We start from the raw sequence: 72,089 nt of genomic DNA, 5'->3' as shown, positions 1-72,089 counted from the left end.
GCCTATTGAGGAACAAGTTCAAAAAGCAGTTGATTAAATTGGCACTAAATGGGCTATTCTTGTTGCCGGTTCAAATGGTTATGAAGATTATAGACATCAAGTCTATATTTAATATTCCACGTGTCTCTTTCTTTCTTCAATTTGTAAAAGCAGCCGATTTTAAACACATTCTAAAATAAATTGAGGTTGTGGGGAATTTAAACTTAGGACCTTTTAAAAAAAGACAAGTGTTTTCAACCATCTCATCTACCTTTAAACAATTAAATTTTACTACATAGAGTCTATATATACTAATATTAGGGGAGCTGAAACCAGTGGCGAATCTAGGATTTGAGAGAGCGGGGGGCAAAATTCTACGTAAAAAAATTTTAGATAAAAAATGTAAAATTGTTCAATTTTTTATGACAAAAAATGCAAAATTGTTCAATTTTTTGTGACGAAAAATGCAAAATCGTTCAATTGTCATGCATTATTTTCATGATTTTTTTTTATAAAAAACGTAAATTATAATGTTTCCGACTCGTAATCATCCATTTTCGGGATTCTCGGGTTGTTACGCATCAAATATCCCTAACGTTTTGGGTCGGTGCAATTTTACCTTTAACATCTAAAATGGTGCAATTTTACCCCTAATGTTTGTAGTCAAAAGCAATTTTATCCCTAACGTTGATAAATTGGATCAATTTCAGACACTATTATAAAATACAGTCATTTTTTTCTTTATTTTGCATCAATTGCATATCAATTTTGTAATTTTTCACCAATTTTACCTCTAAAATTGATAAATTGGATCAATTTCAAACTCTATTATTCATGACTGAGAAGACAGTTTGATGAATTATTTCTCAAATTGACCCAATTTATCAACGTTAGGGGTAAAATTGCTCTTGGCTTCCAACATTAGGTAAAAAATTGTACCATTTTAGACGTTAGGGATAAAATTGCTCCTGACCCAAAACATTATGGGTATTTTTGCACTTTAACCTTTATTTTTTGATTTAATTTTTTTTTTAGTGGGATGAAGGGGGGCAAATGCCCCCTTTGACCGCCCATATCCGCCCCTGGCTGAAACTACTTGTAATCATGGTGGTTCCGGCGCCCGGACTCCCTCGGCCCACCCCTATCTCTGCTCATGGTTGCTGGGAACGGGTCAAACATAAAGTAGTATACAACTTATATAACCCACTCACCTAGCACTTCTCCTCACTACACTTAGAATTATTTTTAATTTGACACTCTCTTTCCTCAATTGTAGCGAGTCATTATGGATATAATTAGCTCCCTTCAATCCAAATGTTCATATTTAACAAATAATATTTCTTTTTTTAATTTATGAATTATTATCATAAAAGTAATTGCTATATATTATTATTTATTTTATAAATTTTGATTTTAAATTTACTGACGGAAACTTCCGTCGAATAAGTATCCTGACGAAACGTCAGAATTTCTGGACGTGTGTTTATGTGACGGTTTTTTGTTCCGTCAGTTAATCAGTTTACTGACGGAATTTTGTTGTTTACTGACGGAAATTTCAATGCAAAAAATACCCCTATACCAACACTTTTGCAAATGCATTTTTAAAAAGTGTCACTATAAAAATTAATAATTATGGTGTATTAATGCATTTTTATAAGGCCCATCCTCCTACACTTCACTCATTTTGGTGCATTATCCTACTGAAACGGAAATAACACATGTTTAGATTCTCAAGCCCATCCACTATTAGATCACAAATCATAACTTAGGTCGTAATTGCAGTCATCTGGCCGAAGAAGATTTCTCTGTTAGGCGGCGTTTAGATCTAGATCGCAACTCGATCTCCTCTACCTTCTCCCTCATCACTTCTCTATTCTTCTCTTTTGGCTCTTCCCATTTTTCTCAGAACGATTCAAGAATCACAACGTGGAAGGTATGCAAATTCTAATCCTAAAACAACACACCATCTCAATAAATCAACCGATTTCCATTCTCGAAGAAATCGTCTGAAAATTCTGAAAGAAAATAGTTATTAGCTATTTTTGATACATACTGAGAGTAGAGTAGTTTGAAAGAAAAAAATAGTGTAAACACCTTAGAAAATCAACTTTTTCGCCTTCCATTTTCTGGCTTCCTTTGAAATGGAACTTCAAATTAGTGGGCTAGTTCTTAAGGTTGTTGGTTTATATGTATATACATGGAATATCCACTTTGAGTTATTTTAATTTTCTATGGAAACATCCTAGTTCATTAATACATTACCTTGTCATTTTCAATGCTCTATTATTGACAGATACATGTTTTCGCATATTTAGTTTGCTTGACATTTTGCATTTTCAATTTGGATGTATTTTTTGTTTGCTTGTCATTTTGCATCTTCAATTTGGATGTATTTTTTGTTTGCCTGTCATTTTGCATCTTCAATTTGGATTGATTTAATTTAAAATGCTGAGATTTTGATCTATTTTGTATTTTAAATTCCTGTATTACTGGTGCAGCTCCATGTTGTCAAACTGCCTAAGCCACTCATCTATTTGTTTAAGTTATCACATGCTTTCCACTACCTTCTATATTTTACATAGACATAAGACTTCAATAGCTAGGAGAAAGTTGAGTTCTAACTAGATCAGTTTGGTATCAGGCGTTTTTATGTAGTACGATAGTTGCTGTTTCCATTAGCCAACATTAATAACTATGAGTCCTATTAATAATTATTATCAAGTTTGGATGTAGTAAATGAGGCTCATCCGTCATTGGGCATCTAAATGAGCCAATCTGTCCTGGGTTTTCCAAATTACATGCTTTTATTTTATATTGGAATTTATTTCTTTCATAGCATTGTTTATAATATAATTGATCACTGCATTTTCTTGTTTTTGTTTGCAGGTTAATGGAAATCTTATAAAATAATCAAATTAAAGTACTTGATTTGCTTTGCTCATCAATTCTCATCTGTTGTTTTGCTCATCATCAGAGAGTCCATCAAGTATATCTGTTTTTCCTTTTCCATCAGATTAATAAGACAAAGTTGAAGCATGATGACATCAAGTTGTGAAACATGTTAAAGTTGCATCATATTAAATATGCTTAAGTTTAGGTACTATAGATATATTTTACCTTATCTTTTAATAATATGTCATATGAACTTTAGTATTAGGTTAGTTGATCATAAAAAGGATCTGCTATAATAAATTATGCAAGTGTTTACACTGTAAAGCTATCTTTCAACTTCCAACCTCTTATTTGCACGTTTTATTTATTCTTAAGATTAAATTGGGACATAAGCTATCAATCTCTCTTATATTATATATGATGCTCAATTGAGTTCAAAAGAAAAAAGAAAATTAAACTCATTATTTTACCTTATCTTTTCATAATGTCATATGAAATTATTTATATTTGTTACGTTATATATTTTCTATCTTTATCAGTATGTATCATAACTTCATTATTATTTTTTTGTAATTTAGGACTTCCTAAATTGACTCTTAGTCTAGAAGTTTTTATAAATGGATAGAAGATGGATGAGTCAACATAGATGTAGTTCTGAATATAGAGGTGGAGTTGAGAAATTTATCGAACTTGCATTGCATAATGCTTCTGAAGATGGGAAAATTATTTGTCCTTGTGTGAACTGTGACAATTGCTTCCTTCAAACATCAACTGTAGTTAGAGAACATTTAGTATGTGATGGTTTTCTCAAGGGATATACGAGGTGGGTACTTCATGGAGAAGAATTTAGTAGTTCAACCTCTTTTACCTTTTCAAACCGTATACTTCATTCTAATATTGAACCCGTCCAACCATGTGATAATCAGCAGAAGACTTCCCAACTTCCAAATAATATGGCTATATTGTTACGTGATGCTCTAGGTGTTGTAGATCAAGTGAATGATGATGGGTTATATATGGATGGTTTAAGCGATGAAGTAGAAAATGAACAAAGTGATGTAGCAATCGAGGAAAATGATGGAGAACATGTTGGAGGAACTTTAGAAATGGAGAAAAATGAATTTCAAACATTATTGGAAACTGTGTGTTAAATTGAATGAGGTAAAAAATATGCTTGAATCTTTTTAATTCTCATTGAAAAATAAAATATCTCTAACTATTACATTTATATCTTAATCTAGGTTTTTTCATCAAGCAAACTTAATGGGCAAGGAAAAGGATAAAACAAGTGTCCTATTCTGAACCCTTGATCATGGATGATTGTGATCAATGGCGAAGATGTGCTTGGGATATGATTGGGTGTGGCAAGGAACATTGTTGTTTGATGAAGCTATTCTAGAAGGTGCCAATAGACCAGAATTGACAGAAAAGCCCCTGACTAGGTCGAAAAGACGCATGTGCCCCTGGACTTGAAGCTTCCGTGTAAACAAGACTTTAAAGTCTTAATTGTTACCATTGTACTTTATTATGTGATCTTCATTCTTTCGAGAAAAGAAACCCAAAGGTCTCCCTTCCTCTCCTTCTCCATTTCGAACCCTTCCTTCTTCTCTCTAAGAAATCCTTCTGTAATTGTTCTTCTTGTAGCTGTATCTTCAATACTCCCCCTCAAACTAGACTTGATACTGGTTCTTCAAGCCTAGTTTGCTCAAGAGGAATCTTAGCTGCGGTGAGTGTTGCGCCTTGGTGAATAAATCGGCGAGTTGTAAGGCCGATGGAATTGGCATAAGACGGATAAGGCCGGCCTGGACTCTTTCACGGACGACATGACAGTCGATGTCTATATGCTTCATTCTCTCATGGAAAATGGGGTTCTGGGCGATATGCATTGCTGATATATTGTCGCAGAAGAGAAGGGAAGCGGTGGTCGGTGTTTCGTGAAGATCTCGGAGCAGATTTGTGAGCCAATGAAGCTCACAGGAAGTAGAAGCCATGGCGCGGTATTCTGCTTCCGATAAGGACCGTGAGACCGTATTTTGTTTCTTCGATCTCCACGAGATCAAGGCGGATCCGAGAAAAACTGCGTACCCAGTCACCGATCTTCGTGTTTCTGTGCAGTTTGCCCAGTCGGAGTCCGTAAAAGCCTGTAACTGTAGGTCGTTGATGGCGGGGAAGAACAACCCCAGCCCGACAGTGCCTTTAAGGTAACGTAACACCCTCTGAGCCCTACTTTGATCTTCTATGGTCGGTTGTACAAGATGCTGAGATAATTGATTTACAATGAAAGAAATGTCTGGTCTTGTGTGTGTAAGGTAGAGCAATTTTCCGATGAGTTGTTTATATGGTGTGTTGTCTGGTAAAAATGTTTCTTTTTGGCTAGGTTTATGGTTTGGTAGTGCTGGGGATGGGGCTGGTTTGCAGTCAATGAGTCCCATTTCTTGTAGCAGTTCTAATGTATACTTTCTTTGTGACATGTGGAGGCCGTGATTGGTGCGAGAGAACTCGAAACCAAGAAAATAATGGATGACCCCAAGGTCTTTGATGCTGAAAGTATCATTCAGGTGGTTTTTTACCATAGTGATGGCATACATGTCGCTTCCGACCAGTATAACATCATCTACATAGACCAAAATTGCAGTTGTGTGCTTTACCTCGGTCTTGGTAAATAGAGAGGGGTCTGATGTGGACTTGGCGAAACCCATATGTTTGATAGTTGTCGTAAGCTTGGCATTCCATTGTCGTTCGGCTTGCCTGAGCCCGTACAGGGCCTTGTTGAGCTTGCAAACTTGCTTGTAGTGTAGCGGTTCGATCCCCGGGGGCAGATTCATGTAGACATCCTCATTCAGATCCCAATGCATGTAAGCATTGTCTATGTCTAACTGGTGAATGTGCCAATTTCTTTTAATAGCTAGAGTTAAGAGTACTCTGATGGTTGTAAACTTTGCAACAGGAGCAAATGTCGTAGAGAAATCAACGCCTTCCTGCTGGGTATACCCCTTTGCCACAAGTTTGGCCTTGTACCTCGAGACGCTACCATCCGCCTTATGCTTGATCTTGTAGACCCATCTACATCCTATGGGTCTTTTCCCTTCAGGTAAATCGACCAGATGCCATGTTTGATTTGCCTCAAGGGCTATTAGTTCATTTTTCATAGTGTTCACCCAATTTTGATCTGACTGAGCTTCTTTGAATGTTGCAGGTTCTTTGTGGCAAGTGAGGTTAAGAGAAAAAACTCTCTTGGCCGAGGAAAGTTTCTCATATGAAAGGTGTTTTGAGAGAACATGTGGGGAATTTGTAAGGTAAGGCAATGATGTGCCTTGTATCAAGGCTAAATGATAATCCCTAAGATAAGTTGGCGCTCTTCTGGTTCTTTGTGGTCTTTCATTGACTGGTTGAATGACTATGTTCTGTGTTTCCATGGGTTCATGGTTGTCTGTCTATATTGCATCCACATGCTGTGTTATTTCTGGTATTCTTGCTTGAACGTCTGTGTCTGGGATATCTTCTTCATCATCAAGTATAGTTGCGATGTGTAATGAGTCTAACTCTTCTTCACTGCAAAATTTCTCTGTAACTTGATTGGTTTCTGAAAATGGGAAGTGTTGCTCAAAAAATTTGACATGCCTAAAAAAACGATGTTAGTGCTTAAATTGAGAAGTTTGTAGCCTTTCATGCCATGCCTGTATCCCATAAATGCACATCTGATAGCCCTCTCTGTGAATTTGCTCTTGTGTCTATCTAGTGATGATGCATATGTTAGGCACCCGAAAACCCTAAGATCCTCTGAGTCGCCTTTTTCTCCGTACATCCTCTGATAAGGGGTCTGTCCTTGGATAGGTGTCGAGGGTAACCTATTTATGAGATAGACCGCATGGCTGACCACCTCGGGCCAAAATTCTTTCGTTAAAGAACTTTGGAACATGAGTGCCCTTGTGGTATTCATAATGTCTAAATGCTTTCTCTCTACCCTGCCATTTTTTTGTGGTGTTTCTGGACATGATGTTTGATGTATGATTCCGTTCGTAGCATAAAAATCCTTCATGATGAACTCAGGGCCATTGTCCGTTCTAATCCTTTTTATGTCTTTGCTGAACTGTCTTTTGGCGTATGTGCAGAATTGTTGTAGTGTTGTGCTTGCTTCCCCCTTTGTTTGCATTAATGTTACCCATGTATACCTGCTATGATCGTCAAGTATGGTTAGGAAATAACGCTTGCTAGAGTATGATTCTATGGAAGGACCCCATATGTCCACATGTATCAAGTCAAAACACTCTTTTGCCATGTTTTGACTGTTCGAGAATGATGTCTTTTTTTGTTTAGCTTTTTGGCAAATGTCACATGGTATTTCTTTAGATGAATCAAAGTCATTACAAGGCAAGCCCAGGCCTTTCATCCTCTCGTAAGAGGGATGACCGAAACGCTGATGCCATACATTTGCTTTAATTGAAAAAACAGAATAACAACTACTAGGTAATGGGTATTCTAAGTAGTAAAGGCCTTCACGCTCCTTAGCCAAGCCAATCTTCTTCCAACTTGTTGTGTCCTGTATCACACACATGGACCCAGTTATCACAACACATAATTCACCGGTGTCTAGTAATTTACTAGTGGATATGAGATTGTAATCAAATGCGGGTATACATAGGACATTATGCAAAACGAGTCGTGGACTTAGGGCTACGGTACTAACATATTATGCCTTGACCTTTTCTCCATTAGGCAAGTTTACCCATTGTCAATTTTCGTGTATGAAGTGTATAATTTTGTATCACAAATGATGTGGTCCGTGGCTCCTGTGTCTATTATCCAGCATGATGAAACAGAGTTAAGGTTTAGGCTTTTACCAGAACTATCTCCCTTGACAAAAGTGTTGACACTGCTGCCTGAGGCTGGGGCCTTTCCTGAATGGCTCAGTGGCAATAAGGCAACCAGCGTCTGATACTGGTCCTTGGTTAGAGTAAACGGTTCTGCACTGGCCTGCCTATTATCTTCCTCACCAGAATCCCCGTGGTCTCTGCCCTGATTTACCGCTGAGTTGGCCTTGGGTTGATCAGTTCTGAAAGGATTCCCTCCTTTTCTTCTGTTTCCATAGTTCGGTGGATAGCCGTGTTTCTTGAAACATATGTCTTCAGTATGACCTGTATTCCCACAATAAGTGCATAGAGATGTATTTTGTTGTTGTTTCTCCGATTCGCATACCTTGATTTATTGTTTCGATTGTTGTTTTGCCTGCCCTGTGTATTTGTGAAACCTGCGAATGGATTGCTTTCATTTCCTTCTCCTTGTTTGACAGGCACTAGACCAATCTGTCGTTCATGTTGAATAGACAAGGCATAAACCTTGTTGAGCAACGACAATGGCTCCATAAGGAGTATTTGGGAATATACGATGGAGTAAGACTCGTTCAATCCTTGTAGAAAGGTGATCACTTAGTCTGCATCTTGTTGATCTCGCAAGACCTTAAAAGTACCGCAACTGCAAGCCGTCCGAAAGGTACATTTGGGCATTGGTCGTAGATTCAGTAACTCATCATAGAGTATCTTCAAATTAGTATAATATTCAGTAATATTTCTGTTACCCTGTTTCAGGCTATGGATCTCACACCGGAGCTCCAAAATCCTCAACGAATCCGCCTGAGCGAAACGCTCATTCAGATCAGCCCATATCTGATCCGTTTTATCCAACCACATAACGCTTCGAGCAATAGAGGGAGAGATGGTATGGTTTATCCATGAGATGACCATATTGTTGCATCTCTCCCATTGATTGTACATTGGGTCATCCAAAGCCGGCGCCTTGATCGTTCCATCAACAAAAGAAAATTTGTTCTTGGACATGAGGGCAACCTTAACAGCCCGAGACCATTGATGGTAATTAGATCCGGAAAGCTCCTGTGAGACAAGGGATAGAGCCGGAGTTTCATTTGGTGGAAGGTGATAGGGGCTGCCGGAATTGATTATAGGGGCAGCCATTTGTGCTTTACCCGAAGAAGATTCAGATTCGCTCTGATACCATGTTAAATTGAATGAGGTAAAAAATATGCTTGAATCTTCTTAATTCTCATTGAAAAATAAAATATCTCTAACTATTACATTTATATCTTAATCTAGGTTTGTTCATCAAGCAAACTTAATGGGCAAGGAAAAGGATAAAACAAGTGTCCTATTTTGAACCCTTGATCATGGATGATTGTGATCAATGGTGAAGATGTGCTTGGGATATGATTGGGTGTGGCAAGGAACATTGTTGTTTGGTGAAGCTATTCTAGAAGGTGCCAATAGACTAGAATTGACAGAAAAGCCCCTGGCTAGGTCAAAAAGACGCATGTGCCCCTGGACTTGAAGCTTCCGTGTAAACAAGACTTTAAAGTCTTAATTGTTACCATTGTACTTTATTATGTGATCTTCATTCTTTCGAGAAAAGAAACCCAAAGGTCTCCCTTCCTCTCCTTCTCCATTTCGAACCCTTCCTTCTTCTCTCTGAGAAATCCTTCTGTAATTGTTCTTCTTGTAGCTGTATCTTCAATACTATGGGTGAAGAACTCTATACAGGGTGCAAAAACTTTTCTAAACTAACTTTCATATTACATTTATATCATCTAAAATGTTTGAATGGTTGGACAAATAAGTCTTTTACTATGCTGTTAGAGTTATTGATTGATGCATTTCCTGAAGGTGTACTATTGCCCAAGTCTTTTTATGAGTCTAAGAAAATAGTTAGTGTACTAGGACTTGATTATGAAAAGATTAATTCTTGTCCAAATCATTGTATGTTATTTTGGGGTGATAGAGAAAATGATGAATCATGCCATGTTTGTGGATCTTCAAGATGGAAAGTAAACAAGGGAAAGAAAAATGTGCATAATGTTGGTGAGTGGAAAACCGTTGTGAATTAAAAAAGAAACCAGCAAAAATATTGCGATATTTCCCTTTAATACCTAGGCCGCAAAGATTGTTTTCCTCAACAAAAACATCTAATGATATGAGGTGGCATGAAGAATGTCGCAAAAGGATGGTTTACTTAGGCATCTTGCAGATGGAGAAGCATGGAAAGCTTTTAATGTTCGTTATCCAGATTTTGCCTCTGATAGGAATGTTAGGCTTGCTCTTTCTAGTGATGGTTTTAACCCTTATAGAACAATGAACCCTACTTATAGTACTTGGCCTATGGTATTGATCACATACAATATATCACCTTGGAGTTGTATGAAACGAACTTCGTTTTTCTTATCAATGATCATTCCGGGTGAGAAAGGTCCAGGAAACAACATTGATATTTATTTGCAACCTTTAGTTCAAGAATTGAATCAGTTGTGGGAAGGGGTAGATACTTATGATGGCTCTAGTAAACAATTTTTTAAAATGCGAGCTGTATTAATGTGGACCATAAATGATTTTCCAACTTATGCTTATTTATCTGGTTAGAGCACAAAAGGTAAGTTTGCATGTCCTTGTTGTGCCGAATCAACTTGTTCAAAATGGTTTCATAATAGTGGAAAACATTGTTATATGGGTCATCATCGATGGTTACCTGATGGTCATCAGTTTCGATGTCAAGAGGAATATTTTGATGGCAAAGAAGAACATAGAAAGGCTATGGTACGAGCTAGTGGCACTGATGTGGTTAAACAATTAGACAACATTGAATTTACATCATTATGTCAAAGGAAAAAGGCTAAAAGGAAGAAAATAGGGCTATATGATGATTGGGATGAGGAGAGTTCAAACACCATGGAGAGTATCTATAGTTGGAAAAAGAAAAGTATTTTCTTTGAATTGCCATATTGGGAATTTAATCTTTTGCATCATAATCTTGACGTAATGCATATAGAAAAAAAAATATGTGATAATTTTGTTGGCACATTACTGAATCTTGAACACAAGTCTAAAGACCATTTGATAACTCGACTTGACTTGGTGGAAATGAATATTAGACATGATCTTCAACCTTAAGTAAATGAGAATGGGAGAAGCAAGTTGCCTCCCGCTTGCTTTACTATGACCTCAAATGAGAAAGACACTTTTTGTCAAGTTCTTAAGGATGTGAAATTGCCTGATGGTTATGTATCAAATATTTCAAGGTGTGTTAATCTAAAAGAGATGAAAATAAGTGGATTAAAAAGTCATGATTGTCATGTTCTTTTACAAGATCTCCTTCCAGTAGCTTTGCGTGCATCTAGTCCATCTAAACAAGTGATGACTATTATAATAGATATTGCAACATTTTTTAACGCGATTTGCTCGAAGGTGATTGATGTCAAAGAGCTTGATAAAATTCAAGAGGGTATTGTGGTAACATTATTGATGACTTGTGGAGAATTTTCGATCAGCTTCCGTCCCTGTGGGGGCGTCGTTGGGTTCGACGGGGGAAGCTCCGATGCCAAAGTCAGTATAAAGTATGGAAGAGTAAACTGAATTGACAAAGTAGGGTTTCTAGGATTGTGTGGATGTGTACCTTGATAGCTCGAGATGCAAGCTATATATAGTCGTGAAGTTGTAACCTTTAGTAACTAGAAAGTCTCCATTAATGCTTTATTAATGGCGGTAACTGATTTCCTTTAGGTATGTCTGTTAGCTTATTAATAGCTCATTAATGGCCTTTATTGTGGAATCGGCTCCGCTGCTCAGCTGGCGGACCGAAGGGTTGTGGCGGATCTCCACATAGGTTTGACTGTGGATCTCTCGTGGCGGAGTCTTGGTGATCCGCCTGTCGGATCTTCTCACTTGATACGCCATGGCATTCCAGTATCAGGTGATCAATACACGGCCGATCTATGGCGAATATCTCTTTTGATCCTTTGGATAATATCCCAATGTTATCAATTATGCATTATGGAAAAAATATTTATGCCATCATTTTTCAATATAATGCCTCATTTGATGGTTCACTTAATTGAAGAGGTGGAATTAGGTGGTCCAGTCCAATACAGATGGATGTTTCCATTAGAGAGGTATGCATTTTCTTTTTTATTTACATACTTCAGTCTTGGTCTTCCTTTTTTACATACATCATTATTCTTTTTTGTGAAGGGGTTTTGTTGATATGAAATCTGCTGTTCGAAATAAAGCACAACCAGAAGGATCTATTGCTGAATGGTATATAGCGGAAAACTGTTTGACATTTTGTTTAAGATACTTAGAGGGAGTGGAGACTAGATTTAATCGCCCCTCCTGATCCACCATTGAGTGAAAAAGTTAGGTATCTATTTTCAAGCGAGGGTGAGACCATTGGAAAAGCAGAAGATGTCATCTTAGATGATTTGTCTTTAATTCAAGCGCATCGTTATGTGTTACGTCATTGTGATGAGATTACACCATTTCGCAAGTAAGGCAATCACTTTTTATGTCTTTTTAAAATATAAATAATATGATTAGAAATAAGCAATAACATGGTTGTTTATTATATAGTGAATTCATTGTTTTGAAAAAAAAAACGTCGACGACATTCTCGACTTGATGATAGACAGATAGAGGAGATACTCAATGAAAAATTCCATGAATGGTTTCAAAATAGGGTAAGTTATGTATAAATTCCTTTCGGTTAGTTGCTTCATAAATTGTTTGGAGCTAGTTATATTGAAGTTGCTAAAATGATAGGTTTTGAGCTTAAATGACAATGGAACCATGCCAGAAGATGTTAAGGCACTTGGTAGGGGTCCAAATAGAATTTCTTAGAGATTCTATGGTTTCATCAAAAAAGTAATAAGATTCCATACATCATCCCGTGAAGAACAGAGAGTAACCCAAAACAGTGGTGTGGTCAATATATCGGAAGTAGCAGGCATCTTTTATTATGGTAGAATAAACGAAATTATTGAATTGAATTATTATGGTAGTTTCAAAGTAGTTTTATTCAAATGTGATTGGTTTGATGTTCATCATAGTGTAGGTATGAAACTAGATGAATTTGGTTTTACTCTTGTTAATTTCTCTCGTTTAATTCATACTGGTCAAAAGTTAGAGGATGACCCGTATGTGTTTTCCTCACAAGTTGAGCAAGTATATTATGTATCAGATGCCAAACACACTGATTGGCATGTAGTTAGGAGGGTTACTCCAAGAGATGTGTTTGATATCGGTAGTGAGGAAGAGATGATTATTTGGAAGTTTATTGTTTGTTTGAGACATATTATTTGTTATTTCTTCATATATATTTGAGACACATTTGTTATTTTCATCATTTTATTTATATCTTCCAACAATCTCTATACTAATGATTCTGTTTAGCATAAAAGATGTCTAGTAGGTCAAAAAAATTTAAGCGGTTTAAGAATTAGTCAAATAGAGCCACAAGAAGAAAATATTGGTTCTTTCATGCATGCTTAAGCACAAGAAAATGAGTAAATCTACACTGAAAATATTGGTACTTTCAAAATATAGTCTTTAGCTTGTTGAAACTTATGAAAAATGTAGTTTAATGTTTGTATGGTTTTATAGACCCAAACGGAAAATAACATAAAAAGCGGGGAAGAACTACAATAGCATATGTGTGGAACTTAAATGATAATAAAAGGGTTGTTGTTGAGGTGGATAAGTGGGGGTCCCTTGTGCTAGAGAGGGGGTTGTATTAGCATCATTTTTAGGGACCATTGCAACAAATGGAACACTTGCACCTCTGAATTTTAAGACTGCTTTATAAATATATATTTTTTGAGCAAACAAATGAATTATTTTTCTGATTTTTTTATTCATTGAGTAAGAGCAATTTATGTTTCTCGAAACAAACAAATGGGTTCTGTAGTCCATTAACAAGAAGTGGAGGAACTATAAATGTGACCTAAAAGCACAGTATTATGATCAAACGAAAAAAATGGAAAGAGATAGAGGCAAATACACCAAAAAATGTTATCTTGAGTGTCACGTCCGGGTCTAAACTTCTAGAATTTATACCTTGATAGTAATATATATTATAATTATTGGGTGTGTGAAGTTAAATCGGTGTTATAGGAAAAGTTTGGAGTTAATTTAATAGTTTTATGTGTAAATTAAAAGTTCAGGATAATTTTTAAAAGATTATAGAAAGATGGAGGATCAAACGTGATGTTTGCCAAATTTGAGATATATATCTCTCAAATACCAGGCGGTGGTGGTGATCTATATATCATTTCTTTTATTTCCTTTTTCTTTTTCTTTTATATTTATCATCAGTTTTCTCTAAACCGTTTCTTCACCGTTTCTTTGATTCACGGAGATTCAACCGTCCGAATCACTCGAAATTGGAACCATAACATCCTTATGTATAGATCTAAGTCCTAACCGAAGAGTTTTTGAGTTTCGGCGGTGTTTGGAGGGAAACGTCTTAGATAGAATTTAGCGGCTTATCGATCGGGTGTATTTTCTTCAATTAATAGCCAAGGTAAGTAACTATCAACTATATTTTGAGGTATATATATATATATATATATATATATATATATATATATATATAATCAAAGAATTTTCAGAAATTGATATTTGAAGGTTCTGCAGGAATTTTATAAAATTTGGATTTTTCACGATTTTGCTTTTTATTGTGAAATTACGGTTCAAATGAAGCTATTAACTATACTTCTATGTGAATTTCAGATTTTACTTGATTATGTTGATTTAAGGCTTCATTTGATTGATTTACATATATACATATATGTTTTTGGTTTCAATGTATATATATATTGAACAAAATGAATTTGATGATTTCTTACGAATTGTTTTTGGATTGAGAAATCTGTTGCGGTTATTATTGTTATTATTTTGGATTGAAGTCCAAATATGATTTTTATGATACAAAAGGGCTAATTGAAGCCAAATGATTTATGATTGTGAAATAGTTTGAAATTTGATTGTGAAAGGAAATTTGAGCACGTTATGATTTTATGATTTTATATCCATCGAGAGTTATCCGGATCGATGCTTTTATATTTGAAGACCATGTTCAGTGAGGGACATGCCCTGTGTACACAGTCTGAAAGACCTATTGGGTATGGCAGCGAAGTGTTGGGTAAGACCATATGGGATAGGCAATGTTAAGAGACGCCTCGACTATATATGTGGTTATGGATTGATACTTAAGGGGAGAAACTCGAGGATGGATACAATGTTTTAAGTTCATTTGGATTATGTTTTCGGTTATGATTGATTTTGATATAAGGTTTTACGTTTGATTAAATATGAGTTGGTTTGATAAAACACTTATTTGATTACAATATTTTATAAGGTTTTGAACTCAAGAATGGATACAAGATTATATATTTTTATGATTTTGGTTTACTACTTTGATTATTATGAACTTAAGTTTTGAGTATATTTTATAAGGTTTGGATTAAATCCCTTTATAAATGTATATATGTAGTTATGTTAAATAAAGTTGGTTTTTATAGCTGATAGTTTCTTACTGAGATTTTTGTCTCACGTTTTTAAATGTTTTAATGTTTTTAGGTGAGAAAGTACAGGATATAGAGAAGGGTACCGCCCGATTAGGCGAGGTTTGGAAGTTGGCTGCTTATTGTTAGAATTATGGTTAGAACTTTGGTATTGCAATTGTAATATAATGATATGTGGATAATTTGGAGACTCTTAAGTATTGATTATGATCTTTCTATTTCACGTCCGATGCCGATTGAGGTCGTCTAGGGTCGGGTGTGACATTGAGCCAATGGTTCACACTAGTTAAATCATGGTTTAATGAAGAAATCAGGTAACCTACTATGTGTGTGTATATATACATACATATATATATATATATATATATGTATATACTTTTTGTTATTTCTATTTGTTTTCATTTTTGTTTAATATATATTTTTTATCTACAAAATGAGCCAAATCAACGGTGTCAATGCTAAAAAGAAAAAAAATGCTCATACATGTGGAAGGAAGAGTTACGGAAGACTTCGAAAGGAGAGGGTAACAAATTTTTGGTTTGCTTGATATTTTCTTTGGTTCATATTTATTATAAATGACGTAAAACAAAGATAAGTTGATGTTATAAAATTTGATTTTATAGGAGAGAGAAATGGGTCATTCTCCGGATAGACTTTCATTTTATGATGCCACACATAAGAGAAAGGATGGAACTTATGTAGATGAAGCCGCTGAAAAGTTTATGATAATTTTAATTATTTTAGTTTGCTTATAGTAATACATGAACCACTACAAATGAAAGAAATGAGGTTTCCAATATGTAGGAAAAAGCATTTGCTCTCCAAAATGAAAGAAGTGAGGCTTCCAATGCTAATATGAAAGATATCAATGAACAAATATTTAAAGAAATCTCCGGAGAACATCATAATGGTCGGGTAAGAGGTTTAGGATTGGGACCAACTCCAAGTAACTATTTTGGAGGCACATCTTATAATATTGCTAAGAGATGGAAATGTTCTACTTCAAGACAAGAAAATAGTAAGGTTCAATCACTTAAAAGCATGTTCAAATGTTGGAAAATAAATATAAAGATTTATCTCAAAACGTGATTGCCATGGCTAGATTCATAGCTCATAAATTTCCTGGACAACCATAAAGGTATAATTTATCTCAAAACTTTGTATCCTTTTGTTGTTATAAATGTAGAATTTATTTCGTTTGAGTATGATTTATTTCTTTTTATTAAAGTTTGAATGCAGAAATTGGAACTCCTAAAGGTAAATCTAAAAAGACATACTCAGCCTCTGTTGCTAAAACTAAGGTATAAACGTTGAAAAAAAATCTTGAGTTTATGGCTTTGTATATATGAAATTTTTGTTCCAAGGGAGTGAAAATGGGAAATTGGGATTGTAATGCAGGTTTCAGTAGAGAAAGATGGATCAACAACTAAAAGGAGAAACATGGAAGAATCAAATGAAAATTCAAAGGCATCAAAAGAGCCTCAAAAGGAGTATATTCATGTGAGAGCTAGAAGAGTTCAAGCTACTGATATACATAGTCAGATTAATGCCAATGAACAAGGGATTAATGCTCAGGTATTTTCTCTAAGAAACTAAATAGTGGGTTCTTGGAACAAATTTCATAACAGTTCTTTTTGTGATTAGTTGGATGCAACTACCCATTCTTCAAACCTCAAAAAATCTAAACGCAACAACCTCAAGGTATTCTTCAAACCATGTAATTCGTTCTCTATTACATTTGAAAAATCCTAATTCGTTATGCGATTATCCTATTATTAGCAGTAGAGATTATGCGAATATATAGTAGATATTGTTGGTCCCCAAGAATTCTATCAGGCCTAAAGTTACCAGTTGCTGATTTTAGTTCTTGAAAGGTGAACTGTAGTAACTAACATGGAGGTTTTTTAACTGTTGGTGCTGGATTAGGATTATCAGAAGTTAATTGTGCTTCATTGGGAGGGTATAACTCTCTATTGCTAGCATTTACATATCTTGTTTCAGTAGCTGCAAAAATAGAAAACAAAACTACAAAACTTTCCATAGTTTTAAGCCTTGAAAAACAACATTCACTACAGATTTCAAGGTATAAACAGGTGAAACACGAAAAAAAATTTGGGCAGATTGGGAATTTGAGTGAAAATGAAAATGGCAGATTTCAACTTGTGGGTTTTGGAATTGAAAGAAGCTTCTTTTTTAAAATGAAAATACATGCATTGTAAACAAGACTAGTACGAGGGGTATTTCTTAGTTTCTGAGTCTCCGTTTATAATGTTTTCACTCTTGTTCAATTTTTAACTCCTCGGGCTTTTATAAGTCCTTTCCTTCTAGATGATACAACAAAAAGTTTGGATGAGAGCCCTATGAATGAACATCTTGGTATGCATCAAGTAATAAATTTAATTTCTTTGAAATCATTTACATTCATGCAATGTTATTTATACACTGCATGTGCTTGCAGGAGATGATCAAAATGATCACATGCTTGAGTTTGGGAGAAATGATTTCAAGAATTATCATTATCTGAAAGAGATTGATCCTCTTACATCCAACAAAGTCCATCCACATGACAATGGAAAAGTAAGATTTTTACTTAACATCATTCTACTTCATTTGCATATGATAGAAGTATGTATATTTGGAAGAATAATTATTTTTTAGGTGTCAGCTTTTCAGGTTAGATTTAGAACAATAGAAACATAATGATGATATTAGGGAAGCATATGATCAATGATTTCTACTTGATTTGCATTTTTGTTTTGATTATTATTCTACTTAACAGCATGAGTTTTTAGTTAAAGTTATTGTGAATAATAGTTAAAATTCACCATGTTCAGCTAATGTTTGTATGAAGGCAACCCATATATATAGTTTGAGGTTTTATTTTCTCTCTTGACACAACCATTTAGTAGTTCATCTCCCAGGAATGCAGTTAGTAAGAAAAAAAGTTGAATCCATTGAAGCATTTCTCATGTAAGACTTTATTAAACACATTCAAGTTTTTGATAAGTCTTCCATTTTGCGGTTTCAATTCTAGATGCATATTTCTTCTTGGCTTTTTTATTAGAGTGATGTAGTTTTCTTCTGAGTGTGTTGAGCTTGATAGACTAATTAGGGTGGAAGTTTTTATAATCAGTTAACAACGTTGTTGAGTGATTTGTTGTTTGGTTATTATATGTTTTTTCTTAAATTGTAACATTTCATGTTTTGCAGGCCACTCCAACAACAGAGGGAGTAAAGTTTCCAAGTGTTAAATGATTCCTCTCCACCAACTTCTCTTCATATTTTGCAAGACTTTTTTCAAGTTATGTGCCTTATTTTTTTTGTATGAACTTAGTATATTGGCACCAAAACATTTTAGATCTTTAATAAATAAATTTTGACTTCATTTGGTCATATATCAAAAGAATATACTTAATCTTTGCATTACAAATTTAGTTGATTTTATTAGATTATTAAAGAATTTTTTGGAATTATATATTTTTAATATGTATTCAAATATTATATATAAAATAAAATATTATTTGTATATTGTTTTTTTTTCATCTGTATGATTTAGTCAGTTACCTGAAGTGGTTATTAAATCACTGATTTGTAGGATGTGGTTATTCAACAGTTATTCTATAACTGTGTTTCTGCTGTATTTAAACTCGGTATCACATCAATAATATATATACTTTCCACAGCAAATTGTGTTGTTATAAATGTTGGTCCCGTGTGATTAGTTCCAAGGGGGGGTTAGGAACTAATGTAACTTTTTGCACTAATTAATCTTGCTGACTTGATAATTTTGGTGAGTTTATTAACTCAGCTTTGGTCAGCTTGGCCGATCTTAGTGTAAGACAGCTTTAGTCAGATGTTGACTAAGATTGTTTCACTTGTGAGTTGGGACTTGACACGTCAGTGGTCAGCTTCCAACTCAGCACTCTAATTTACTCAGTGTCAGCTTTAAACAGTTTATATGCTGAGTAAATATAACAAGCAACACATGCACATATATATATATTTTAAGAGAGTTAGAAATTACTCAGTATCACTTATCCTGGTTCGGCCTCTCCGCCTACGTCCAGTCCCCAGACTTCTCCGGGCTTTTGGAATCCAATACTGAGCTCTTTACAGGCAGAGCACAAACCGGTTACAAGGCAGTTGAATATGCAAGAGTACCTTCCTCTATTCGTCTACTCAACTCCTACTAAGTGCTACAACCCAGCACCTAGATTTCTCTACCACTGAGTATTTACAACCAAATACTCAGCACAACACTCTCAATTCACAATTGATACAATTTGCTCTTTTTCAGCTAAAGAACACTTTAGATGATTACAAAACAATCAATCTAGCATTTACACAGGAATAGAAAGTTGGTGTAAGATTTCTTTCTTGTTTTTGAGTGCTTTGAGCTTGTATTTTTCTCTCTTGTATTTTCTGTAATTCGGCAATGATCCAAGAGGATTGCTTGTCCTTTTATAGTTGTATTTTGAGGATCAAATGATTTGAATTTGATTTGTCCGTTGAGTCCAAAATGGCTCTTTTGGGGGACAACCTTCTGGTTAGCTTCAGATGTGCAGGCCAATCTTGTTTTCTGATTTCTTCAGATGTCAGGCTTGTCTTCTTCCTACAGGCTTTGTCTTCTTGCAGCAGTTTGTCTTATAGCAACGAACAGTTGACCCATGCATCTCGGAATTTGGCTTGTGCGTAATTCCAAGGCTTCAATTATTGGTGCAGACAGTTGTCGGATTTGTCTTTTAGCTAACGGATCATTCATGCTGTCATGAAGATCACCCAGCTTCACTTCGCTAGTCATTGTCTTTGATTGTCACCAATTCTCATACTGAGTTCTTTTTCACTCAGCTTCCATGGCCAGCTTCGTTCTGCAAGATCTAGTCCTGAAGCAGACTTCTTTTATGCTGAGTTCCGTTCCACTCAGCTTCTTTGATCAGCTTCATTCTTAAGCTGTTGTTTTGAAGATAACTTATCTTCTCTTGTGCCGAGTTGCTCTTCACTCAGCTTGTGTTGTGTTCTCATGCTGACTTTGTCCTGTCTTAATTTTTATTTCCTTTTGCATTTATACTCAATATTGAACAAACGGATTAGTACAATTAATCAAAGCACTTAAATTTAATTGTTTCTTAATCATGGATTAAACTTAAATGATTTTGTCAAATCAAAATCTTGTGGAAAGGTGTTTCAACAAACTCCCCCATTTTGATGTTGGCAAAATATTTAATTTGTTTAACTCATCATTAAAATTCCCATGATTGAATTACATTTTATTCTTCTGAAATTACTCCCCCGTAAGGGTTGCATATATTGTCTTAACTTAACTCTAAACCTTCTAAGATTTAATTGAGTAATAAGGGAAGACAGTATTATATTGACTTAGTTCAATCCTAGACTTTCTAAGATCTAATTCAGATGAACCTAGGTAAACTTTCAGAAGAGTTCAATGTTTACTCAGTTTGATACATGAATAGTTTTGGTATCATAGTTTATGTGTGGATGTATCAGTGTTAATGTGTACTGAGTATATTTAGAACTTATTTGTTTGTTCAATTTTGGACAGATCAGCATAGAGTAGTAAGCATCACTTATGAAAGACAATGTGAATGAAAAGATGCTTAAGATGATATAAATGGTTAGCATACAAAAATACACAAGTCAACCTTAAAGCTAAAGGCTAATCTATTTTCTATTAACTTGAGCTACCCCTTTGCCTTTGTCTTTCCGCTTTTGCTGACTGCCTGAAGTTTCTCTTGTCGTTGGCTGAGTTCCATCAGCTTGTTCTTTCTCCCCCGTTTTGCCACCATCAGGCGGAGGAGGGATGAAGGTTTCATTAAGAGCAGCACGAGTCAGCTTGACTGAATATGCCTTAAGACGTTTTGTGCTTTCAAATAACCCATCAAGTACTGGGACTCCATCATCCAGAACTGAACCTGGAACTCGAACAGATGCACTGATCATGTTGAGGATGTATTCCTGTGATTTAGTTAGCCATGATATTGCGTCAGTGAGCTGGGCATAAGATTGATGGTACATTCGAAGTATAGCCTTGTCGTAAATGTCACGCTGAGCGTTTGTGTGGCGCACATGTCTAAACAAACTTTGAGTAGTTTGTAGGATAGTATTGGTTTTGACCAAGTCAGTTTCCATTTCCTCTTTACTCAGATTCAGAAGACGGACAGCTTCGCTAATTTCATCCATCGAACATTGGGAAGATGAGGAGAGAAGTGCACGAGTGCCAGTCAGCTCAGAAGTCAACTTGGTAAAATAGTGACTCAACTCAGCAGAGGTAGCATAGCCCATGTTGACTGTAGGTAGAGCGTTGATTTGTCCCTGAAGTGAATTCATATGATTCACCATCATCAATATTAGCTCGGTCAGCTTGACAAATGATTCTTGCTTGGGTTGTTGTGTTTGGACCGAGGTCATGACACTTACTAAATCTTTGAGATTCTTGATCTCATTGAGAAGCTGAGTGACAGACGAAAATTCTTATGATTCAGCATTTGCGGACCCAGCAGTATCGGCATGAGAAGTATTTAAATCCTGGAGAAGATGTTGAGCCGAGTCAATAATGCGATGTCCAGACTCAGTTGCATGAAGATAGGCAAATTGTGCCTCAGGATTTAGCTCAGTGGCCGGGATTCTAGTAGCACCTGATTGAGAAGGGGTTTGGTGCTGTCCTTGAGTGGAAGTGCCAGTATGGTCAGCAGCTGGACTCTGATTATGATTAGCAGCAGGAACTGACTGCTCAATATTCTGCGAAATGTGATAGGAAGGAGGTGGATCTGCAGAGATATTTACCTGCTCAACATGGACTTGAGTTGGTGCAGGAAGAGGCACCTCAGGTTGAGCAGGATTTTCCTTAGCTTGCTTGTCTCCTTGAGCAGCTAGGACTTCGAGCTCTTGCTCGGCTTGGTTTGGATTTTCTGGAGTCTTGGCGTGTTGCTCGGTATGAGTAACAGAGGCTTGTTTTTCCTGTGTAGAGGGCTCAGGATGCGTTGAGAAAAACTTAAATTGAGTATCCATGAGGTCAGTGATTTGATCCCTCAGAGGCGAATCATCCAGGAGATCAATGACTGGGGATTTGTAGGCCTTCTTCTTAAGCCTTTTCAACTTTTTGGTCTTTGGAGGAGAAGGGTCAGAAGGAATGGAATCAAGAGATGATTCTACCCCGAGATCAGTGTTGAGGCCTTCCATCACCATTTCTTGCTCTGTGAGCTCAGCATCAACTGTCTTATTCTATACAGCTGGACTTTCAACTTGCTCAATATTCCCTGTTTGTTCTTGCTCAGCATGAGCTTCTTGATGTTGCTCAACATCCTCATCAGTATCATGCTGACCTTCATTTTTGCTTAGTTCTTCTGCTTCTTGATCAGCAGGAATTTGCTCAAGGTCAATCTCTTGGCTTCTTAAGAAGTGGGAATCATCAGGAACTGCAAAGCTAAGAGGGACAGCTTCAGCTGGACTAAGATCAGAAGTTTTCTTCTTCTTCTTCAGAGGGGTTTCCTTACTTTCCAGTTCATCAGGCTCATCTTGCCTCTTTCTTTTCTCTGCTGACTTACCCTGATCAGCATCAACTTTCTTCCCCTTTGAGATAATCCGGATTTTCTTAGGGACAGCATCAACATCTTTTGAGCTAGTTTGGATTGCTTTCTGTTTCTTCTCTAGCTTGGTTTGGTCAGTAGGTTCCGTTATGGCGATGTTCTCTTCCTGAGGTTGCTCATCATCAACCTCCTCCTGAACTTCCTCGATGACCCCTTTTCCCTTCTTGGGCTTGATGGGTTGGTCATATACTAACCCAAATAACAACGCAGCCGTGATTTCAGTTCCCCAGGTTTCTGTTTCATTAATCAAGTCGATTTGATGATCTTCGAGGATTCTGGTAATAAGAGAACCCAGCCTGAGCTTGATAGTACTTCGTTGAAGTGCTCCTACCAGAAATACGGGCATGTTGAGAGGGCTGTAGGTCAGCATGTGCCAAATGAAGCACTGCTCGAAATTTGAAGCTGATGATGCTGAGTTGATTTTTGGGAAAATGGAGTTAGTGAGGAGATAGTGAGCCATCTTTTGATTTTGACCCATGCATGTACTGGGTATTTCCCCTTTGTGTTTCTCTGGTTTACAGAACGTTGCAACGTGGTCAAGCTTTTCCTTAGTAGTCCTGAATTCCGTTCCGGTGTTGGACAGGTTGAGTAAGGTGGCGAAATAGGATGGGGTAATGGTTAGATTCTTACCTTTAACGTGGGTTACCAGATGGTCAGCATCATTTCCATCAACACAGAGGTTGGAATAAAATTCCCGTACTAACCTAGGGTAGGTTCTACCAACAAGTGAAAAGAGTCCAGCCCACTCATTTTTCTCAATCCATTCACAGAACGGTTGCTCATCTGTTATGAAGCTCGGAGAGAACCATCGACATCTAAGAACCTCATGATTCTTCACGCTCGGGTACACTTTAACAAAGAATTTTTCATTTGTTTGCTTGTCCTTCTTCTTCTTCTTTGAAGAGGTTGTGAGGTTAGTTTTAGGGTTCTTATTTGGAGTTAGGTCATGCTGACCTTGTTGAGGAGGAGACTTAGGGTTTTCGTCGGTGTGGTCGTCGTTGTAACCGCCACCGGAAAGATTTTGGGATTTCATCATGATTACGAATTCTTTGAGAGAATTTTGGGATTCAGAGAGAGGGATTTGAATGCCAAGTATTTCGAATGTAAAGAGTGATAAGTGGGGATACTTCCACTATTTATAGAGGTGAGAATTGATCCTATTCGTTGAACTAGCCGTTTAACCTCGAGATGATCAACCGATAGAGATTCTGGCATTTATGACACATTCGGCGCATGGGTTTTCTGATTATTGCTTACATTATCCTAGGTGGCTATTTAATACGTGTGCTAGCATTTAATGTTTTAAATGTGTTTTACTCAGCATTGAGAATATCAAACGTTTGAGATTCTGAGTAGTCAGTTTTACGTAGGATAGTTGTTTGTGGGCTTAGTAACTTAGCTTAGGATAATCACTCAACATGTATGTCTACTCAGCATAGGGTGATTTCATATCATTTTTAACTCAGCATGCAACAGTTACTAATTTATCACAAATCACTCAGCATGGTAATCACTCAATATTCAATTAAGCACATAGAATTATTGAAGAGGATTAGACATACCGATAGCTTCCCTTAGTATGTTAAATTGCTCACGAGCCAAGGGCTTCGTAAAGATATCTGCAAGCTGTTCATTTGTTGATATGTAGGTTAGATTGATCTCACCCTTGAGTACATGATCTCTGATGAAGTGATGTCTTATGCTGACATGCTTCATCCTGCTGTGTTGGATTGGATTCTTAGATAAGTCAATGGCACTCTTGTTGTCACATTTGACCTCTATTGTTTCTGTTTTGACACCATAATCCTCAAGTTGTTGCTTAATCCATAGGACTTGGGCCACACAGCTTCCAGCAGCAACGTACTCAGCTTCAGTTGTAGACAAGGCCACTGATGACTGCTTCTTACTAAACCACGAAACCAGACAGCTTCTTAGGAAATGTCATCCTCTTGAAGTGCTTTTTAGTTCTAGCTTATCTCGCCCATAGTCAGCATCAGTATATCCAATCAGTGCGAAGTCACTTGTATTTGGATACCATAAACCTGCATTATTTGAGCTCTGCAAATATCTGAAAATTCTCTTTACAACTATTAAGTGAGATTCCCTGGGGTCAGCTTGATATCTTGCGCAATAATATACTGAGTACTGAATGTCAGGTCTACTAGCAGTAAGATAAAGTAGAGAGCCTATCATACCTCGATATAATTTGCTATCTACAGACTTACCTTTTTCGTCAGGACAAAGGACAGTGTCAGTACCCATTGGGGTTGATATGGGTTTACATTCTTCCATATCAAACTTCTTTAGCATTTCTTTGGCGTACTTAGACTGACTAATGAAGATGTCATTCTTACCTTGCTTGATTTGAAGTCCAAGGAAGAAGTTGAGTTCGCCCATCATAGACATTTCGAACTCAGTTTGCATCTGTTTACTGAACTCTTTGCACATAGAATCGTCAGTAGCACCAAAAATTATGTCATCTACGTAAATTTGTGCAAGTAGGGTATTTTTGCCCTTTTTCTTAATGAACAAGGTTGTGTCAGCTTTGCCTTTGACATAATTCCTGGTCAGCAGGAAGTTGGTCAACCTCTCATACCAAGCTCTTGGAGCTTGCTTTAGGCCATATAGGGCCTTTTTGAGTTTATAAACGTGGTTTGGAATTTTTGTATCTTCAAACCCAGGAGGCTGACTAACATATACCTCTTCGTTTATAAAGCCATTAAGAAATGCACTCTTAACATCCATTTGATATAATTTAAAGTTCATAAAACTTGCATAGGCACACAGTATACGTATAGCTTCTAACCTAGCAACGGGTGCAAAGGTTTCACCGTAGTCAATGCCCTCTTGCTGACTATAGCCTTGGGTTACAAGTCGGGCTTTATTTCTGACTACGTTGCCTTGCTTATCTAATTTATTTCTAAAGACCCACTTAGTTCCTATGGTCTTTTGATTCCTAGGTTTAGGTACTAAATCCCATACCTCATTTCTTGTGAATTGATCAAGCTCTTCTTGCATAGCGTTGATCCAATATTCATCGTGCTCAGCATCAGCAAAATTCTTTGGCTCATGCATTGAGACGAAAGCAACATTGCTGAGATACTTTCTAAGCTGATCTCTTGTCATCAGCTTATTGTCAGCAGCATCAAGAATGGACTTCTCCGAATGTCCTCTTGGGATTTTTATTTCTTTGGGCAAAGTTAAGTTGTTTGGAACATGTGTTTCTACAATCTCTGCAGGAATAGATTGGTCAGCAAAGGTTATTTCAATTTCTTGCTTACCTTTGGTCAGCCCTTGTATTGATGATTCAGAGGCTCCATTTTGATCAGCGGAAGCTGAGCTTGGTTCATCTTCATCGAGCTGAGTTGACTTTCCTCCAGGGTCAACTTCATCGAACTCAATATGGACAGACTCTTCTACAACCTAAGTTCGTTTATTATACACCCTATATGCTTTGCTGTTAGTTGAGTACCCTAAAAAGACCGCTTCGTCAGCTTTGGCATCAAATTTTGCAAGATTATCTTTTGTGTTGAGTATAAAACATTTACACCCAAAGGCACGAAAGTAGCCAATGTTGGGCTTTCGTCCTTTCCAAAATTCATATGGGGTTTTCTTAAGAATAAGTCTAACTAAAGCCCTATTGAGAATGTAGCATGCTGTGTGGACAGCTTCACCCCATAAATACTTTGGAAGCCTATTTTCACTCAGCATTGTCCTAGCTATTTCGACAATTGTTCTGTTCTTCCTTTCAACAACCCCATTCCGTTGAGGTGTTCTAGGAGCAGAGAAATTGTGGTCAATACCACTAGCTTCATAGAATTCATCAAACTGTTGGTTTTTGAATTCTCCACCATTGTCACTTCTAATATGAGATACTTTTAGGTCTTTGTCATTTTCAAGTTTCTTAATCAATGTTTTGAACATCTCAAATGTTTCATCCTTGCTACTCAGCAAGATGATCCAAGTGTACCGAGAGAAATCGTCTACAATGACTAAGGAAAATTTCTTACCTCCCAAGCTAAGTGGCTGGACAGGTCCGAAAAGATCCAAGTATAGTAATTCCAATGGTCTCTTGGTTGAGACAATATTTTTACTTTGAAATGACTTCTTAGTTTGTTTACCTTGCTGACAAGCATTACACACTTGATCTTTTTCAAATTTGAGTTTGGGCAATCCCTCAACTAGTTGCTTTCTAGCTAATTTGGTAAGAAGGTCCATGCTTACATGACCAAGTGTTCTATTCCATAGCCAGGAGTTATCCTCTTTAGACACTAAGCATATATTTTTAGAAAAATGTTTTTCTAAACTCAGCATGTATACATTGTCTACACGAGGGGCAGTTAAAATCAATTCGTTTGTTTTTCCCTCCAGTATTTGACACTGAGTATTATCAAATACAACTTTTCTGCCGCTCTTGCAAAGCTGAGCTACACTCAGCAGATTGTATTTAAGACCTTTAACTAAGGAGACTGACTCAATAGTAGGGTTACCTCCGATAGTACCTGAGCCGACTATCTTACCCTGCTTATTGTCTCCAAAGCTTACACTTCCGCCTCGTTTAAGCTCTAGTGTGATGAATTGAGTTTCATCACCAGTCATGTGCCTCGAGCATGTGCTGTCTATATACCACAGTTTTGATTTCTCCACGCATCTCAGGCTCACCTGCATTTTAAACTATTCATCTTTAGGTACCCAATTCTTTTTGGGTCCTCGTTTGTTAGCATAAACAGGTGCAATGTCATATTTTAATTTATGACGACATACTTTTATAGTGTGGCCACTTTTGCCACAGAAGTCACAGTGAATTTCCCTTTGAGGGTGATGTTGAGTGTGGTCAGCATTATTGTGCTGAGCATGCCAACATACCTTAGTGGTATGTCCTTTCTTTCCGCAGAAGTCACATTGGACAATCCGCTTATTGTACCAACACACTTCTCTTGTGTGCCCCTTTTTCCCGCAACAGTCACACTGTGTGAACTGTTTATGCTGACTAGTACTTGAGTACTCAGCATGGGATTTATTTTTATTTGAGCCTCTTATTTAGCTTTGTAGGGTAGTGACATCCTTTTTCAGTTTCTTTGAATCTGATTGGACCTCCGAGACAAACTTATGCATAAGTTCTATGTTACTGTGCAAAGTTGAGTTGTCTTGGAGAAGATATCGGAGGTCACTCAGCTTGACCTCTTCAATCTCATCACACCGCCTGCTGAGTGCCTTTACTTTCTTATTGCACTTTTTAGTTAGCGCATATAAATCACTCAGGGCGTTTATCATCTCATTTCTAAGCAAAAGTAAGGATGTTACCTCATTATTGTGTTCCTCCTGGTCAGTTTCATCAGAGAGGTCAGCTTGTTCAGAATAAGTGCGGTCAGCATCATCGGCCATGAAGCATATATTTGCTGTTTCATTTGCATCAGCTTCTGATGAGGTTGACTCATCACTATCACTCCATGTGGCTACCATAGCCTTTCTGCTGCCCTTCTTGTCTTTCTTCAGCATGGGACAGCTTGACTTGATGTTCCCAGTTTGGTGGCACTCGAAGCATGTGACAGGCTTTGAGTTGTCCTTCTTATATTTGTTGTCGTTGGGCTCAGCTTTGTATTTGTCATTTCTTCTGAATGACCTTTTGCTGTTCCTATCATTCTTCCTGAATAGCTTCTTCATTTTCCTGGTGAACATTGCCATTTCCTCATCATTAGATGAGTCAGCTTCGGTGGAGTCAGCTTTCATGACAAGTGATTTTGTTTCTTGTCTTATGACTTCTCTTTTTCTTCAAAGTTTTTCATTGATATCTCATGATTTTGTTTCATCGTACTTATACGTAGTCAGGTCCTGAGCTTCCTCCACTGCAGTCTTTTTGGCCTGCCATCTTTTGGGAAGACTTCTCAAGATCTTCTTCACCTGTTCTTCCTCGGTGAAGTTCTTTCCAAGTCTTTTCAGCTCATTTATAATGTTGGTAAATCTAGCGTTCATTCCCGAGATGTCCTCATTATCATTCATCTCGAACAACTCGTATAATCTCATATGCTGATTTACTTTTGATTCCTTGACCTTGCTTGTGCCTTCGTAGGTTACTTCAAGCTTTTTCCAAATCTCCTGTGCTGACTCGCAACCTGAAACCTTATTGTATTCTGCAACATCTAAAGCACAATGAAGCATATTGATAGCCGAAGCATTGTTTTGAAGTTTCCTAAGGTCATCTTCTGACCACTCAGTTTCACTCTTAACAACTTTCTCGTTGTTAACAGTTTTATATGACACGTAAGGGCCTTGAACAATTGCAAGCCATGCACTCATGTTTGTGGCTTGAATAAAGTTTTTCATCCTATTCTTCCAGAATGTATAATTTGAACCAAAGAATAGGGGAGGCCAACTAATTGATAATCCCTCAGGGAGAATCTGTGTTGTTTGGTTCCCTGGAAGGAAACGAGTGCTATTCTCAGCCATTTATCGGGATCAGCTCAAGATAGTTATATCTTTGAGTAGTGAGCTTTGGCTCTGATACCACTTGTTGGTCCCATGTGATTAGTTCCAAGGGGGGGGGGGTTAGGAACTAATGTAACTTTTTGCGCTAATTAATCTTGCTGACTTAATAATTCTGGTGAGTTTATTAACTCAGCTTTGGTCAACTTGGCCGATCTTAGTGTAAGACAGCTTTAGTCAGATGTTGACTAAGACTGTTTCACTTGTGAGTTGGGACTTGACACGTTAGTGGTCAGCTTCCAACTCAGCACTCTAATTTACTTAGTGTCAGCTTTAAACAGTTTATATGCTGAGTAAATATAACAAGCAACACATGCACATATATATATTTTAAGAGAGTTAGAAATTACTCAGTATCATTTATCCTGGTTCGGCCTCTCCGCCTACGTCTAGTCCCCAGACTTCTTCGGGATTTTGGAATCCAATACTGAGCTCTTTACAGGTAGAGCACAAACCGGTTACAAGGCAGTTGAATATGTAAGAGTACCTTCCTTTATTCGTCTACTCAACTCCTACTAAGTGCTACAACCCAACACCTAGATTTCTCTACCACTGAGTATTTACAACCAAATACTCAGCACAACACTCTCAATTCACAATTGATACAATTTGCTCTTTTTCAGCTAAAGAACACTTTAGATGATTACAAAACAATCAATCTAGCATTTACATAGGAATAGAAAGTTGGTGTAAGATTTCTTTCTTGTTTTTGAGTGCTTTGAGCTTGTATTTTTCTCTCTTGTATTTTCTGTAATTCGGCAATGATCCAAGAGGATTGCTTGTCCTTTTATAGTTGTATTTTGAGGATCAAATGATTTGAATTTGATTTGTCCGTTAAGTCCAAAATGGCTCTTTTGGGGGACAACCTTCTGGTCAGCTTCAGATGTGCAGGCCAATCTTGTTTTCTAATTTCTTCAGATGTCAGGCTTGTCTTTTTCCTACAGGCTTTGTCTTCTTGCGGCAGTTTGTCTTATAACAACGAACAGTTGACCCATGCATCTCGGAATTTGGCTTTTGCGTAATTCCAAGGCTTCAATTATTGGTGCAGACAGTTGTCGGATTTGTCTTTTAGCTAACGGATCATTCATGCTGTCCTGAAGATCACTCAGCTTCACTTCGCTAGTCATTGTCTTTGATTGTCACCAATTCTCATACTGAGTTCTTTTTCACTCAGCTTCCATGGTCAGCTTCGTTCCGCAAGATCTAGTTCTGAAGCAGACTTCTTTTATGCTGAGTTCCGTTCCACTCAGCTTCTTTGATCAGATTCATTCTTAAGCTGTTGTTTTGAAGATAACTTATCTTCTCTTGTGCTGAGTTGCTCTTCACTCAGCTTGTGTTGTGTTCTCATGCTGACTTTGTCCTGTCTTAATTTTTATTTCCTTTTGCATTTATACTCAATATTGAACAAACAGATTAGTACAATTAATCAAAGCACTTAAATTGGTAAATTCCAAAAAAAACCCCTGTGGTTTGATGTTGTTCCAAAAAACACCTTGTGGTTTGTTATTACAAAAAAAAGGACTGTGGTTTGCGCCGTTACCCGAAAAACGGAAAATGGCTTAACGGTGTTAAATTGCTGACGTGGCACAGGGGTAAGATTGGAAATTAGAATTTTTTTTTTTATTTCTTCTTCTTCTTCTTCTTTTTCTTCTCCTCCTCCTCCTCCTCCTCCTCCTCCTCCTCCTCCTAAAAAAGCCTGCTAAACTTCTTCTTTCTATCTTCCTAAAAAAGCCTGCTAAATTTCTTTTTATTTTTTCAAGTTTCATTCGCATAATAAACTAAATAGATGATTCAAAGTTTTATCGTGTATAGAATTGGAAGTAACAAGTGTGGGAATCATCCTGTCAGACTCTTAATTCATTTTTTGTATATATCTCTGCCTCTAAGATTCTAAAACCCTTTCTTCTTCTTCTTCAACAGAGAGAATAGGGTATGATATGATAATATAAATAAATTGGAAAACTGTGACAAAAAGAATTAAAATAAATGAAATGAAATTGAAAAACATGTCTTCCTCCTCGAACTACACGAACTGGAATTATGATGATGATGGGAGGAAGGTGCAACAGTGAGTCCACGGCATTTTGCATCACTTTTGTATTCTTGAGCTTGGAGTCTCTCAGAAGTATTTGCTGTGTCGAAAGTGGGTATTGATTTCCATTATAGTGCAGTGTCCCAAGGAAGCTATAAAGATTTTCATTTGGGTCTTCGCACTTATCAGGGCCACAAAATTCCTGAATGATTCATGCTCGTGCTCATTTATTGACAGGAATTTTCCAGATTTCTGGAAATTTTCCAGAAATCTGGATTTCCAGATTTCAGGAAATCTGGATTCCAGATTTCGGAAATTTCCAGATTTCTTTGGAAATCGGAAATTAAAAAAAAGAATGGAAGAGAAGAAGAAGAAGAAGAAGAAGAAGAAGAAGAAGAAGAAGAAGAAGAAGAAGAAGAAGAAGAATTTCCAACCTTACCCCTGTGCCATGTCAGCAATTTAACACCGTTAAGCCATTTTCCGTTTTTTCGGGTAACGGCGCAAACCACAGTCCTTTTTTTTTGTAATAACAAACCACAAGGGTTTTTTTGGAACAACATCAAACCACATGGGTTTTTTTTTTGGAATTTACCCTTAATTTTTTTATATTAATGTTCTTGTTGTTTGTAACTTTTATTCATTCTTTCTCTTTTCAATTTTTTTGGCTAGTTAAATTTTGATTATCTAATTATTGTAAAACAATATTATTGTAATAAACACATGAAGGATCAATATAATTATCAAATTAAAACAAAATAAAAAGTTGATATTAAAAAAAATATTTTCAAACTCATTTGAATAAGTCTTATAAATTTTGCACTATAAAGATGTAAAGAAATACCACTTTTATGGAGTTAAGGGAGTAAATAAGATTATAAGGTGTGAGAAATATAATTTTTATGGAGTTAATGAGGTAAATAGGACATTCGATGAGTTGAGGAGTGGTAAAATGACCAATTTGAACAAGTTAAGGGGGTGAAAAATACAATTTTTATAGAATTAAGTGGGTAAATAAGACATTCGATAAGTTGGAGGGATAAAATGACTAATTTTGACAAGTTAATGGCCTAAAGGAACATTAAGCCATCTATTTATATGTTCACATTTTTTGCTGATTATAATACATGATCTAGAAGTTTAGTCATTTCTTCTGAATCATCTATCAACTCATGCCACCACTCTATTTATATGTTTTCCACCCCTTTATTCTTATCTCATTTTACCCTTAATCTTATCCCTTTAATTATTTATATAAATTGGACTTTTGTATAATTTGTTCTCTAAGATTTTGAGATGATATAAATTCATCTCTTTCATTTGCAATGTCTAATTTTTTATCAATTAATTATATCTTTTCCTTTGAGAGTTTTATTTAAGGTTCATAAAAAAAAATGGGGATTTCATAATTACTACAGGTTTAATCGTGAAATATTAGGATTAACTCCTTCTAGTTTAACTAAAGAATAACCTCTTTGTTAGTTTAAAATCAAAACTAACTCACTCGTCAAGAATATGTATCAACCATTAATAGTTTTTTTTTTTTTTTTTGAACAGAACCATTAATAGTTTCTCATTATATATTTTTATATTATCATATACAACAAATGGCACCTTTCAAAACAAAACTTCCCCCGCACTCTTCATTTTTATAGGGTAAATAATTTATTAATCCTTTTCTTTTTACCTAACATATTTAGTCTTTCTATTTTGAAAAACATATTATAAGATCCTTATCTTTTGCCAATATTAACTCTTTGGTCATTCTATCTATTTTTTTTTAGATTTTTAACCGTTATATTTGACATAAATAGATAGACAGAACATAATAGAGTAACATGACTATTTGTATCTACTATAGCTATCTTGAAAACTAAGTTATATTCGATTAAAAATTTAAAAAAACTAGACATAATGACCAGATGCTTAATACTGACAAAAGATAAAAGACCTTATAATGTGTTTTTCAAAATAAAGGAACAAAACAATGTGTTAGATAAAAATGAAGGCACTGATAAATTATTTACCTTTTTTCATAAGACAACTTTGTAAACCAAATCAGATCTCCATTATAATCAAACTTTCTCTTCATTTGGTCCTTATGTATGCACTTTCGAGAAATCTTATTTGAGAGATTCAAATCTGAATATATAAGTTGAAGTTTGTTCATTCTCATTCTCAGTTGCAGCATTATGCTCTTATCGCACTCCAGATCCGGCTCATCTTCTATGCTCATCCATCATCACCGCCTTCCGCAAACTTTGAATCATATGGCATATGATGTATCCGAGACTAATTTCTACGGCTATATATCAAAACTGAGAGTCTTGGAAAATTTGTGTGAGGACCATACAAAAATGGTAATAATACCTTTCAAAGCAAAACTTCCCCTCTACTCTTCATTCCATCCTTTAAATCTTCCCCTCTACTCTTCATTCCATCCTATATATAATAAGTTCAAGTTTGTTTAATTTGTTGCACCATTCAAAGACTCCGCTTTTTCCTCTTTTCGGATGGTAAATATTTCTCAGAATAGAGAGCGTGAATCAAACCCATGTTTGAATTGAAATTGAGACCATTCTGCTTTTATTGCACTCCAAATGGGAGACGAATTGCTACGACTATATATTGGAACTGCCAGTCTTGGAAAATTTGTGTAAGTTTTTTTTATCTTTATTTATTTATACAATATATGCTAATTTAATGCATTCTTTACTTCCAATTTTTCATCTCCATCTTCGTTTTTTTTTTCAATTTTTGTGGGCATGTTTAGAATTTCCATTATGGTTCTTCTACTGGTTGAGGGAGCTGAAAACTCCATCATCAAAACTTACATACCTGATCATTTTGTTTCTTAAAATTCAAAAAAGCGCAGCAACTATAACTGCATTTTCTCATATTCTAATAAGAGATTGATGCCTCAAATTTCACCATCTTAAGATGCAGATGAAAAATTGTCAAATGCAGATACTGACATGTTTATTTTTTTCAATGGTAAGCATGCTGTGGTGGAATACGAAGAAAATCAGGTTAAGGCTGAAGATGAGAACCCATATGATGATGATCATCAATTCAAGATACAAAATGGTCGGAGTCGCAGACTTTGTATGATTCACAGCAGATGGTGGATGGGCTTTTTTTTTTGTGATAGTATCAATTCAACCCTAATATTTCTGAAAATGTATGAATTAAACCCTAACTGTTGAGATAATTACAATTTCATAAATGTTGAGATTATATTAGTGGTATTTTGTACTTAGGGTTAGTACTTCCCTAATCATCTTGAATTTTTTTGAAACGATGGGAAAGTCCAAATTTGCTACTATTGTAGTTGAAAAAGTGTAAATTTTAGTTACTATGGTAGTTGAAGAAGTGTAAATTTGAGTAAGTGCAAATTTAAATTTAACATAAGAGAATTTAAATAATATCAGTTTTAATAGGGTAAATAATTTACTTTTTTTTTTTTTTTTTTTTTGATAATTAGAAAACTTGTATTACGAAACGAGAAACATAACATCATCCTGAATACAAGAAGAAACACAAACTGGAAGAGAATTTCCAAATAATTTACTTAACACACTGTTTAGGTCTCCTATTTTGAAAAACATATTTTAAACCTTGTGATCCTTTTATCTATTTTTTTAGATTTTTAACCGAACATATCTTAGCTTTTAGAACAACCACAGTACAATACAAATTAACCATGTTACTTTGTTATTTTATATATATATATATATATATATATATATATATATATATATATGTTTATGCTAAAATATAATAATTACAAGTCGAAAAAAACTAGACAAAATGACCAAAAGATTAATATTTGCAAAAACTAAGGATCTTATAATGTGTTAGGTAAAAAGTAGGGGACTAATAAACTATTTACCCATTTTAATATACTTAATGAAGAATTTAAATGTGTTAGTAACGTAGTAAATATTATAGATTGTATAGCAGTATTTTTCATATGGATCCTAATAACCACGTGAATTTGATCATTCACCGTTAGATACATATCTGATTAAATCACATATTTATTTATTTTTTCTATTTCTTAAAGCTAAATTTAATATGATTTGGAAATGTCAGATTAATCTTACAGCGTTTCATATGTTTGATATATAAATTCCCACTCACAAAAGATAAAGGAAATTTGCACATGTGGCAACTTAAAATTTGAACAAACTAATATACACCATATTTGATGAATTGATGTTAGCGGTTAGCCGATTACTTTTAACTGATTTGACTAATTGATTGTGTAAACTTGTTTGGTAAAACTTAAGTGATTGCTAATAGTTATTCATGTAAAATGATAAATAAGGACATGGTAAAACTTTTATTAATTAAAAGTAAAATATCCCTTAAAAAAGATTGAATAATAAACTAATTGAAAAAGCTTCTAAAACCACATTTTTCAAAATTAGCTTTTTGGATTCAATAATCTCTTTCAAACATCTTTCACGAAACATAACTATTATAGGTTTGATTAATTAAAAACCTTTAGAGTGACTCAAACTTGTAATTTTATCCCAAAAAGCAATTTACCAAACACGGACATGGTTTATTAAAAGGTAAAGTACTAAAACAACCTTAATATTTTTTTTTTTATAAAAAGAGTCAATTTAGCCTTTACATATAAAATAATACAATTTCAATACTAACTTTTGCCAAATGGTAAAATTAAAGTCTCCACTAACATTAGTGGCGGATCCAGGATTTGAGGAGGGGGGCAAAACTGTACGTAAAAAAAAATTAGACAAAAAAAATGCAAAATTATTCAATTTTTATGACAAAAAATGTAAAATTCTTCAATTTTTCGTAATGAAAAATGCAATATCGTTCAATTGTCATGCATTATTTTCATGATTTTTTGATAAAAAATGTAAATTTTAATGTTTCTGACTCGTAATCATCCATTTCCGGGATTCTCGGGTTGTTACGCATCAAATATCCCTAATGTTTTGGGTCAGGAGCAATTTTACCCCTAATGTTTGTAGCCAAGAACAATTTTACCACTAACGTTGATAAATTGGATCAATTTCAGACACTATTATAAAATACAGTCATTTTTTTTCTTTATTTTGCACCAATTGCATATCAATTTGTTCTAAAAAATGATATAATGTTTTTTGTAATTTAATAATAAAATTGGAGATTAATATTTATAAATTCGGTGAATTTTTTGAATTTTTTTTGTCTAATTCATACAAAAGACAGTATATTTTTAATATTTTTTTCACATCCCAACATATGTTTGTGATGTGTTACTGATAAATTAATGCATGTGTGAAGTGTAGATGACAAGATTCATGACCGAGAAGACAGTTTGATGAATTATTTCTCAAATTGACCTAATTTATCAATGTTAGGGGTAAAACTGCTCTTGGCTTCCAACATTAGGGATAAAATTGTACAATTTTAGACGTTAGTGGTAAAATTGTTGTTTGCCCAAAACATTAAGAGTATTTTTGCACCTTATTAACCCTTCTTTTTGGACTAAATTTTTTATTTTTTTATTTTTTTGATGAAGGGGGACAAATGCCCCTTTGACTCCCTACATCCGCCCCTGACTAACATAAATTGACACATTACATAAATGTGTTGTTAACCCATCATACTTAAACGCCATATATTTCAATTTAAATATTATTTTATGTAGAACGACATCCCGCGTGACTTGGTGGAATGCCATCCCTTCATTTTGTGCTTGGGTTTTTTTTTTTTTTTTTTTTTTGTAATTTAGGTGGTCGGTGTGTTTACCGATCTGCTTAATTTTGTTTTTTTCGTTCTTTTTTTTTAAACTATATTCTGACTTTTTCTTTAATAATATTGGTTTAGGGATTGGACGTTTGAATGAGAAGTCAATCTGGTTGGAATGTCTGTAAATGAACAGAGCCGCTCATGAACATGATTTATTGGCTCGGTTTGTAAACGAGCCAAGCTTGAGCAGGCCAAAGCTCGGCTCGAAAGCTCACGAGCAGGCTCAATTAGAACATTTATGAACAAATTTTAGTTTTGTAGAAAATTATATAGTTTTGTGTTAGTTCACAAATATCTAAACTTAATATTATTTCATTTGCTATTAGATGAGTTCGTTCACAAACATAATAAATGAGTAATAGACGAACTATTTGTAAGCATCTTGTTTATTTATTCACGAACTTTGCTTGTGAGCTTGTTTATGTACACAATTAAAGAGTTATTTGCGAGCAAACTTCACAAATATAATTAACAATTTACTCACAAACAATTCATGGTTAGATAATTTTCTTAATGAACCAAGTCCAAAAGAGGATTTTGGGCTCGAAACAAGCTCGAAACTCGGCTCAAGGTCGTTGAGCAAGCCAAAGCTCGGCTCGGACTCGGCTCGTTAATTTTATAGCAAGCTCGGCTTGGGCTCGAGCTCGTTAATTTTATAGCGAACCGAGCTTGAACAGGCCAAAGCTCGGCTCGGCTCGGCTCGGCTCGATTACAGCCCTAGTCTAAGGCACTTCCTAATCATCAGACTTTATTTAAAAAAGATATCATTTTTATTTTCCAGCATTACAAATTCACATAGGTAATATCATCTGATGTGTTAATTTTTGTTAATAAAACATTTAATTACCTCATTTAACTGAAATTTTATTGTTTTGCATGTCTTCCGTCCAAAAAAACATTAAAACTAATTTATTACTTATCTTCTCTTAAAATTATCGGCCACAAAAAAAAAAAAAAATACTTGTAATACCTGTGGCAGTAATATTGTAATTCAATGAGGAATTGAAATTGTTGAGAGTTCCTTAAATGTTTCACCTAACCCATCTCAACAATTCATTTCTTCCTCTTTATTCTTCATTTTGTACTCCATAACTGAAGATCTGATTTAAGTTTGATTCTCAGTTGCAGCATTGGGCTCTTATTGCTGCAAACATTGAATCTTAGGGCATATGATGTATGGGAGATGAGTTTCTACGATTATACTTCGTAACTGAGAGTCTTGGAAAATTTGTGTAAGTTGATCTATTCTTTATGTTTTTATTTATACAATTTATGCTAATTTAATCCATTATTTTACTTTCAGTATTTTCATCCACATCTTGGTTTAAACCCTGCAACATTGAACAACTTCTCTGCATGCTCATCCCCTGCTCTTTCGAAACACATGGATGCAATCTCGTAATTACCCTCATCGAAAAGCTGCATAAACAAGCCAAGAAAATAAAGAGGAGAGAGATAAAAGTTTCATTTGCATGAAGAGGACGACAATATAAGACAAATGAAGGAGCATAATTACACAATTTCATAAATGTTGAGATTAAATTAGTCCTATTTTATACTTGGGGTCAAATCGATAGTTCGTTAATAATTTTAAGATACTTTCTTTATTGTTTTCTTTATATATGTGTAGGACATGAAAAAATCACGGGGTTATGTTAGAGAATAATAATAGTTGAAGGAGTTATATTGTAATTAGCCTTAGGGTTTATTTCTAATTGTATAAATAGCTGATATTTTATCAGCAATGTCGATATATATTGAAATCCTTTCTTCTTCTTTTCTCTGTTTCACTTTTATGGTATCAGAGCAACAATGGCAGATCCTTTGATGATCATCACAAAGATTTCTCATGACTAGAAAGCGCAAATCGTATGTTAATGCGTTGAATTCCAGTCAGAATATACGAGAAGAAGATTTGAGTGAACCTGAAGGGAGATCTGAAAGTAGCGATTCCACTAACAATCGCGATTCAGATTCCAGAGAAGGAGAAGGCGATTCAATGATGAATTCAAACTCGAATTCATCAACTGTCAACAATAGCAATGATAATCCCGGACTTGTTATTGTCAGCACGATTTTGAATGGATCTAATTACATACCATGGCGGAGATCGATGTTGCTCGCTCTGAGCGCCAAACGCAAGTCAAATCATATTCTTCAAGATGAAGAACCAGCAGATAAGACCTCAGATGCATACAAGAAGTGGAAATGGGAGAACGATCTTGTTTTTTCCTGGATTATAAATGCGATGTCCAGAGATTTAGCCGATGTGTTCTTGTATGCACCAACATCCAGAAAATTATGGACGGAACTGGAGGAACAATATGGCGAGAGTAATGGACCATTGATTTTTCAATTGCGTCGAGAGATCTGTAGCTTGAATCAAGGAGGTATGTCTCTGGTTGATTTCTTCAATAAAATGAAACGAATGTGGGATGAATATGCTATTGTGAAGCCTCCAATTGCTTGTTCTTGTGAGGCAAGGAAATTAGTACAGGAACAGGTCCAGGAAGAGCAACTTATGCAATTTTTATCTGGATTAAATCCAGAGTTTGATCATGTGAGAGATCAAATATTGTTGATGGATCCTCTACCTCCAGTTAACAGAGCTTATTCGATGCTTATACGTATCGAAAAGCAGAGAAATCCTAATTCCATTGCTTCTATTCATAATGATTTTGTGAATTTAACAACTGGAAATCGAAATTTCAGCAATAAAAAAACTGGAAATGTCAATCGTACTAATAATGGTGGAAATTACGGTAATCGAGGTAATAATGCTAATTCCTCGGTGAAAAGCAAGGAGGAGAAATTTTGTTCTTATTGCAGGAAAGGAGGACATGAGAAGAGTGAGTTTTTCCGTATTAAAGGATATCCTGATTGGTTTAAAGGAAAGAGAGTTACAGGTCCAGCTCCAGTTAATCATCAGGCACATATGTCTCATGAGCAACAAGAGCTTTCTCCAGTAGATGATTTTGAAGAAGGTGAAGGAAGTTCTGCTAAGAAAGAATCTGTACAAGAACTAGTGCAGAGAGAAGTACAGAGGATACTCAAAGGGAAAACAACACAGGACTATCTTCCACAAGAGTTTTCAGCATTTGCAGGGGCATGTGCAGGTAACAGTTCTGGCTTAAGTTCTCTTAGCATTGATGAATGGATAATTGATTCAGGAGCAACAACTCATATGACATATAATGCTGGTTTATTGCGGAATATAGTCAAATTATATGTCCCTAAGAGAGTATTTTTACCAACTGGTGAGGCTCAAATAGTCAGTCATCAAGGAGAAGTATTATTTGCTGAGAATTTCAAATTATTGAATGTGCTTTATGTTCCCAAATTCAAATACAATTTGATGTCAGTTAGTAAACTACTACAAGATCAAGGTGTCTCAGTATGTTTTTGGACCACATATTGTATCTTGCAGGGCCGGAATTTTAATCAACGATTAGCAGTTGGAAGATTGAAGAGAGGGTTGTATTATCTTGCTAAAGATTCCTTTGATAGGAATGTAATTCAGAAAGTTGTAAGCCAAACTGATTTGTCTTTATCTGTTATAGACAATAATGTTGATGTCGAATTATGGCATAAACGTTTAGGGCATATCTCACATGAGAAATTATCACATGTTTTCAATTTGCCTAAGAGTTCTATTATTAGTTTTGCTGATTGTGATATCTGCTTAAGAGCTAAACAAATTAGAAATTCTTTTGGATTAAGTTTCATTAAGACCTTGCAAGTGTTTGATCTGATTCATGTTGATTGTTGTGGGCCTTATAAACAAACATCTATTAGTGGTGATAGATATATGTTGACTATGGTTGATGATTTTTCCCGTGTGATATGGACTATTTTATTTAAACACAAAGATCAAGTGTCAAGCTTACTAGATGGTTTTATCACAATGGTAAATACTCAGTTTCATACTAAAGTCAAGACAGTTAGAAGTGATAATGGGACTGAATTTGTTGGGCATTCAACACAGTGTAGTGTTTGCAAAACATGGCATCACGCATCAGAAAACATGTGTGTACACACCTCAGCAGAATGGGGTGGTTGAAAGGCGGCATAGAAGTCTGACTACTGTAGCGAGGGCATTACTCAAGCAAGGAGGATTGTCTGTCAAATTTTGGGGTGAAGCTATGTTATATGCCACTACACTTCTCAATATCTATCCGACTAAGTTATTGCAGTGGAAATCTCCTCATTTTTTGTTATATGGCAAAGAACCAAGTTTGACAGATTTGAAGATTTTTGGTTGCCAAGGATATGTGTTGAACAACAATCCTCAGAGAGGGAAATTTGATGACCGGTCAGAACAGTGTATTTATGTTGGGCTCTCAACTGGACAAAAAGGATGGAAGATGTATAACATGGCAACTCACCGTTTGTGTGTGTCCAGGGATGTTCATTTCAATGAGCATATTTTTCCTTTTTTGTCTAACACTATTGTTTCAGTACATGACAGGCCCTTAACATCATCAATGTTGTTCCAGTCTTCGCTTGATAATGATCAAGGTCTCACTGATACTGAAGCAAGCACCTTTTTACAGCCTTTACAACCTCCTGATCCTCATCATAGTGCTCAAAATGACGATTATTCAGCAGAAAATACACCACAAATTCCTTCATCAGCAATTACCAGAATTGACTCACCGACAACTAATCACAATATGCCAGTTGTTGCAAATGAAATTACAGCAAGACGATCTACCAGGGTCACTCAAAAACCTTCGTGGTTACAAGATTTTGTTGTCAATCAAGTGATTCATGATGACAATATTATTCAATACAGCGATCATTATCAAGCTTCTTTGGTTTCTATGAGTAAAGAGCATGAACCAAGAAGTTATAAAGAAGCAAAAGGGCAACCTCAATGGGAGAAAGCTATGGCAGAAGAGATTTCAGCCTTGGAGAAAAACAAAACCTGGACAATGGTGCAATTGCCGCTTGGTAAACGTACAATTACTTCCAGGTGGATTTTTAAGATTAAATATGCCCTTGATGGATCAGTTGCTCGGTACAAAGCAAGATTAGTTGCTCGAGGTTATGATCAGCAAATTGGTGTAGATTATCATGATAGCTATTCTCCTGTCACTAAAATCACAACAGTAAGGGTGTTTCTTGCGGTGGGAACTACGAATGGTTGGCCAATACAGCAGATTGACATCAACAACGCGTATTTGCATGGTTCTATTGAAGAAGAACTATATATGCAGCCACCAGAGGGGTATATCAACTCTAATTGTAACCTTGTTTGCAGGCTTGATAAGTCCTTGTACGGCTTGAAGCAAGCCGGAAGACAATGGAACAAAGCTTTTTCAGAAAAGCTTTTACAGTTGGGATTTGTGAAGTCTGTTCATGATTATTGCTTGTTTACCAAACAAACTGAAGATGGAAATTTTTTGGCACTTATAGTCTATGTGGATGATGTGTTAATCACTGGCACTTCCATCATGCTAATTGAAGAAGTTAAAAAAGCTTTGGATGCTAGTTTTACTATAAAGGATATGGGGGAGGCAAAAAATTTCCTTGGTGTTGAATTGGCCAGGTCTGATAGAGGGTTGTTTATTTCACAGTCTAAATATATAAGGGATTTGATCAAGGATGCTGGTTTGAGTGAAGCTCACAGTGTTGATAATCCTTTTCCCACAGGGTTAAAGCTAGATGAAGAATCTCCTGCCTATGAAAAACCAGAGAGCTATAGAAGATTAGTTGGGAGATTGTTATATTTAGGCTTTACCAGGCCTGATATTGCTTTTGCTACACAACAATTAAGCCAGTTCATGAGTATTCCTACTTGTATCCAAATGGAGGCAGCCAGGCATGTCGTGAAATATTTGAAGGGCACCGTTTACGATGGGTTTGTATTACACAGACAATTCTGATTTATCTCAAATGAGAGGCTATTGTGATTCAGATTGGGGTAGGTGTTCAGTTACTAGACGATCGATGACAGGCTATTGTGTGTTTGTTGGAGATTGCCTTGCGTCTTGGAAATCAAAGAAACAAGGGCCAGTTAGCAAAAGTTCTGCAGAAGCAGAATACAGAGCTATGTCAATTACATCTTGTGAATTGAAATGGTTGACGTATTTGTTGGCTGAATTTCATATTGCACCTCAATTACCAATCACATTGTTTTGTGACAGTCAAGCAGCCATATATATAGCAGTCAATCCTGTTTTCCACGAGAAGATGAAGCACGTGGAAATCGACTGTCATTTTGTTCGACAATATATGGAAGCAGGATTTCTATATACTCCGTATATTACTTCGGCTAATCAGCTTGCTGATTTGTTCACAAAGCCTCTTACAGGAGCTCAGACGGCTTCAGCCTTGAATCAAATGCATTTGTATCAAAGTGTTGACATTTCATCTTCTTTTACTGCAGATGGAAATAAACCCAGTAACAACACAGTTGTGAAAGACAAGATGAAAAGTATTTCATCTTGAGGAGGGGGTGTTAGAGAATAATAATAGTTGAAGGAGTTATATTGTAATTAGCCTTAGGGTTTATTTCTAATTGTATAAATAGCTGATATTTTATCAGCAATGTCGATATATATTGAAATCCTTTCTTCTTCTTTTCTCTGTTTCACTTTTAGGTTATAACTTATAATACACCAAAAATATAGATCAGGGTCTTAAACATTTATGATATAGTGTTAATTTAACCATTGTATGAATTAAACCCTAATATTTTATCGTTTTTTTCTCCGAGATAATTAGATGAAACCATAATTACATAATTTTATAAATATTGAGATTAAATTAATACTATTTTATATATGGGGTCAAATTGGTACTTAATAATTTTGAGATACTTTTATATCTTATCCATACTTTTTAAAATGGACAAAGTCCAAATTTTCTACTTTTTTTTCTCATATAAAAATGTCATATTTCATGCCATTAAATCACAAAGTACAAATATAGCATGATAAAACTTCCCACCTATACTGGCTACAGCTAGTATAAGATCCACAAAGGGAAGAAAATAGACTACAAAGAGCAAGAAAGCAAGAAAATGACTACAAAGAGCAATAAAAACCATAAAATGTAGAAATACAACAAAAATAGAAATCATATACTAATCCTAAGTTGAATCCCATTGAAAAACAGTTGTAATCCATTCCTCATCACTTAGCCTCCGGATCTGAATCCTTTCTTTTTTTTGCAACCACGCAGATCTATAGATCTGCGGACAAGGTAAACCTTTTCCACTCTTGCTAAGACCGAAAAAAAAATAAACGATAAAAATATAGCTAACAGGTGTAGATCTGACGAAAAAGTGATTCGAAAAAGTATATAGACTTCAAACTAACAAGAAAAGATAAATCTAAAGCTAAAATACAAAGACTAAAACATAAATGGGAGGAGGAAGAAGGAAGACAAGCTTCCTCCTTCCTCCTCTAAAGGGACATGAACAGAAAGGAAGAACCGAGACGGTGAGGTGGCGGTATTAATGAAAATCTTGAAAAAAAAAGAGCAAAAGAAGAAAGAAGAGAGTGTAGAGAGATGGAGAAGCCTCTCTCTCTCTAGTCTTTCTCCCCCAAATTTTCTACTCTTGATAGTTGAGGAAGTGTAAATTTAAATTTAACATATTTAAAAACATAGCAAATATTATAGATATAATTGGTTAAACCAGTTTATTCATTTTTTTTTTCTATCTCGTAAGGATAAAATTAATATTATTATGGATAAAATTAATATTATTTGAAAACGTTAATGATAAATTTATAGCATTTATTTGGATGTAAATTCCCACTCAGAGCATCTCCAACCCTCATCAAATGAGGGTTGGAAATGCCATTTTGGTGGTGGTTGACTTCTCCAATCACCACCAAATTTCTATATCATTTTAGTATAGAAATCCAAAATCAACCACTTTTTATTGATTTTGTTTCCACCAAATGGAAATTAATAATTTAATATAAATATATATATTTATTATATTTATTATTTTAATTCAAATTATGTTTTATAAATTATTTAATTTAGTTAAATATTATTTATATGTTTTTTCATTTTATATTTTATAGTTAAATATATTATTAATGATTTAAAATTAAATAACAATGTTTTTTTATATTTTAATTAATTTTTGAATTAATTTTTTTATTATAGATTATTGATGATGATAATAATATATATAAAAAATAATAAAATAAAAGTGTTATATAAAATGGAATAAAGTGGAGAATATTTTTTTTAGTATAATAAATGGTGTAGTGGATCCAGCATAGCTGGGATGTCCGCCGCTTACCCTTCCTCGCTAACCAATCTTTAATAATAAAAAATGGTGTAGTGGATTGGAGAAAAAATAAGATTTGATGTTTAGAAAATAAAAAATGGAGATGGAAATAGCGTAATGGGTTGGAGATGGCCACACAAATGAAAGAGGCAAAGCAACTTAAAATTTAAACAAACTAAATATAGTTCATTAAAGGTAATACCAAAACAACCTTAATGTTTTTTTACAAATAGCTATTTTAACCCTTATATATAAAACAACACCATTTCAATACTAACGTTTGTCAAATTGTACAATTAAAGTCTCCACTAACACAAATTGACATATTACATAAATGTGTCGTTAACTCCATTATACTTAAACGCCATAAACTTTAGTTCAAATATCATTTTTATAATCCAGCATTACAAATTCACACACGTTATATCATCTGACGTGTCAATTTTTATTAATGAAATACTTATTTATCTCATTTAACTGGAACTATATTATTTTGTATGTACATTAGTCCAAAAAAACATTAAAACTAATTTATTACTTATCTTTTCTTAAAATTATCGGCCACAAAAAAACAACACTGGTAATATTCGATGGCAGTAATATCACCGGACTTCAACCCAGTGTACGAAGGTTAGAGTGTAGCTTTAACTTGAGTTAATTTAGGCGTTGAATTATAATATATCTTTTGACTTAACTTATTAATTATATAGAATTTAGAATATTATATCGGTATATCTATATATTTTGTATTTTAACTTATTTAGGTTAATATATACATTTTGACTAAAACTTCAAATATTATTTTTAAATATTAAGTTATAGTTTCATAGAATAACATTAATTGAACATGATTAATTTAGTGTGAAGTTTACTTGCAATTACAATTGTAATTATAAAAATAAAATAAATTAATTTCTCATAAATTAACAATGGAATATTGAAGTTCATAGTACATTTGATAAGTAAAAGTATCGGAAGTAATTCCATTTGAATTCGTCGGCAAACTCTAGGCGCCCCATGTCGCTTCTTTGCCAATTAGCAATGACTTTAGGTCGCAAAATCAGATCGCCAAGATTTACAACCAACTATCCGGTTGCAAAATAAGCCACCGATTAAGAAAAATTAAATTGGTAATTCTATCAACTTGCTACTTAGCACCGGACTGAAAGGTTACATTTCCGTCGTTAAACAACGTTTGTGATCGTATTAGCGTTCAAAATTTCGGAGTTAGCATGTCCATGATTGTTCTTTCTTCGTTCTCTTCCATGACAGTGTTTCTTCCTTCACACTGATTCCTTCGGTACATACGTCTATTTCTGGATCAAAAACTAAAACAAGCCAAGATTGGCTCCACTTTAGCATAAATTTTTTGAAAAAGTGTCTACAATGTCAAACCTGATTATCGCTAATGTTGCAACTAGAATCCCCGGTAACGACGCCAAAAACTTGATGCGTATAAAATGTATGTGTGCTTTTTAGAGCAAGTGCACTTTATCATACCAAGTAATACAGTATACTTACGTATAAAGATCGATCCCATAAGGATTCCGCACAATCATTAACTATCTATAGGTTTCTGATGTCTAAAGGATTGGATTAAGATGGTTTAGTTGTTTATAGTGATGAAAACTTTTGATGTTAAAACTATGAAGTAAAACACTAGGGAGTTGGGTTCACATCCTAAGTTTGAGTCAAATGAAATCTATTCTTATAAAATGTCGAAGAGAAACTCGTGAATTTAAAGATGGTGATTTCTAAAAGAAACTCGGTGCTAAGACCTTAGACCACCTCGTTCTTATTCTTCACTCCTATTTACTTAACGGAGAATGGTTACTTAAATACGACAAGAAAGCTTTAAGCTTAATGAGAAATCCTAGCAATGAAGTGCTAGAAACCACATCGATTTGCTATCGAGTCTAAGAATGTAGTTTTCCATTAACCTCTTGATACTATGGTGAGTAAAAAGCGATTAACTGAAACATGGATGAAGCTTACGTTCTTAGTTCTTTTAAATTGAATTCCTTTCGGGTGTTACCTAATAGACTTCTAATCTTGACTCAAAACATTAGAAAGATTCCCCTCGTCCCTAGTAGGGAAGAATTAGTTCATGGCCATTGGGAAAATAATAATTGAAATAAAATAAAATAAAGTGAAACTCATTGAAAGTAGAAGATGAAGAAACAGAAGATGAACAAACTTTTGATTAAATGTGAAATCAACTTACAAAACTAAAAGGAAATGACTTTGAAACAAGAAATTTTGCTGAAGAACTACAAAAATCAACTAAAACAAGAGTAATTGACAATTGCCCAGAGCTTGGCTACAATAGCAATAGAGATTGTGTAGATTTTCTTCCAATATCTCATATATTTATAGCCTAAATCTTGCTCTAATCAAGATGATAATTGGAAATTGATGATTAGTAGCCTCCAAAATACTGAATTGGTGCATTAAAGGTCATTGAGAAGTTCAATTGAGAAAGGATATGGGCTAGCATTGAGAAGAGGAGCCGTCCATTGCAACTTGTTGAAGACTGCAGGTCTCATCGAGACCTGCCCTTGGACAACCCTTTTTTGAGCGAATTTTGGGAAGTCTTGCCGATACCTGCCCTGGAAATTTGGTTCCCAAGAGTGTTTCTAACCTATTGCAACGCTTTATGCGAATCTGTTGCAATTCGTTAGATATCTATTTGCTTATTTAATACAATTGATATTCTCCCAATCCTCTCAATCACCCTAAGTGCTTTCGAATATTACTTCCACAACTCAAAAGGCTTACTTAGCCGACTTTGATAGCGAGGGACTATGTGCCGCGCGGGTTGGAAAAATAACCCCGTGACAGGTGGTATAGGCTTCGGCGAGACCTATGCAAATTGTCAAAAAACTGCCATTTTTTATCGTCTCTTCACGGAATGCATCCTGTTCTCGTCCTGTAACTCACTAAGATAAATTGTCAATCTGGTGAGGGTGTGTGAGGGTGTAAAAGTAAACTTAAAACTCGTGAATTAAATTAAAACCACGTGATAGTGTGTGAAATTGTGAATTGAAGTGAATTTTAACAAAATTAATACTAAAGTAATAAAAGGACACACAAAGTGGATAAAATTATGACTTAATGCTCCTTACTCTAGCTTTCTCCTATTTGCAATGCAAATATATCAAAGATAAAGGAAAACCGTCAACCCATCATCACCCGTGTGATTCGAACCCATGACCTCTATAGTCATAGAAAAGCTTTCAAACCAACAGGTCAAAAGCTTCACCACTTATAATTCACCCTTATTTATTATACTTATAATTATTTATATATAATTTATAATTTATTATATATTTATCATTATTTATTATAATTATAATTATACTTATTTATATATACTTTATCATTTATCATTATATATAGGGTTAAGGTGCAAAAATACCCCTAACATTTTGGGTAAGGAGCAATTTTACCCCTAACGTCTAAAATTGTGCAATTTTCCCTCTAACGTTGAAAGTCAAGAGCAATTTTACCCCTAACGTTAATAAATTGGGTCAATTTCAGACACTATTATAAAACACAGATATTTTTTTCCTTATTCAGCACCAATTGCATAGCAATTCGTTCTGAAAAAAAGATTTCATGTTTTTTTATAATTTAATAATACAATTTGAGATTAATATTTATAAATTTGGTGAATTTTTTGAATTTATTTTGTCTAATTCGCACAAAAAAGACAGTATATTTTTTTATTTTTTTATTTTTTTCACATTCCCAACTTATGTTTATGATTTATTACTGATAAAATGACACACGTATAGAGTGTAGATGACAAGATTCATGACCGAGAAGACAGTTTGATGAATTATTTCTCAAATTGACCCAATTTATTAACGTTAGGGGTAAAATTGCTATTGGCTTCCAACGTTAGGGGTAAAATTGCTCCTGATCCAAAACGTTAGGGGTAGTTTTACACCTTAACCCTTATATATATAATTTATCATTATTTATTATTATTATTATTTATTATAATTATAATTATTTATATATAAAATTTATTATTTCAGCTCAATTTAGTTCAATAACTTTCAGTTCAGTTTAATTTAGTAGTATTCAGTTTATTTAATTTTAACAACAAAAAAACCATGCTAAAGCAATTTGAAAACTATCATCTTTTTCCACTTCTTTACTCACCCATGTCTCTCTTTCTTTTTCTCCTTCAAACCAAAATTGTCATGTTTGTACCTAAAAATTATTATCTTTACACTTTGTGATTTATATAAAATATATGCTTAAATAATTATACAAATTTTTGAATAAGATAAATAGTAGTGGATAAAAATAAAGAATGGTACTTTTGAAATATTTAAAAGTTATATGGTAGGGTTTAGAAATTTAAAAAATATATATTATTATAATAACTTGCATAGTGTGCTAAGTTTAAAATGGTAATAGAAAAAACACAAAGATTAATAGTTTTGTATGAACCATGTGGTGGTATGTTGTGTTCCAAGTGACATGGAGTAATTATTTGAAAGAAAATATGTCATGAAAATAAATATAAGTGTCATCTAAACATAGAGACATATATAGGTGGTTTATCTTATTGACACATGGAAAAGAAAATTTGTATTTAGTATTTCTTAAGATGAAATTTTTTTACATATAAATTAAAATTATGCTTCATATATTTTTTTTGGATAAGGTACCAAAATAGGCCTAAGGTCTTTGGGGAAGTACTAATTTAGGCTCAACGTTCAAAATAGCACCAATATAGGCTTAACGTTTACAACATAATATCAATTTAGGCTTAACGTTTACAATATAACATCAATTTAGGCCTCACGTACAAAATAACACCAATATAAGCTTAACGTTTACAAAATAATACGGATTTAAGTTTAACGTGTTACAAAATATATACAATTTAAGCTAAATGTCATAATTAAATTAATCATATTATATTCTTTCCATATTAACTTTATATGTTGTCTTTTTATTTAGTTCTATATTCTTATTTATTATAATACAATTAATTAGTATTCTTATCCATTAAAATTTTATATTTGTTTTTCATAAATGATTCCATGACTACTAAATTTCATTGCTCATATAATATATGCAAACTATGATGCGGACATCCTAACTGGGATCACTGATCACGCGCGTCTTGGCGGATCCTCAGACATCACATCCACGGAGGGTGTACCTAGGAGGGCGGATCCCTAGGACATACGAGCGGGGCGGATCTAGGAGTACACAAGGAGGTGTATCAACATCTGACCAGGGGAGGATGTTCAAGCTACTCCTGGGCGGATCTCCAGGTTTACTTCCTCCCGAAGGAATTCACCAACAACCCTGATATTCCGTACCTGTACCTTTGTACTGATTGTCGGGGCGTATTACCTATTTTACCCTTTTGCTGTTAACCTTATTGTAACCCTAGTAGGGGTAGTCCTTGTCCTTTTGTTATCTTTAGGGGGATGTATTTAAACCCCCATTTTGTAAGGATGATGTAATTTTTATCAATCAAAATCATTCTCTTTGAGAGCCTAAGGTTTATACCTTGTTTATTGGGATTCACTCCTTCTAGTTTAGCTAGAGAAGAACCTCTTTGTTGGTTTACGATTAAAACCTTCATTTATCGCTTTCAATCTGTATCAGTTGGTATCAGAGCCGATCGTTTCCTGACCCGAAACTTCTTTTGGCAATGGTTCAACCCCGACAACCGCAAGATTCCATGGAGACCAGTGATCGGAGGTATGAGGAGCTGAGGGAGCACCTCGCGGAGCAGATCCAAGCCAGCCATGAGCGGTAGAGGCAAACCGACCAACGGTTTCTGGAGCTAACCACCTCCCTAGAAAACTTCAAACTGGAGGTTCTGGCTCTAATCCGACCCACCGCGGGAGGATCAACTCAGAGAAAGGAAGGAGTCCCTGAACAACAGCTTCCACAAATGGGTCCTAGGGACCCTGAGGTAAGAAGACCCAACTATGTCCTTGTGCATAATGCTGATAGTGATAGTGATGACTTTGAGGGTATTGGGGATGATGATACCGTTAGAACTACGAGGGATGTTGGGACTGTTGACAACCGACGTGTGGATGTTGCTAGAGTATACCCAGGTCTAGGAAACTTTGATAGAGATGATGCCTTTAAGCTAAAAATAGACTTACCATCTTTTGGAGGCGAACTGGATATAGAGGGATTCTTAGACTGGTTATCGAAAGTCGAACGTTTCTTTGAGTATGCTGGGATTCCTGATGAGAGGAAAGTGAGGCTGGTGGCGTATCGCTTGAAGGGTGTGGCGCATCGGTTTGGTGGGATCAGATGAGGGAAGAAAGAAGAAGAGGGGGCAGAGATCCGATTAGATCTTGGCTACGGATGAAGGCGATGTTAAGGGAGCGGTTCTTACCGCCGGATTATGAGCAGTATATTTACAGCTCCTACAGGGGATGCTCTCAAGGGACCCGAAGTGTCCATGAATATACCTCAGAGTTCTTGAGGCTTTCGGCAAGGGCCAACTTGTCAGAAACTGAAAGCCAAAAGACCTCTAGGTATCTAGAAGGCCTGAGATACAACATCCATGATCGTATTGGCACACAGATGGTGGTTCGGGTACAAGATGCCAGGAATTTAGCCCTCAAGGCTGAATCCCAACTAACCGGGAGATCCAGGAGATCCGCCACTACTGAGTGTATGCCTGGAGGAGGAGGCAATATGAAGTCCTATGACAAAGGCAAACCGATGGCGAGTGCCATTGGGGCCAAGTTCAGCAACGCTGGAAGAGGATCTGGAGGGGATACTAGGCCTTATAAGGAGGTACCCATACCACCTAAGAACAGCAACCCATATGCCAGGCCAACCCCTTTTAAATGATTCCGGTGCAATGAGCTAGGCCATAGGTCCAATGAGTGTCCTAGGCGGAAGAGTGCCAACATGGTGGAAAGATATGAAGATGATTATGAAGAGGGGGATGAAGTGTTTTGTGAACCCTTAGGGGAATACGATGACGAGGCGGATGAGGAAAGACACGCCATTCATGTGATACGACGGTTATTAGTCTCCAGCCGGGTAGAGGGCGATCAGAGGCACCAACTATTCAGGACTCACTGTCTTGTGAACAGTGGGCGATGCAACGTAATAATTGATAGTGGTAGCCAGGAGAACATTGTGAGCAGCAGCGCCGATCGAAAATTTGGGTTGTTGGCGGAGGCGCATCCTGACCCCTACAGAGTTGGATGGATCAAGGATGTGGGTGAACTCAGAGTGACCCAGAAGTGTAAGGTCCCTATTGAGATCGGCGAGTATAGGGATGAAGTCTGTTGTGACGTGGTCGATATGGATGCCTGCCACCTATTATTGGGCAGACCATGGCAATTTGATAACGACGCCATCCATGCCGGAAGAAGGAACACTTACAGATTTATGAAGGATGGGGTGAAGTTCGTACTCACACCAATGATGAGAGAACCAAAGGCCGATGAGAAGTCTACCTTGGTGGTCTGCCCTACACACAAATCGTTCGTTAGCGAATGTGAGGAGAGCCAGATGGTGTATGTTGTAATGGTGAAGGCGAATCACGAATCATCCCAAAGGGGCGAAAGGGAGATGCCGAATGAAGTGACCCGCCTACTTGGCGAATATCAAGATTTGTTCCCTGAAGAGCTGCCTAGTGGGTTACCACCTTTGAGGGACATCCAACATCATATCGATCTTGTGCCTGGGGCTAGTTTACCAAGCCTCCCACATTATCGAATGAGCCCGAAGGAGAATGACCTCATGAGACAGAAAGTGCAGGAACTCATCAAGGTGGGATACGTTAGGGAGAGCATGAGTCCTTGCGCCGTTCCAGCTTTACTTACACCCAAGAAGGATGGGTCTTGGCGGATGTGTGTTGACAGTAGGGCCATTAACAAGATCACCATCAGATACAAGTTCCCAATCCCAAGGTTGGATGATATACTAGATCAGCTTGGCGGATCCAAAGTCTTCTCCAAGATTGACCTCAGGAGTGGCTATCATCAAATACGGGTTCGGGCTGGGGATGAGTGGAAGACTGCTTTCAAGACCAGAGATGGATTGTATGAGTGGTTAGTAATTCCATTCGGGATGACTAATGCCCCCAGTACATTTATGAGGCTGATGAATCAGGTGCTCCGCTCGGTAATTGGCAAATTTTTAGTTGTGTATTTTGATGATATTCTGATTCATAGCTAGACCTTGGCGGAACATGTGGAGCACTTGCGGACAGTATTTGACCTGTTAAGAAAACACCATCTATACGCCAACACTAAGAAGTGTGATTTTGTCATGGAGAGCCTGGTTTTCCTTGGGTTCGTGGTCAGTGGCGATGGGGTCCAAGTTGATGGGGAGAATGTAAGAGCTATCCGAGAATAGCCTACTCCAAGGAACGTGGGGGACATCAGGAGTTTTCATGGGTTAGCAACGTTTTATTGACGATTCATCAAGAACTTCGGTTCCATAGTGGCCCCGTTGACGGAGTGCTTGAAGAAAGGAAAGGGATTCGCATGGGCGAATGCTCAAGAGGAGAGCTTCAACCTGATCAAGGAAAAGTTGAGTACAGCGCCAGTGCTGGCGTATCCCAATTTTGATAAACTATTTGAGGTTGAGTGTGATGCCAGTGGAGTTGGGATTGGTGGTGTACTGATGCAAGAAAAGAGGCCCATTGCATATTTCAGTGAGAAGCTCTGTGAGGCAAGGCAAAAGTGGGCCACGTATGATCAAGAATTTTATGCTGTAGTAAGGGCGTTGAAAGTATGGGAACATTACTTGGTGGGGAAAGAATTCATCCTCTACACTGACCATCAAGCTCTCAAGTACCTGGGAAGTCAGAAGCAACTTCGAAGCTCCATGCATGCCCGGTGGTCCGCCTTCATAGATAAGTTCCCCTATAAGCTTATCCATAAGGCTGGAAAACAGAACAAGGTGGCGGACGCCTTGAGTCGAAGGGCGTCGCTAATCAAGACAGTAAACTTGGAGACTGATTGTTTTGAACACATCCGATGAGAATACTTGGCGGATCCTGATTTTGGCAGTATCTTGGAAAAGTGTCAGCACCAGCATGGGGATGGGGCGTATCACCTGATGGATGAGTATCTCATGAGGGGCAACCAACTTTGCTTACCCTGCACTTCCATCCGCGAGAAGGTTGTTCGTGATCTACATGGCGGATCCCTGGGAGGGCATTTTGGGCGAGACAAGACATATGAAGTAGTGAGTTCCCGTTATTTCTGGCCTAAGATGAGGAGAGATGTTGCCTACTTAGTAGAACAATGCTATATTTGCCAGACCGCCAAGGGGCGCACTACAAATGCTGGATTGCAGCTACCCTTGCCTGTACCAGAAACCATATGGGAGGATCTGTCCATGGATTTTGTCCTAGGGTTACCCAGAACTCAGAGAGGCATGGATTCCATCTTTGTCGTGGTTGATCGGTTTTCAAAGATGGCCCATTTCATACCATGTCGCAAGACTAATGATGCCTCAGCGACTGCTAAGCTGTTTTTCAAAGAGATTGTCAGGCTACATGGCGTACCTAACAGCATTGTCTCGGATCGTGATACGAAGTTCCTCAGTCACTTCTAGCGGACGTTGTGGGCTCTGTTTGATACGTCTCTGAAGTTTAGCACCACCGCCCACACTCAAACAGACGGACAGACCGAGGTTGTCAATAGAACTTTGGGAAACTTACTGCGCAACAAATGTAAGGATAAGCCCAGGATGTGGGATGTGGTCTTAGCCCAAGCTGAGTTCGCCTACAATGGCTCTGTACATTCGGGAACCGGGAGATCCCCATTTGAGGTAGTATACACGAAGACCCCGAATCACGTCCTCGATATAGCCCATCTTCCTAAAAGAAATGTGACTGCCAACCAGTTGGCCAAGGATTATGTACAGATGCACCAAGAAGTGAGAGAGACTCTTGAGGAAAGAAATCAGAAATTAAAGGCTAAGGCGGATGAGCACCGCAGGGACCTACAGTTTGAAGTTGGAGATGAGGTTATGGTATATTTGGACAAAGAAAGACTCGCCAACGCCCCAAGCAGCAAGCTTAGGCCTAGGAACTACGGGCTATATAAGGTCACCAAGAAGGTCAATGCCAATGCCTATCATATAGCATTGCCGAATTGGCTTGGTAAAATCTCACCAGCGTTCAACATCCGTGACTTTAGCCCGTGGAAGCCGGATGGCCCTTTGGAGTTCAACAAGGACGAATCAGTGCTGAGATCTTTTAAAGAAGGAGAGAATGATGCGGACATCCTAACTGGGATCACTGATCACGCGCGTCTTGGCGGATCCTCAGACATCACATCCACGGAAGGTGTATCTAGGAGGGCGGATCTCCAGGACATACGAGGGGGGCGGATCTAGGAGTACACAAGGAGGCGTATCAACATCTGACCAGGGGAGGATGTTCAAGCTACTCCTGGGCGGATCTCCAGGTTTACTTCCTCCCGAAGGAATTCACCAACAACCCTGACATTCCGTACCTGTACCTTTGTACTGATTGTCGGGGCATATTACCTATTTTACCCTTTTCCTGTTAACCTTATTGTAACCCTAGTATGGGTAGTCCTTGTCCTTTTGTTATCTTTAGGGGGGTGTATTTAAACCCCTATTTTGTAAGGATGAGGTAAATTTTATCAATCAAAATCATTCTCTTTGAGAGCCTAAGTTTTATACCTTGTTTATTGGGATTCACTCCTTCTAGTTCAGCTAGAGAAGAACCTCTTTGTTGGTTTACGATTAAAACCTTCATTTATCGCTTTTAATCTGTATCAAACTAAAAGTAATTGAATATCTATAATATTTAATATTTCGAACACTGACATGTATCAATATTATTTTAACTAGTGTTCAAAATATTGTGGATATTCAATTACTTTTAGTTTGCATATATTACATGAGCCATGAAATTTAGGAGTCGTGGAATGGTTGATGAAAAACAAATATAAGGTTTTAATGGACAAGAAAACTAATTAATTGTATTATAATAAATAAGAAAATAGAACTAAATAAAAAAAATAACATATAAAGTTAATAGGAAAGGAATATAATATGGTTAATTTAATTGTGACGTTTAGCTTAAATTGGATATATTTTGTAAACGTTAAGCTTAAATTCGTATTATTTTGTAAACGTTAAGCCTATATTGTTGTTATTTTGTACATGGGGTCTAAATTGATGCTATATTGTAAAGTTAAGCCTAAATTGATATTATGTTGTAAACGTTAAGCCTATATTGGTACTATTTTGAACGTTGAGCCTAAATTAGTACTTTTTCAAAAACCTTAAAACTATTTTGGTACCTTATTTTTTTTTTTTACCAAGTTATTAGTTAAAACTTAGTTAGTTAATAATTAAGAGTATATATATGATCATTAAATGTAAAATTGGAATACATGAGATTGTTTAAGAATTTTAGACAAGTGTAATAATTAAAATATTGATTTTTACTTTTCTTTTCTTATGAACTACATGTTATTGAATAATTTGGCGGGATAATTACAAAAAGCTACCCTATGGTTTCACCGATTTGCGATGTGGTACCTGTGGTATTTTTTATTACAAACAGGTACTCGTGGTTGACACCGTTACCAAAATCAAGAAAACGGTCAAAATTCTGTCAAATTGCTGATGTGGCATAGGGGTATTTTAGGAAATTAGAATTTTTAATTTTTTTCTTCTATCTCCTCCTTCATCGTGTTCTTCTTCTTCTTCTCCTCCATCATTTTCTTCTTCTTCTCCTCCATTTTCTTCTTCTCCACCTTCATTTTCTTCTCCTCCCTTTTCTTCTCCTTCTTCCTCCTCTCTTCTTTTCTTCTTCCTATTTTTTTCTTTTTAGTTTTTTCTTTTTTTTCGTCTAATTTTTTATTTCTAGAAGACATGATGATTTCTGGAAATTCCAGATTTCTGGAATTTCCAAATTTTTGGAATTTCCATAAATCTAAAAAAAATTAGAAGAAAAACAGAAAAAGGAAAAAATAGAAAGAAGAAGAAGAAAAGGGAGGAGGAGAAGAAGAAGAAGAATGAGGAGGAGGAGGAGGAGGAGGATGAAGAGAGGAGGAGAGAGAGAAGTCAACAAAAAAGTCAAAAAAAAGTCAAAAAAAAATATGTTTCTGAAAATACCCTGTAATTTAACAGTCAATTTTCCGTTTCCTTCAACCACGAGTACTTGTTTGTAACAAAAAATACCACAGGTACCACATCGCAAATCGACGAAACCACAAGGTAGTTTTTTGTAATTAACCCTAATTTGGCGAGAGTAATATGCATGTTAGTCTTATTTTTAACTTCCTCAACCACTCTTTGAGTGACACATGTATAAGAGAAACTATCCATTTTAGAGGTTATGTAGAAAAAAGAAGAATGAATAAAATACAGGATCTAAACTAGCATAAGTTCTTCCTAAAGCATAAGTTCCACTTGCCCCTTTTCAATTTCGCGACTAGGAAGAAAAAAAACCCTAAAATTGTATTATGATCAACCTTCGAGATTAATGACAAGATTTTTTTAGAGATAGAGTACAAGATGGAATACAAGATCAAATGTAAGTGAGATGGAGTAAGAAGTAAATTCTGGTCGGCTTTTTTGGAGATGGAGTACAAGATCAAATGTAAGTGAGATACACTGTTATGATTTCAGTTACAGAATAATACCTATATATGATAGGTCAAAGGTTCAATGTGTCTAAATGAAAGATTGAAGGCTTAATGCACCAAACAATGAAAGATTAGAGATTCAATGTGTCTAAATAAAAGATCGAAGACTTAATACACCAAACACTAAAAGATCAAGGATCTCAGAATGGTTTTTACCTAAGTATTTGTATTAGTGACGTGGATAATTAAAATACACATATAACCATTATATTAATCATAATATAATTAAAAATTAATTAAGAAACATATAGTAGGACAAGTGTCCTGCTACATGTCCTCATTTTGGGTATCCAAAATCCGTATGTCCATATTCCTATTTAGTTGAATTCCAAACGTCTCTATTCTATCTATTTAGAATCCACATGTCTCTCATTTGAATTATTGGATAAAAATTTCATTTTTATCACCTATAACATAGAGAACATATAAGGGTGTGTAGATAAAAACAAAAAAGGAATAATAAAGTGGGGAGAGGGGGGACAATTTTAAAAGAAAGGGAAGAAGAGTGTTGTACTTAGACATCCTTAGGAAATTTATACTGTAGAATTAGAAAAAAAAAATATTTTAGGGGCTTTTTAAATTAATTGACATTTTAAGAACAAAAAAAATAAAAACACATTATTTATTATTAATTACTAACCATTAATTCAATTAATAAAAGAAAGTAAGTGTTACCGTAAAATGAAAAACTACAAAGCGAATAACATCCAAAAGTTACATATAAATCTATACAGGGAGCAAAGAGAATAAAATAATACTCTACATTAACATATTATTTATTAATAAAAGAACGTAAGCGTTACGGAAAGATGAAAAACCATAAAAGAAAGAAAATCCAAAAATCACAAATAAACTTATATATATAAAAGCATGATAGATAGTATTTCACAATTATAGTTTTATAATTCTGTTTTTATTTTATTAAAAAATTCAGATTTATTTAAAAGCGATTTCTATCGATAAATTGTATTAATAGAATTTTCTTTAAAAATTTTAGGAGAATTTAGACTTTGATATCTTCAATCGAAGAAATCTAATGGAAATAGAGGTGATATGGACAATTGAATTCAGAAAAAGCAAATGTATCAAAATTTATAGAAAATCGTCATGTTTCTGAAGGTAATTATTTGATTTTTTCATATATAATAATTGTTTATTTTGTTTTTAATTTTGTTGCTCTATACCTCTCGCTACCTTATTTGTATTTTCTTTTTTGTTTATTTTTTTTCTTTTCAAAATTACTAAAATAAAGATTTTGTATATTTGAATTTTTTTAGTGTAAGTTGCTAGGTGTAATTGTTTCGATTGTTAACTCTAATTAAAAATTTGGTTTTTCAACTTGATATGAACACAATTATTAGATTTAGGTTTAATACACAAATAACCCACTGAACTTGTCCAAATGTTGCAACTGCCCCCTCCAACTTTCAATTGTAACAACTTACCCCTCGAACTTGTCTAATTGTAACAATTTACCCCTTAAACTTGTCCAATTGTAAAATATAACCCCAAATTACTGACATGGACTATAATTGAAGAGACACGTGAAATGCAAAATCTGCAATGCTCGTGGAGTGTGATAATCAGATCTTTGGCGTGATACGAATCCGGGGAAACGCTTTTACTATTGCTTCAAGTACGGGATAAAAAAAATTTCCAATTTGGGGTTATGTTTTACAATTGAACAAGTTTAAGGGGTAAGTTGTTACAATTGAAAGTTGAAGGGGGCAGTTGCAACATTTAAACAAGTTTAAGGTGTTATTTATGTATTAGGCCTTAGATTTAATTAGAGTTAGATTAATTTTTCAAATACAAAACTTAGTAAAGTCAACTAATTTTTTTAATTTGGATTTATTTTTTGGTAGAAAAGGAAAAGAAAAACGAACAACAACAAACTACCCAGGGGTTAGCTTACCCAGGAATTAGCCTAGGAAAGCTAACCCCAATCCTATCTTCTAAGAGAAGAGGAGAGATGAAACTAGGGGAAACAGGAAGGGTAGTAACGCCTAACGTCCCTTCATGGCCCGCCGCCGCCAAGCGATCAGCAACACGATTCTGCTCTCTAAAAATGTGTCTGAACTCTACGAACTCAAAGGAGGAGCAAAGCCTTTTAATAGCTTTGATGAGGTTGCGACCGTTAAGACCCATAGAATGATTCTCAGAAATCATTTTGATTGCTTCCAAATTATCAGACTCCACAGAGAGCCTCTTAACACCCAGCCTTTTAGCAAGATTGATTCCAGTAAGAATAGCTCAGAGCTCCGCAGAAAAGGAAGAACCCAACCCTAAATTCTGGGAGAACCCAGAAAGCCATGCGCCCCCTGCATCTCTAAGCACACCTCCAGCCGCAATCTTACCGTTACTGAGGCAGGAACCATCAGTATTCAGCTTCACAACCCCCTCTCTTGGCCTGCTCCATCCCACGAGATGGACATCACAACACTAAGAGGCTCTGGCAAGGGACTCTCCTTTGAAACTATCGATAATAGAGAAAAGTTTTTTCGAGAAGAAATCAGCTAAGTTTGTCATAAAAACAGTTTTATCTCCAAAAATCTCCTCGTTTCTCCATTTCCAAACTTGGTGACAGATAATAGCAAAGAAAATGTCACCATGCTCCATGTATGGAAGCAACTTTCCTCTAACACCATCAGAGAACCAGTCGACCTCAGAATGTGCCATGAAGGAAGAGAAAATATGGTGTGGGAGAATTTTCCTCCAAACCTCTTTACTATTAGAGCAATCTCTAAGAGCATGGCACAAACTCTCAACATGGCCTCTGCATCTACTGCAAGCTCCAGAATCAGCCAAGTGCCTTCTGTGCCTATCCGAATTAGTAAGAAGTCTGTCCTTAACGCCCAGCCACAGGAAACTCCTAATACGAAAAGGAACTTTAAGGGTCCAAATCGACTTCCACACATCCGAGGGAGGATCAGATCTAAAGAGAGAGAAAGCTTCAAAGGCCGATTTGCAAGAATAAACTCCATTGTTAGTCAGCGCCCAGCAGTGCCTATCCAAGTCTTCCTCTTGATTACTCACCTTCACTCCCCGCATTCTAAGGAGAGTCTCAAGGCTAAAGAAAGTATCAAACTTTGACCAGATCCAGTCCCCTTCCGAGTCAACCACATCAGCAATCCTCCAGTTGCGTATATCACTAGGCGGGGGGAAGAACATACCTCAATTAACGGATTTGGATTTATTTAATTCATATGGTTTAATTTTTTTTATTTTTATATATTTTGATATTAATAAATATATAAAGTTTCACAAATAATTGTTAATTAAAGTTAGAAATATAATGAAGAAAGTTTTGAAATATTTTACTTTTATTTCAATTATAATTTTTTTTTGTTGGATGATTATCATTCTAATTAAATAATATTGAATGACATTTTTTTTTTGAGTTTTGCTATTCACCGTCCTCAAATTATTTATCATCGTTCCCTCTCTTTTCATTTTTTCATTCAAAAACTTAATATTCTATCTCTCCCGAACCAAAAATTGGATTTATAAAAAATGAACCCGAGAATGTCGAGGAAATCGAATAACTACCCTTCCTATTTACACTAATTAAAATTCGTCTAAAAAAACTAACTGATCCAATTAATATATAAAAAAATTCATCCAAAATGTGCTAAACGGGTGATTCACACCATTCCGCCTACACAAAAACGGATGAACTATCCGTTTCTGCCTAGGCGGAAATGGGTGGATCACCCGTTTCTATCTAGGCGGAAACGGTTGGATCACTCGTTTCTGCCATGGAGGAAATGGGTCGATCACCCGTTTCTGCCATGGCGGAACGGATCACCCGTTTCCGCCTAGGCAGAAACAGATCCGTTTTTGCCTAGCGGAATGGTGTGAATCACCATATTTTGGATGAATTTTGTCTCCGAATACGGAGATGGAACTCGTGTTTTCGATTCGATTTTCAAATAAATATACTTATCCTAGGAATTATTAGTCTTTTTCCTTTACCGTGTTTAAGTCCCATTAATGTTGTTCGGAGTTTTGAATTTCAAATAAATTTGAGAGATTTCAGTTTTAGAGTTAAAAAAATGAAAAGAATAAAAGTTTTTAAAAAATGACGGTGATGGGACCATAAATAGTAATCCAATATTTATTTATTTTTTTTTGAAGGAAAAAATGGATTTTGCCCCACTTTAGGGCTTATAATGAAATTTTTTTCCTATTAAGAGCCCAGTTAAACATTTTATCCACTGGGCTCGAAACCGGAAGGTTGGCTTCCGGTTTCATTTTGTAAAGAAACCGGAAGCCAACCTTCCGGTTTCTCAATTTTATTTTTTTTTTTATTTTTTTTTTAAATACAAACAATAGAAACCGGAAGACTAACTTGCGGTTCCTATTATATATATTTTTTTTTTAAAAGCTTGATGTGTACATCCGCTTTTCAAAAATTGTTAAAGTTAAATTTCAAAAAAAGTCATTCTATTTTTTTAAACTTTTAATTTAACTTCAATTTTAACTATTTATTTTTAAATTCATTAATTAAACATTTCCTTATCAAATTAGTTAGTAGTAAATATCTAATTCGGTTAAAAATATTTATTCTTTTATATGTGAGTTTGAAATTATATTTTGGACAGTTTAAATTACGGTTTCTACAGTTCTTTTATAATTTCAAACATTACCGAAAAATTAATGTTCGAAGTGACAGTTAAACCATTTCAAATTGTAATTTAAACTGTTCGAAGTGACAGTTAAATTTGGCCAACATTTAACTGTCACTTCGAACAGTTTAAATTACAGTTTGAAATGGTTTAACTTCGAACCTTAACTTTTTGGTGACGTTTGAAATTATAAACTTAACCGTAATATTACAGTTCGAAGTGACAGTTTAAATTACAGTTTCTTTATAATTACAGTTTGAAATATGATTTTTGCACTTTGAACATTTAGCTGTCACTTCGAACATTTAACTGTCACTTCGAACAGTTTAAATTATAGTTTGAAATGGTTTAATTGTTATTTAACTGTCAATTCGAACCGTAACTTTTCGGTGACGTTTGAAATTATAAAAAACTGTAAAAACCGTAATTTAAACTGTCAAAAATATAATTTCAAACTTACATTTAAAAAAATAAACGTTTTTAACCGAATTAGATATCTACTACTAACTAATTTGGTAAGAAAATATTTAATTAATGAATTTAAAAATAAATAATTAAAGATTGAAGTTAAATTAAAAATTTAGAAAAGAGATAGGGACTTTTTTGAAATTTTCTATTAAATTTTTTTGGAAAGCGGAAGTGGACTATTCAAAGGTTTTAAAATATATATATTAAATTGAAACGGTCTATTTTTTATTATTAAAAAAAAATAAAAAATAAAATAAAAGTTAGAAACCGGAAGATAAATTTCGGGTTTCTTTATAATTTGAAACCGGAAGTTTATCTTTCAGTTTCGAGCCCGATTAAATAAGCCCTATAGTGGGCAAAATGTTTAACCGGGCTCCTGATGAGGATAAAATCTCACTTAGAGCCCTATTTTGAGGCAAAATCCGGAAAAAATAGCAGTAGGATTGAGTAGAGTAGTACAGTATAGTGTCAAAGGAAAAGGAAGAATATGTTGGAATAGTAATTACAGCTGTAAATGTAATTGTTTTTATTATCCCTATGGTGAGGTCTAAATCAAACTTTTTGGAGGAAATGATGTACCAAGAAGAAAGAAAACAATGCAGACTGACATCCATAAATGAAATTAAAGAAATAGATCATCTACTGCGAAATTTCTGTTTTGTCCTTGAAAATAAGATATCTATATACAAAACTAGAATCTATAAGCTAAATGAATCCGAAATGTAATTGAAATTAAGTAAAATGTATTGTGTATGGGGTGCATAGAAAGCATATTTTTTAGGGTAAATTTCAAAAACAACCCATGTGGTTTGATGTTGTTCCAAAAAATCCTTATGGTTTGTTATTACAAAAAAAAAAGGACTGTGGTTTGCGCCGTTACCCGAAAAACGGAAATGGGCTTAACGGTGTTAAAATGCTGACGTGGCACAGGGGTAGAGTTGAAAATTTGAATTTTTTATTTTTTATTTTTTATTTTTTTCTCTCTCATCCTCTACTTCTCCTTCCTCCTTCTCCTCCTCATTCTTCCTTCTTCTTCATCCTTCTCCTTCTCCTTCTCCTCCTCCTTCTTCTTCTTCTTCCTTCTTCTTCCTCTCCTCCTCTTCTTCCTCCTCCTTTTTTTTTCTTCCATTCTTTTTTTTTTAATTTCCGATTTCCGAAATCTGGAATCCAGATTTTCGAAAATTTCCAAATTTCTCCTGAAATCTTGAATTTTTCCAGATTTCCGTAAATCTGGAAAAATTCCAGATTTCTGAAAAATTTCCGACTGTCCCTGCGTTTAATCCTTCCTCCGCAGGAATCATTGCTGCTATATTCCATACCTCCTTCAATGATCTGGCCTTTAACGTTGCTGCTTCGCGTAATGCTGCAAATTAAACCTTTAATTAAATTCCAAACTCATACCACCTAATTTCAATCCATAAGATTCCAAATGTTACTCTGTAATTGAATAGTGCAAATCAAATTAAATCTTTAGATAGCAGCAGCCATATACAAACAAATCAAAAAGAAAAAGAGAACCTTAAATAAAAGAGATAAGCAGAAGAGAAGTGTGCTGTGATAACAGTCCTCCTTGCGTCTTCTTGAAGGAAGATGAGATCGTAAGGAACCTACAATATATTTTCTTTTTTTTTCTTTCCTTGAAGTTTCCGTCATCGAGTCAACTGAAAATGGATTTTGGACAGAAGCATGAACAGTAGCCTCTGTGTAAAAGGGTGTGAAATTTCCAGATTTCTGGAAATTTTCCAGATTTCCGCAAATCTCCAGATTTCTTCGAGTATCGAAAATAAAAAAAAAATAGAAGAAAAAAAAGGAAAAAGAAGGAGGAGAGAAGGAAGAAGGAGGAGGATAGAAGGAAGAAGAGGAAGAAGGAATAAGAAGAAGGGAGAAGGAAGAAGATGGAGGAGGAGAGAGAAGAAGAAGGAGGAGATGAAGAAGAAGAAAAAGAAAAAATAAAAAGAAAAAAGAAAAATTAAAAAAAATAAAAAAAATCGAATTTCCAACCTTACCCCTGTGCCACGTCAGTATTTTAACACCGTTAAGCCATTTTCTGTTTTTTGGTTAACGGCGCAAACCAAAGTCCTTTTTTTTGTAATAACAAACCACAAGGGTTTTTTTGGAACAATATCAAATCACATGGGTTGTTTTTGGAATTTACCCTATTTTCTAATAAATATTAGATTTTGGTTTGTGAAACACGCTAGCTAGATTGTTTGCAGATCTGACCTAGTTTTAAGCTACTTTTATAAATGACAGACTGAAGCGGTGGAAAACATCTCAATGTAGGGATAAGGTCTATCATTATAGTTTGTACGGGTAATTAATTTATTAGTTCCTATATTTTAATAAAATACACTGTTTAGTCTTTCTATTTCTAAAAACACATGATAAAATCTCTAACATTTTTCTCAGTTAAGTGTTTAGTTATTACGTCTGTTTGTTAGATTTTTTACCGTTTATGACTTCGGAAATGACTAAATTACCTTTTAGAATTTACCTTCAAACTTTAGAAGAGAGAATCCAATTTAGAAAAAGAAGCTATTTGTATGGAGAACAAGAAAAAGAATAGACCCAATGCTTACGAATTTGAATGCTTAAGAAGAAAATCAAGAAGAAAAACACTGAAAGTTGATTTCAGATGCATTAGTGTTTAAAGGAAAGGAAAATAAAAGAAAATAAGAACGCAAATCCAAATTGACTAACAAAATTTTCATGAAAGTTTAACGGCAGAGACTAAATAGTTCACCGAGAAAAATGTTGGGGACTAAACAGTTCATCGATAAAAATATTAGGAACTTTATCATGTGTTTTTAAAAATATAAGGACTAAACAATGTATTTTGTCAAAATATAGTGACTAATAAATTAATTACCCTAGCTTTTATTTGGACAATTTTACTCTTTTCATCCGTTCTATAAAAAGAAATTATGAAAAATCGTCAAATTGTTTGTGACAAAAAATACAAAATCTTCACAAAAAAATATATATTATTTTCATGATATTTTTGATAAAAAAAACATAAATTTTAATGTTTACGACTTATAATCATCCATTTCTGGAGTTTGTGGGTTGTCATGCATTAATTATTTTCATAATTTCAATTATTGTTGTTCTGATTTGTGATTTTAGAGAAAAAATTTCAGTTTTTAATTAAAATTATAAAAAGGGCAAAAAAATCCAATCGAAACGATGATAAGTAAAATAAAAACAATATTTAGCAATCCACTTTTTAAAATGCTATAATTTTAGTAAAAAACAATTTTATTTATAATATTAATAAACTAAATTAATTTTAGATATTATTATATAATTTATATATTTTATTGATTATTTTATAATAGTTGCATGTTAGTACCTAAAAAAGTATTTCATTTTCTGTGTGATTAATAATAAAATAAAATTTAATATTTTTAAATTCGATAAAATATTTTAATTTTTATATCTAATCCGTACAAAATATAATATTATTTCTTAATTCTTATCTTTTTTACATTTATTTATGTTTTTGTGATCTCTTACTCTTAACGATAAATGATGCACATGTAAAATGTAAATAATAAAATTCGTGATTAAGAAAATATTTTGATGAATTATTTTTCAAATTGGACCAAGTTCTTAATGTTAGAATTAAAATTACTATTTACTATCAATGTTATAAGTAAAATACTTATGACTCTCAACATTAAGTGTATTTTTACATTTTATCTCTTTTAACTAAGATCAATTTTATTAGGAATAAGGTGTAAAAATATCTCTAATGTTTACATCTAGGAGCAATTTTACCTCTAATGTTTAAAGTTGTGCAATTTTACTCTTAACATTGACAACCAATACCAATTTTACCCATAAGGTTAACAAGGCTGGTCAATTGGAGAAATTATTAATCAAATTTTATTTCGGTCATGAATCTTGTTATCTTTTCACGTGCCTGTCATTTTATGACTCATTAGTAACTGATAACAAACATATAATTATATGTAAAAAATTTATAAAAAAATTAAAAATATATTGTATTTTGTACGAGTTGGACAAAAGAATTCAAATATTTCACCGAATTTAAAAATATTAATATTCAATTCTATTATTAAATTATAAAAAATATAAAATATAAAATATTTTTTTAGAATCAACTTACGTGTAATTGGTGCACAGTATCTGTGTTTTATAATAATGTCTGAAATTGACTTGGCTTACCTACGTTAAGAGTAAAATTGTACAATTTTAAATATTAAAAGTAAAAGTGATCATGCCTTAAAACTTTATAGGTATTTTTGCTTATTTACAGTCAGGAGCAATTTTTGCACATTTATAGGTATTAAAAATAAAGATAAAGTACAAAAATATCCGTAACATTTACAGTCAGGAGCAATTTTTCTCTTAGCGTCTAAAATAGTGTAATTTTACACATAATATTGGTAGCTAAAAACAATTTTACCCCTAAAATCGAAAAGTTTGGTCAATTTCAGACATTATTATAAAATACAAGTAGTTTGTTCTTTATTCTGCCATAATTGCACATCAGTTTGTTAAAAAAAATCATGTTTTACGTGATTTAATAATAGATTACTTACTAATTCTGATAGAAAGAGGCGTCATCTGGTGGAGTCTGGTGATTGTAGCAGATGGAGAGGGCATGAAGAAACCATTTGTCATGCTCTCAGAGATTGTTCTAGAAGTGAAGCTATTTGGAGGAAAATTCTCCCTAACCATATGGTTGATGCTTTCTTTTCTTACTCCAATCAGGACTGGTTTGCTGATGGGGTTAGTGGGAAGTTGCTGACTAATCTGGAGCATGGTGAGATATTCTTTGCTATAGTCTGTCACCAAATCTAGGATTGGAGAAATAAGGAGATTTATGGTGCTGATATAGTTACTATCCATAACCTGGTTGATTTTTTTGCTAAGAAGGTTTATCAGATTATTGATAGTTTTAAAGAGGATTTTGTTGCTAGTTATACCCAGAGAAAGGTGATTCACCTCCTTTGCTCGAAAAGACCTAGGGAAGGTGTGGTGAAACTTAATACTGATGGCTCTTGCCTTACCAATGGTAGAATTGATGCAGGAGGAGTCTTGAGAGATGATGAGGGTGATTGGATTGCTGGGTTTACTCATAATCTTGGCTCAGGTTCATCTTTTTCGGCTGAGCTTTGGGGCATTTTATCAGGCCTTATGCTGGCTAAGAGACTGGGGGTGGAGAAACTGATAGTTGAATCTAACAATCAGAAAGCTATCAAGATGATCTCCAGCAGTAAAGCTATTTGTTTAAATAGCCAAAATTTGATTAAAGTTATCAAGAGACTCTGCCCTTCCTTTGTTTCTATTAGTTTCTGCCATATCTTTAGAGAGCAGAACCGGGTGGCGGATCGTTTGGCGGCTGCTGGTCATTAAGAGATGTGGGGAGTCATAACTTATTCTTCACCTCCAGCTTTTCTTGCTTCTCTCCTTCTGGACGATGTGGTGGGGGCTAGCTTCCCGAGGCTGATACCGGGTTAGTTTTTTTTTTTTTTGGTTTTGTTGTTTTTTTTTCCTTTCCTACCAAAAAAAAATAGAATCGGAGAATAAATATTTATAAATTCGGTGAATTTTGCTAAATTTTTTTATCTAATTCATACAAAAGACAATATATATTTTATTTTTTTCTAGTTTTTTTCACATCTAATAATATATGCTTATGATCTGTTACTAATAAGTGTAAAAATGACTCACATCTGAAATGTAGATAACAAAATTCATGACTAATATGACAATTTAATGAATTATTTTTAAATTGATCTAACTAGAAAATATTAGGGATAAAATTAATTTTAACTACCAACTTTAGAGATAAAATTATATTATTTTCAACGTTAAAGATAAAATTACTTTTTAAAAAAAAAAAAAACAAGATAAAATTACTTTTATAAACATTAGTGGTATTTTTAGATCTTATTCCTTAAAAATATCATCCGCAACAACAAATGTTAATAGCCTCTGTCAGTAATATTGTAGTTCAATTAACTTTTTAAATTCTTAATATTATTTTTTATTAGAAAAAAAAGAAATTCTTGATATTATTTAAGCTTATGGGTGGGAGATCGTTTAATTTTCCACTGAACCCATCTCAACTTTTCATTTTTTTTCCTATTATTTAACAAAACTTCTTCTTCTTTCCAAACATAAATGAAGATGATCTGATTTGAGAGATTCAAATCGGAATATATAACTTCAAGTTTCTTCATTTTCACTTCGAATCATTTCTCTGATTTTCCTTTCAGACTCATCTATCACAACTTTGAATCTCATGGCATATGATGTATGGAAGACGAATTTCCTACCACTGTATATTGGAACTGAGAGTCTTGGAAAATTTAAGTAAGTTGATCATGGCATATGATCTATTCTTTTTGTTTTTATTTATACAATTTATGCATTCTTCTACTTCCTAGTTTTCATCATCATCTTCGTTTTTTAAAATTTTTTATGACCATAGTTTTGAGAAAACAAGTTTATTATGTCTAATAGAATTTCTATTATTTCTTGATGGTTGATCCCTAAACCGAGCAGAACCGAGCTGAACCCTAGTTAGGGTTGGTATTAGCTCGTTAATATCTAGAGCCGAGTTTTTTCGAATCGAATTTTGACGAGTTTTAATCAAGACCGAATCTGACCGAACCAAGTTTTTATTGAGTTTCTAACCAAAGTCTGACCGAACCAAGTTTTTATTAAGTTTCTAACCAAATTCATCATGCACGCATAAAATAAGTAGCGTAGAAAACAGAAAAGCTTATAACATATTCAATATGAGTTTAAAATATTTATAAAGAAAAACAATTATCTTATTTGTCGAGATTCTAAAACAGTATATGGTACTTATGATCGGAAAACACAAATTCAGAGAAAAATTCCAAATAATGATATGTATATATATATATATATATTAAAGCTTGTAATGTATTTTATTTCTTATCAAAACCTAATTGTTTAGCTAAAGACTCAAATGTCGAAGCTTTTTTGTTACCATTTTTTATGGGTTAAATCTCATTTCAGTTGTAAATTGCGATGAAAATTAATAATAACCTATATATATATATATATATATATATATATATATATATATATATATATATATATAGTAATTAAAAATAATCGAACCTGTTCATGAGTTTTCGAGCTCAACTTTAAAACTCAGTTCGTTAGTGCTCGAGCTGATCCCGAACTCGAGCTGAACTCGAATAGTTTGCGAACTACACTCGTTTACACCCTAATCATGATAAACAAATGGTAAATAGTATCAATGGTCACTCAAGTTTGGAATATGTTTTAAAACTCTCATTCAACTTCATTTTATTTCTGATATTTAACTTTACTTTCTAAACCATTCAAGTTACAATCCATGTTATTAAAAGTTGGCTGGGAATCAGCTAGTAAAAGTGTAGTAATTGTAATCCTTGCTATTTATTATAATCCTTTGTTACAACTTTATACTAATATACAATTAACAATTTTATACCTAACAACATAATTAATTTAATAATTATTAATATTTCCAAAAAATTATATATCCAACAACATAATTAATGTAATGTTTATCATCAGTGACCTTTTTTTTTTATGAAATCTCTATAACCATTTCTACAACTTGTTTTTGAAGTAAAATAATAAATAATGTCAAAGTTACTCTTTATAATAAGAATGAAAAACTTTTCAAAAAAATAAAATAAAAAATAAGAATGATTTTTTTTTTGTGTGTGTGTTTTTGAAAGATATACTAAAAAGATATTAGCACTACGACTGTAATAATAATTAATAATCTCAAAATAAGAAAGGATTAAACATTTCTTTGAGGCTTAAATAGTAAATTATTACATGGTTAGTCATAGTTAACAAATTATTTCCAGTAAGGTGCTATTTTCTTTACTGTGATTACGATTATTATTTTTAAATTTTACCTATAAACTCTAATAATGGTGTATAAATGTTAGTTAAATAAAATTATAGTAACTAATATTTTAAATCGGTATAAAAATGTTAGAAATTGTTATATGTAAAGTTATTGATATTTTATGCTTTATATATATAATGAGAATTTTATATTATAATTTATAAAATGATATGTGTTGTGATTTTGTGCAGTTAGTAATGTTACATATTATAAATTTCGGCGCAAATTGAGATTAGTTACTTCTATGAAGTAGATATTATAATTTTAATGTTTTTTAGTTTATTATTAATATTAGATTTATTTTTAAATTTTGGCTATAAACTCTAATAATAATATACAAATTTTAGTTAAACAAAATTATAGTAATATTTTAAATTGTATATAAATGTTAGAAATTAGTATATGTAAAATTATTGATATTTTATGTTTTATATATATAATGAGAAATTTTATACTATAATTTATAAAATGATGTGTGTTGTGATTTTGTGCAGTTACTAATGTTACATATCATAAATTTCGGCGCCAGTTGAGGTTAGTTACTTCTATGAAGTAGATAGTATAATTTGAATGTTCTTTAGTTTACTACTGCTATGAAATACATGTTTGAACTGTGAAAATGAGATTGAAGTTGTATTATTGATATGAAGTACAATATTTGAACTGTGAAAATGAAATTTGTAGGAAAATAGACAAGTCTAGGCACAACGAAATAATAAATTTTTATCTATTTTATCTATTTTCATTTTCCAAGATCTGTTAATTATTATTTCATGCAAAGAGGGATAGAATGAAATACTTTGTCTGACGAACCATCTACAGTTGCAAACGAAGTGTCCACAACTTCTTAGATTTAATCCGTGAGCCACGAACGATTTGATTAACACAGAGAAGAACTGTTAGTAATCAACCTTAATAATAGCAATTGCAATGACTGCCTCTAAAAGAATCGATACGAGAGTAAGAAAGATTGTAAATTAGCTGGGATGATTTAGAACGGTTCCTCTAGCTACCTTGTTTGTGTTGGCCGAAATTCCTAGGGTGAGGG

The sequence above is a fragment of the Euphorbia lathyris genome, chromosome 4 (genome assembly GCF_963576675.1).
Source record: "Euphorbia lathyris chromosome 4, ddEupLath1.1, whole genome shotgun sequence".
NCBI lineage: Eukaryota > Viridiplantae > Streptophyta > Magnoliopsida > Malpighiales > Euphorbiaceae > Euphorbia > Euphorbia lathyris.
The sequence above is the reverse complement of the archived record's forward strand: the minus strand, read 5'-3'. Positions refer to the sequence as shown.